Raw genomic sequence first — 72,089 nt, forward strand, 5'->3', positions numbered from 1 at the left:
TAGTGACTATTCTGGCCTCTCTATCCCAGACGCTACATCTCTGAAATGTTTGGGGTAGCAGAATGGTGTTAATGGATCTTGACACATCAGGGAGTTGAGGGCTGCAAAGAATTGGGCAGGGAAGAGAAATTAATGCCGGGATAGATCAGCCCTGACCTTATTGAAGGGAAGGGAAGGCTTTACAGGCAATATTGCCTGGTGTTATTCCATTGTACCCCATAGTCTAGTCACTTTGTTGCCTCTTCCATTTCCTGTGTTATTGACTTCAAGGAGCTGAATAGCCTGATCGTGTTGCTGCATGATCTGGAATGGCTCTAGTTCTATTGCCTTGAGGGCTGATTGGCCTCCTCCTGTAACTGTATATCATACTCCAGGTGCTGAAAAGCCTTATCCTGTTCTGGTGTAACTGAAGTCCATATAGACCAGATCTCCCACCCTTGGAGAAAGTGAGCACTGCAGATGCTGGAGATCAGAGTTGCAAAGTGTGGCACCGGAAATGCCTAGCTGGTCAGGCAGCATTCAAGAAGCAGGAGTATCGAAACCTTGGACATCCCTGATGATAGGCATATGCCCAAAACGTCGATTTTCCTTCCCCTCCAATGCTGCCTGACCTTCTATTCTTGTCCAGCACCACACGTTTGGATGTCTACTGGCCCGCCCTAGGCAAACTTCCTGGTCACGTCATCAATGAAATTTAACAAATTCTTCAGGCATGAACTTCCACTCAAAAAGCCATGCTTACTATTCCTAATCAAACCCTGTTTTCCGAATGCATGTACACCTTATCCTTCAGAATCTTCTCAAGTAATTTACCTACCACAGATGTAAAGCTGACTGGTCTGTATTTCCCAGGCTTTAGTTTTTCAGTCCTTCTTGATTAAGTGCACATTTGCTATCCTTCAGTCTTCGGGGATCTCACCTGTGGTAACTGATGATCAAAATTATCAGCCACGGCCCCCGAAAATTCTTCTCTAGCCCCTTTCACTGTTCTTGGATACATCTGGTAAGGACCATGAGATTTCTCCAACTTCAAAGATTCTAGTACATCAATTATCTCCTCTACTGTGATACAGACTGTCCCTTATATATCACCACTAATTTCCCCAAATTCCCATATATTCATGTGTTTCTCCACTGTAAATATACAGGACAAATATTTGTTGAGGACATCGCCTATCTCTTATGATACTACACATGCATGTCCACTTTGGTCTTTGAGGGGTCTTATTCTCTCTTTAGTTAATGATTTTCCTTTAATATACTTAAAGTGCCTCTTTGGATTCACCCTGATCTTCTCGGTCAAGGTTATCTCATACCCCCTTTTCTCCCTCCTGATTTCCTTCTTCAGTAAACTCCTATATCCCCTGTACACCTCTAGGGATTGCCGTGATCCAAGCTGCCCCTACCTGAGCCACGCCTCCACATTTTGTTTGGTCAAAGCCTAAACATTTCTTGTTATCCAGTGTTCCTCATTCCTGTCAACGTTCCTTTCATCCTCACAGGAACATATAGAGCTTAAGCTCCCACTTGCTGGAGGTCCCTTTGCTTGCAAACAGACTACACCGATCAACCTCTGCAACCTCCTGTCTGAGTCCATCAAAGTTAACGTTGCCCCAATTTAGAACTTGAATGTGTGGAAATATTTCTTCCCCCTCCCTAACTATTTTAAAATTAATAGAACTATGGTCACTGGTCCCAAGGTGCACATCTACTGTCACCTCACTCACCTATCCTGCTTTATTTCCCGATTAGGACCCTCTATATACTGCTGGAGGAAACTTTCCTGACGCACTTAATTGATTCCATTCCATCAAATTCCTTAATGCTCTGGCAACTCCAGTCTGTGTTATAAAAATTAAAACCCCTATTATGACAACCCGAATGTTCCCTGCAAGTCTCCCCAAACACTCTAGATATTTTTGTTACTGTAATTCCTGCTGACTTTTTGGGGGCCTATATTACAACCCCAATAAAGTCACCATCCGCTTCTTATTTCTTAGTTCCACCCACAAAGCCTCACTGGATGATTCATCAGCTATTTTATCTCTGATCAGTGCTTTCTACACCCCTCTATTAGGAATGCTACTCCCCTCCCTCTTTCCACCATCTCTGTCCCTCCTAATGCATTTATCCTGGTACATTAAGCTGTCAGTGCTACCCATCCCTCAGCCATGTTTCTGTAATAGCTAGACTATCCAGTGCCGAATATATCCACACCCTGAATTCATTGGCCTTACCTGTCAGCCCTTTCACATTGAAATAAATACAATTTAATCAACAGGCATGCCTTGCTCCCTATCGTGTTCCAGCTTGATCTGTCTCTTCAACGTACTATTTCTGAATACTGTATTTCCTTCCAGCCTCACACTTGCCTCCCTGCTCTTGAGGATACCACCTCCGGCCAATCTCGTTTAAACACTCCCTTGTAGCACGAGCAAAACTGTCTGCGAAGATATTGGTCCCCTGTCCAGTGCATGTGCCACCAGTCCCTCTTGAACAGGTCAACTCTGTCACAGAAAAGCTCCCAATGATCTAAAAATATGAATCCGTCCCCCTGCACTAATTCTTTTGTCACATACTTATCCGCCATATCTTCCTGTTCTTACCTACACTGGCTCAGGGCACTGTCAAGGTCCTGTTTTTTAACTTTTCTTCGAGCTTTCAGTAATCACTCTGAAGGATCACATTCCTATGTCTACCTGTGTCATTTGTGCCACCTTGCACAATGACTTCTAACAGCTCACACCTCCCCCCACCCCCACCCCACCCCAGCTCCAGCAGACACTCAGAGACATCCTGGACACTGACAACTGAGAGGCAACACACCATCCTGGTTTGCCGTTTGAGGCCACAGAATCTCTTATTTCTAAAACACTGTTTACCTTTATCCTTTCCCATTGCTCCCCAGAACCAGTCGTAATGCAACTAAGCTGGCTACTGCTGCTTTCCCCTGAACGGTCATTTCCTGACACTCATTTCCCAACACCACAAAATCAGTATCCAAAACGGTATACTTATTTTCGAGAGGGATGGCCATAGGGGATTCCTGCACTCCCTGCCTACTCCCTTCGCCTTTCCTGGTGTTCGCCTTGATACTCTCTGCCTGGAACACGACAGGAAGCAAGGAACGCCTGTTGCATTAAATTGCGTTTATTTAAATGCAACACGGCTGACAGGTAAGGCTGATGAACTCAGGACGTGGATCTTTACTTGGGTCTGGGATATGACAGTCTTTAAAAAACACGGCTAAGGGAGGGACTTGGGTGTGACCACCTCACTAAAGCTCTTACCTCTGAAGTGCTCTGTATCTGAATGATCCAAAAAACAGCCAACTCCAGATCCTGAACACCGTCTCCGAGGAACTGCAGCTGGTTGCACTGCCCACATGTGTAGTCATCAGGGACAGTGGAAATCTCCCTCAGCTCCCACATCCCGCAGGTGGAACGTGCAACTGCCGTAACTACCATCTCAACTGTTGTCAAACTAGCATTAAAAATACTTTGTTTGCTCAGTGACCGCGATTGATGTCAGTCTCCATGCATTGTAACTGTGCCCTATTGGTGAGGGGCTTCACTCAGTGCGCGATCCCAGCCTAGGAGCCGATGCATCAGCTCCAACAGTAACAGAGATAAGCAGCTGCACAGACGTGGAGACGACTGATCTGAATCTGCGAGTAATGGACTGGATAATTACACAAATGGAGAGAAGGCTTTCCTTGGGTCTTTTCAACATTTTCCTCCGTTGGAAATGTCGACCTTAACGGATATCAGTGGTTCTGATTGGGCGGGGTGGAGAGTGTGTTACTAACCTATGGTGGAGGAGCAACGCTCCGAAATCTAGTGTGCTTCCAATTAAACCTGTTAGACTATAACCTGGCATTGTGTGATTTTTAACTTTGTCCACCCCGGTCCAACACCGGCATCTCCAAATCATAACCTATTCTCGCTATTGCTGGTGTTCTCTACCTCTGTCCATTTATTAATCCCGTAAACAATTTTGAACTTCATTGCAATTTCTGTTATCTATATTTGCCAATGAAAGAAACTTTTATCTTCAATTTCAATTGCAGTTTCCATTCATCTAAATTGCAGGCCACTCCCTTACAAATATCTGATAAAAAAAACTGCACAATCTCGAGATCTCATTTTGCCCTGAATTGATTTATGTCTCTTGTTCTCTCTGTCACGAACCCTGTCCACTACCAGTTCACAATATCCCCAGTCTCCGTCTCTGCATCAGTGCTGTGGCTGAACAAACCATTGTCTGCACGTTGGTAAAATTCAGACTTTATGTTTCAAGCTCTCTTCTGGCCACTTTTCCAGTTACAAGTATTTCAATCACAAAATTGTTCTTGTCTCGGACGTTCCTTCATGATTAGGACAATGTATCAGTGTAGGAATGTTACTGGATATAATTCAGGAGCAAAGCTTATTAAACGAAAGACATTGTTTCAAGCGATATGTTTCAAGTCCTAACACAGCTGATGGCAGAACTTAAATAAAAATGATAAGAATTGGAATAAAAGTGACTTTCCTGTTTCACTCATGACATTCGGTAAATATATCTAATGTTACTACCCGCTCTGTGCTAAGTGTGACTTCAGACCCATATCAATGTGCTTGACTTTATATTAGCTTGTGGAATGTCGTCAGAGTCAGGGCAATTAGTGATGAGTAACAAATGCTAACCTGGGCAGAGATGCCGACTTCCCATGGAATAACAAATTTGAAGGTTAAACCAAATAATGAAAGATGCTGGAGATATGAAATTGCATAAATAATGCAAGGAAAAGATCAGAAAGTGCTGGGAAGCTTTGCTGAACTGAAAGCAGATGGAAAATATTGTGAACAATGCTGGTGACAAAGAAGTCTGCTTTGAAGGGCAGGAGGAGTGAGTTGAATTGATAGAGAAAAAGAGAGAGAGAGGAAAACGAGCAACCAAAGGGAATGATGATCAGCTGGGGTGGAAATAAAATGTGAGAATCACCTCATTTATTTTTAACTTTTCACATCTTCCTAAATATCACGCCCATGCTAATACACGTATCCCCCGCTTTTCAAAAATTCGCTTTTTGCCATTTTCCTTTCCGAAAAACCTCCATTACGTCCTGTTTTCACTAATCAAATGAAATCCGAAGAGGATTTTCACTTTTAACAAGAAAAGTAAATTTTCCCCACATAAATTAATGATACTTCACTTTATGCCATATCAGCTTATGAAAGGCTTTGTAGGAACACTCTACTTTCAGATACCGAGGGAAATCTCTATCTATCTAAGATCATGTTTAAAGCGATTTGATCCGACCTGTCTGTGTTCCCTGAGTGTCGTCATGTTATATTTATTAATGGGATATAGGAATCGCTGGCTGGGCCAGCATTAGTTCATTTTTTTGATTGCCCTTGAGAAGACCTTGAGCCTCACAGGGTACTTACACAGAGTGAGGCGTACAAGGTGACAGCTGCACAGGAGCAATGCAATTCAAGATCGAATTTAGCAAGATTAATATTATTTGAAAAGTTAGAGATGTCAATTTGTCAGTCTAATTACGGTAGGGAAGAAGATGTTCCTGAGCATACTGGTCCATGTTTTCAAGTCTCTGTATCTCCCCCTTTTGGAAGAGGTTGTCGGAGATCATTACCAGTTTGGGAGAGATATTTGATGTTGCCAGCCTTTCACTGACAATGAGAAGCATAAATGGATGGAAGGTTGTCCTCCATGATAGTATGGGCTGTGCACAAAACCGTCTGTAGTTTCTTATGGTCTTGGGAAGAGCAGTTACCGTCATACTATTATGCACCTGAATAGAATGCTTTCAGTTGTCAGTTTGCAGAGCACTGGGAGAAGGCAGTTCCAGAATATTTAGATGTAACAATTGGTTGTTAAATGGATATCTACGTTCTGGTTGGTGTTTTGACAACAATTACAATTTAATCAATAAATTTAAATTATGTTTAAGATACCAAAACATGATTGAATTTATTGTATTGCCAACATCCAACCAAAAAGCCATCACACATTTCAAAAGAATAGAGAAGCAATCACCATCACAACGAGAGAGAAAGAGATGGACACACAGAAGGAGAGAGAGAACACAGCGTGGCAAACAGAAGGACAGTCAGTAAAACAGAGAAAGGAAACAAAATAAGAAATAAACAGTCACAAGAACAGGGAGAAGGGGAGATCGTAAGTTATGGGAAAGAAACAGAAGACAGAGAAAAGGAAAATACAAGGAAACAGACAGTGTGAGAGACATAGTGAGATACAAAGCATACAGGGAGCTGGAGATGGGGTCACAGTGTGCTGGGGGTGGGGAATGGGAGGTTCTGGGGGTGAGGACCAGAGACAGCTGGGAGTGAGCACTGTAGGAACTGGGGGAAGGGAGGTGAGGATTTACTTTGACCTGTACCAAGATATGCAGGCAAAGCATAGTAAACAATGATGTAAAGAACAATGGCATTAAAATATGTTTGAGAGCCATGCAGGTTCCGCTGCACAGGGCGTGTGCGAGGCGAGATCAGCAGGAACAAGATCAGCATTATCTGAGATTAGGGAGTCCACTCATCAGTTAATTTACAGTCAGGAAGAAGCTGTTCCTGAACCAGCTGCTCAGTGTTTTCAAGCTTCTGTACCTTTTAGTCTGATGGAAGAGGTTGGAGGAGACCATTACTGGGGTCTGATTGGTCATTGCAAATGTTATAAAAAAGAACTTTCCAGCACAGAAACAGGCCATTCGGTGGTACAAGCCTGTGCCGATCCAAATCCTCTATCTAAGCCTGTCGCCAATTTTCTAAGGATCTGAATCCCTTTGTTCCCAGCCCATTCATGTATCTTTCCAGAAACATTCTTAAAATAAACCACTGGTCACAGTTCTCCATTTTGAGAAACTCGCTCCCCTTACTATTCTCTGCCTCCTGTTGCCCAGCCAGTTCTTTATCCACCAGCTCGCGCACCATGTGACTTCACTTTTGACATACCCCGACCATGGTGAAACATACCAAACGCCTTCCTGAAGTCAACGTACATGACATCGACAGTGCCTCCCTCATCAATCAACTTCATCACTTCCTCAAAGAAATCTATTGATTTGGTAATACATGACCTTCTCTGCACAAAACCATGTTGCCTATCACTGATAAGACTATTTTTATTCAAATAAGAATAATTCCAATCTCTGGACCCTGTCTTTATGGAGTTTTATTTTAGAATCTCCCCGTGTCTGCATTGGGAGAATTAACTCTTTTCTCTCTTAACAGTATGTTTCTACGTTTGTTTCAGGTTTCTGCCATCTGCAGTATATTTACTTGTATTTGATGGAGAATTGCTGCAAATATTGTAAAAGTGGTTTATTGTAAAAGTGACACTGGTGCTCGGGCTCCCCGAGTACATGGGAATCTTGCCCAGCTACTTATGTGAGTGCATGTCTCTGATTACCAACTCTGTCTCTCTGAAGCCCTGAGTCCATCCGGCACTGCATGCAGCCTTTCACCGAGCCATCCCGGGGTCCCCCACACCCCATCGCCTGCCACTGGATGCTCCCTACGCAAGGAACACACAAAGTCACTGGGCACTTTCTGACACGCTAGGAATGGGGGGCAAAGACTCTGCCATTAAAAGAAACAGAATAGCTAAAATTCAATTGAACAGCAAAGTAAAGTAAACAGGCTGAATGGCAACCATCTGTTCTGACATTTTCTGGTATTTTGGACAAATTCTTTTTATCCTCGTCCATCTACAAATAGATGCTCCATATGTATACCTTGTCACACAAGTTTGGTGAAGGTGATAGATATCAGATCCTATGGTCATTGCGACTGATTCATTGGACTCCACTTTCCTGGTTAATGAGATCACACTAAGGTTTTATTGTCAAGGATATCCATTTCAAAGTAAAGATTGTGCCGGAGTTGTGCTGAAAGGATTTTTGAATGTTGGGGAGATTGGATTATGCCACGTGTCAGTGAGGTTAGGAATAGGAAGGCAGTATAGTTAAAAACATGGCCAAAGAGCTGGTAGGATAAGCAGCACTTTCAATATGTGGATCATTTGGATTCCTGGGTCGACAGGATATACACAAGAAGGACGGGATGCATCTGAACTGGCAGCAATCTCCGATATGTGTGTCATTGGCATTCCTGGGTCAGTATGAAATACACAAGAAGGACGGGATGGACGTGAACCAGCAGCAATCTCCTGGCAGGCAGGTTTGCTATTGTCACTCAGGAGGGTTTAAACTAATGTGGCGGTGTGGGGTAGTGGGGGAGCCAGAGCAGTACGTCCACAAGCACAATGACTGAAGAGTAGTTGGAGACTAATCCCAGTACAGCTAATACCAACAACAAACTGGCAGAGGGGAGTGAACACAATTGGGGCTGGCAGTCTGAAGTGTGCTGATTTTAATGTGAGCAGTATGACGGGCAGGACAGATGAGCTTGGAACTTGGAGTTTGAATGGGTATATATAACTATGATATAAATATTAAAGAGATTTGGTTGAGAGAGGGATCAGAAAACAGTCAATCCAATGGGTCCAGAGAGAGTTGAACAATGTGCATTGAGAGGCTGGAGACTGTTGTTTGAAGCATAATAATTATCCAGCAGTTAATTGGATTTGGACAGTGTGTGATGAAATATACAGATAGAAGGGACAAGGGAGGAAACAGAAATTGTCTGTTTACAATATTTTCTGCTTTACTGACAGTCTTTTCTAATCTCCTATTACCAGAGAATAGACGAGGAGAATTTACATCAGGGAAACTCAAACCAAATATCAGGTCAGGATCTGATGGAGTTGGGCTGAAGTGTATTTATTTCAATGGAAGAATTATTATGGTTAAGACCGATGAACTGACAGCCTGAATCCGTGCATGGGACTATGATGTTGCAGCTTTACAGAGACTTGTTTGAGAGAGGGAAAGGACTGGCCGTTCAACATTCCAGAGTTTCATTGTTTTATGCGAGATGCAGAGGAAGGTAAAAGAGGTAGAGGAGGTGTTTTACTAATCAGGGGGAATGCTACATCTGTACTTGAAGAGGACATACAGGAGCGACCATCCACTGCAACAATATGGGTAAAGCTCAAAAATAAGATGGCTGCAAGCACTGCGTTATTATAATCCCCCCAGGAACCACGGAGGGATTGAGGAACAGATATGTATTTAGATTAAGGAAAGGTGTATTAAAAACAAAGTGGTCATGGTGAGTGACTTTAACATCTCCAATAATGACGGGGAGTCCCTTGGATCAAGAGGCTGAGATGGGGCAGAATTTATTATGTGCAACATTATCTGGATAGTCCAACGAGAGGGAGAGCCATACTGGATCTCGTATTGGTTAATGAGCCTGGCCAGGTGACTGACCTTTCAGTGGGACATAATTTTAGAAATAGTGATCACAGCTGCTTCAGATTTAAGATAGCTACGAACATGGATAAGTCAGAACCTTGTGTGAAGCGACTGAATTGGCGAAAGGCAAATTACGTCAGTCTCGGGCAGAACGTGACGTGTCAATTGGGAGGAGCTGCTATCAGGCAAATCCACATTTTTTAATGTGGGAACTGCTTGTTAAATCCTGACAGCAAAATCATCTGGTGAACGTCCTCCCGCCTGCACGAATTTCAATCTATTTTGATTGAACAGATACTTCAAGGCCGTTGCATATCAGGCAACAGGAAGAGAGAAAGGATGATTCTGCACTGTGTCCTTCGCAGGACCAGCTTGTCTCTTCGGGCACCTGATGCCGTTATTGTGGTTGAGAGAGGTTCAGAATTAATAGAGCACTAAACGAGGCCGTTTAGCCAATTGTACAACGATGAGCTCTCCAACATCACAATTTGAAAACAGAGAGAACTGTGTGTGTGTGTGGGTGCGTGGGAGAGAGAAAAATTAACAAAGAAAAAAAGGATGTGAAGATAGAGAAAAGAAATGGAGAGAAAATGGAGCGACAGAGTGAATGAGATCAAGGGGTGTCAGACGACTGTTAAGTTAGATCAGAAGATAGCACGAGGAGAAATACACAGAAATGTTATTTAGAAACTCCCACAGACTGCAGGCCCTTTGTCTGGTACCGTATTCTGTGAGCACTATGATGTCATCCCAGATCATTTATCGCCAATAATTTCACAGAGCGGGATTGCTGACTGCTGAACAAGGTCCAAAATAACAATACATTGGTTCCAGGGAGAAGTGAATTAAATTAAATATTCTGGGCCAACAGGAACTTGTAGTCCCTCTAGACAATGTGTGAGAGACAGGGCGAGAGAATCTCAGTGAGGGTGATCACTGACTGGGGGGAAACCAGCACCTCAGCTGTGGATCAAATAATGACCAATAAAGCCTGAACACCTCGTCCGTGGTTTTGCAATTCACATTCCAATTCATATGGCTCCACACCATAAGTGAATTTTAACAGGCTTGCCTCTTTGTAGTTTTCATGTTTTGGTGTGTGCAGAAACGCTTGTTTCTGGTCCCAGTATTTTGTGTTGAATAAACACATTTTATTGTTGTGGTTCTGTTCGCCGAGATGGGAATTTGTGTTGCAGACGTTTCGTCGCCTGTCTAGGTGACATCCTCAGTGCTTGGGAGCTGTTGGTTTGTGTGCTATTATGAGTCCTTGTGGTCGCAGTAGTCTGGCTGTCAGTTCGGAAATGCTCTTGACGTATGGTAGTGAGGCTAGTCCTTTGGGTTGCGGCATGTCATCGTTCCGTTGTCTTTCCCTTAGGAATCTGTTGATGAAATTGCGCGGGTATCCGTTTTGGGCGAACACATTGTATAGGAGTTCTTCTTCCTCTTTTTGCAGTTGTGGTGTAGGGCAGTGTGTTGTGGCCCTTTTGAATATTGTCTTAACGCAACTTCTTTTGCGTGTGTTGGGTGGATGCTTTTGTAGTTCAGTACTTGATCTGTGTGTGTGGCTTTCCTGTATACCTTTGTGGTGAATTTTCCGTTCGGTGTTCTCTGTACCATCACGTCTAGGAATGTGAGTTTATTATTCTTTTCTTCCTCTCAAGTGAATCGGATTCCTGTGAGTGTGGCGTTGATGATCTGGTGTGTGTTCTCTATTTCTGTGTTTTTAATGAGTAAAAAGGTGTCAACCACATATCTGACTGAGAGTTTGGGTTGAATTTGCGGTAAGACTGTTTGTTCTAATCTTTGCATTACCGCTTCTGCTATAAGTCCAGAGATAAGTGAGGCCATGGGGGTGCTGTTGATTTGTTCATATATTTGGTTGTTGAATGTGAAGTGTGTTGTGAGGCACAGGTCAAGTAGTTTGAATATGCGGCCTTTGTTGATAGGTCCACCGTCTTGTTGTCTGTTCAGCATGTTCAGCAGGTTGGCTATTGTTTCTCTGGCTAGGGTTTTGTCAATAGAGGTGACCAGTACTGTTACATCAAATGAGACCATGGTTTCTTCCTTATCTATGTGTATATCTCTGATGATGTCCAAGAATTCCTGTGATGATTGTATAGAGTGTCTGGATCCGCTGGTCCAGTCTTTCAGTTTCTGCTGTAGTTCTATCGCCAGTTTGTGTGATGGTGTCCCTGGTAGTGATACTATGGGTCTATGACCTCTAACATATCCTTGAAATACCCTAGACCCCTTCTCTAATGAAAAGTGTAAATGTTTTGGAGGTGGTTCAAAGAAGGTTTACTAGACTGATAGCTGAAATGACTGTGTTGTCTCATGGAGAATGTGTGGAAAGGCTGTTCTTACAAACAGCTGGACAACACACACCAGATCATCAACGCCACACTCACAGGAATCCGATTCACGAGAGAGGAAGAAAAGGACAATCATCTCCCATTCCTAGACGTGATGGTACAGAGAACACCTAATGGAGCATTCATCACAGGAAAGCCACACACAGAGATCAAGTCCTGAACTACGAAAGCAACCACCCCAACACACACAAAAGAAGTTGCATCAAGACACTATTCAAAAGGGCCACAACACACTGCAGTAAATCAAAACTGCAAAAAGAGGAAGTAGAACTCCTATACAATGTCTTCACCAAACACGGATACCCGCGCAATTTCATCCACAGATGCTTAAGGGAAAGACAACGGAACGAGGACATGCTGCAACGCAAAGGACTAGCCACACTATCATACACCAAGAGCATTTCCGAACTGATAGCCAGACTACTGCGACCAATAGGACTCATAACAGCACACAAACCAACAGCCACTCTCAGAAAACAACTCACCAGAACGAAGGACACGATTCCCAGCATGAGCAAAACCAATGTAGTGTACAAAATCCCATGGAAGGACTGCACAAAATACTACATAGGACAAACAGGAAGACAGCTAATGATCCGCATCCATGAACACCAACTACCAACGAAACGACACGACCAGCTATCATTAGTAGCCACCCACGCAGATGACAAGCAACATAAATTCGACTGGGACAACATTACTATAATAGGATAAGCCAAATAGAGAACAGCCAGAGAATTCCTGGAGGCATGGCACTCATCCACAGATTCAATCAATAAGCTCATCAGCCCGGACCCAATATACCGACCACTGAAATGGACAGCTGGCACTGACAACCGGAAGTGGCAGATTCAAACCACTATAAATCCCGGAGGAAAGATCACAGAAGCGCTTCACAGGAGGCTCCCAAGCACTGAGGATGTCACCTAGACAGGGGGCGAAACGTCTGCAACACAAATTCCCACCTTGGCGAACAGAACCACAACAACGAGCATCCGAGCTATAAATCTTCTCACAAGCTTTAAACATTTTTTTTACTGACGAAGAAAGGACCTGTTCAGATGGGACAGTCTTCGTCTGAAGCGTGCTTGGACCAGAGTCCGAGTGATTACTAACCAAGGATGTAGACAGAGCTTTAAACTGATTAGGAGTGTGTGTGCGTGCAGTGTGGGGATTCCGTTATAGGTTTTAATTAGAAAAGAGGAGGTAAGAGTACAGAGCTCCGGAGATTTTATTAAAATATCCAGCATAGACGCAAATAGGACAGAGCGTATGGAAAGTGTAAGCAATCAAACTTCAAGCATGCTGGACCAACAACTGGCAATAGAAAAGGGACCGTTAATACAAGATTGAAGGGTTATATCTGAATGCGTACATTATAAGGAATAGGGTAAATGAGCTTATGGCATAGATTGAAATTGGGAGGTATGACGTGATGGGCATCACAGAGAAGTAGCTGCAAGGGGTTCAGGATATTCAAGGACATATATCCAGTCGAAAAGATAGAGGGAGTGGGTTTACATTATTAATAAGAAATGAAATTAAATCAACAATAAGAAAGGAAGTAAGGTCAGATGGTGTAGAATCTGCATGATAGAACTGACGAACCATAAAAGTAAGACAACCACAATTGGACACTTGCACAGGCCTTCAAAGAGTCAGGAGCTGGGGCACAAGATACACCAGGAGATAGAAAAGATCTGTAGAAAAGGCAAAGTTGCAGTGATCATGGAGGATTTCAATATGCAGGTGCAATGGGAAACCAGGTGAGCAGTGAATCACAAGTAAAGGAATTTGAAGAATGTCTACGGATGGATTTTTGAAGCATCATGTGGTGGAGCCCACTCGGGAACAGATGACACTGGATTTAATGACGCAGGTTAGACAAGGAAGCTTAAGGTGAAGGAAAACGTTAGAAGCAGTGATCAGAACATGGTTGAATTTATTCTGCAATTTGATAGAGAACATAGAATCAGAGTTAACAGTATTTCAAGTGAATGAAGGCATAAGGGAGAAGCTGGGTAGAATTGACCGGGACGTTTAGCAGGAATGAGAGGGGAACATCAATGGCTGGAGATTCCACGATAATTTAAAAGACACTGCAGAGATTTATGCTGAGTAATAGAGGCATGGTACAGGGAGGATGAAGCAACCAGGGCTGACAAGGGAAGTCAAGGTTTGCATATAAGCAAAAGAAAAGCAGAGTGAAGGGCAGTGGGAAACTGGAGAATTGGCGCCAACAGAAGGCAAGAAATAATAAAAAAATAGGGAGAAGATTAAGTATGGGGTAAGCTAACCAGTACCATAAAGGAAACTGTTAGAGATTCTTTAGATATATAAAGTGCAAAATAGAGGTAAATGTGAATATGGACCACTGGGAAATGATGCTGGAAAGACAGTAGTGGGGAGCAAAGAAATGGCTGAGGAATTTTGCATCAGTCTTCACGATGGAATACACGTGTAATTTCCCAAGAATTGAAGAGAGTGAAAGGGCCATCACCAAGAAGAACATGTTAGAAAACGGAATGGCCTGAATGTGGATAATTCACCCGGACCAGTTGGACTAAACCCCAGCCTTGTAAGGGAGATCGCTGAAGAGTTAGTGCAAGTGTAAGTGGTAATCTTTCATGAATAACTAAAACCAGGAAAGGGCCAAGTGGCTGTATAATTGCTAACATGACACCCTGTTTAATAAGGGAGTTATGCTGAAGATGGAAAACTGCAGACTGATTCGCCTAACCTTGGTTGTGGGTAACATCATGGAATCCATCGTGAAGAATGGGATTTCTGGATACTTGGAGGTCTTTGGTAAAAATAGGACAGAGTCAGCATGATTTCATCAAGGGGCGGTCATGACTGACAAACCAGCAGGTATACTTTGACGGAGTAATGAGCAAATTTGATCAAGGAGAACCGATAGATGTTATCCATCTGCACCTCAAGAATCCTTTGACAAGGTGCCATGCATGAGGCTATTGAGAAAGATATGGGTCCATGGTGTTAGAGGCAAGGTGGAAGTTGAAGTTTGGCTGTCTGACAGAACGCAGAGAGTGTGGATTAAAGTGTCCTTCTCAGGATGGCAGCAAGTGACAAGTGGTGTTCCACAAGACTGAGTTTTGGGACCACAACTTTTCACTTTGTCCATTCATTATCGATATGAAAGAACTGAGGGCATTCTGGTTAAGCTTTCAAACAGTGCAAAGATAGATAGAGCGACAGGTAGCATTGAAGAGGTGGTTCGGCTGCAGGAGGGTGCTCTACCGCATCTCCTCAACTGCCCAAACCTCTGCCCCTGAAGTTCACCCTTCCAACGACAACAAGTTAGAACATCTCTGGTGCTGGCCTTCCATCCCACCAACCTCAGGATGCAACGCATCATCCTCCACCATTTCTGCCACCAACAGTCAGACCCCACTACCAGAGATAAACTTCACTCCCTACCCCTATCATCATACTGCTGTGACCATTCCCTCACAGCTCCCTCGTCATGTCCACGCAATCCCAACAAGCCACCTTCCACTCCCAGCACTTTCCCTTGCCACTACAACAAGTATGAAACCTGTGCCAACACCTCCCTCCTCACCTCCACTCAAGGCCCCAAAGGATCTTTTCACATCAGGCAGATAACATCCTGTGCATGCAAACACCTCTTCTAGTCTGTCCATTGCTTCTGGTCTCCACTACATTGGCGAGACAGGACGTCAACTTGCAGAACGGTTCAGGGAACACTTTCGGACACACCCACCCAACAACTCCACTGCCCTGTGGCTGAATACTTCAACTCCACCTCCGACTCCGCCAAGGCTTTGCAGGTTTGTGGCCTCATCCACTGCAAATTATAGCCACCTGACGTCTGAAGGAAGAACGCATCATCTTCTGCCTTTGGACCCTTCAAACACACGGTATCAAGGACAATTGTACCAGTTTCCTCATCTCCCCTCCCTCCATCTTATCCCAGATCAAACTCTTCAACTCAGAACCGCCATCTTGAACTACCTGTCCATCTTCCTTCCCATCTATCCATTCCACCTTCCATTCTGACCTATAACTATGACCAACCAACTTCATCTAGGTGTCGCCTTCCAATCTACCTTCCTCCCAGCACTAGCCCCTCTCATTTATCTCTCTGGCCCCTTCCGCCCACCCAACATTCCTGATGAAGGCTTTATGCCTGAAACGTCGAACCTCCTGCTCCTCGGATGCTGCCTGACAGGCTGTACTTTTCTATGACCACACTTTTTTACTCTGATCTCCAGTATCTGCGGTCCTCACTTTCACCTGCTGAAGGATTTTTACAGGTTTGGAGAGTGAGCAAAGAAGTGGCAGATGTAGTACAATGTGGAAAAGTGTGGAAAAGCATTTTGCCAGGATGAATAGAGGCATAGAATATTTTATAAATAGCAAGCAATTTCAGAAATCTGAAGTGCAAAAAGACTAGGGCGTTCTAGTCCAGGAGTCTTGAAAGGTAAATTTGCTGGTTGTCAGTGGTGAGGAAGGCAAATACAATGATGGCATTTATTTCACGAAGGCTTAAATATAAAAGCAGGGATGTACTTCTAAGGCTCTACAAGGCTTTGGTCATGCTACATTTGGATTACTGTGTGCAGTTTTGGGTCCCATATCTCAGGAAGAATGTACTGGTCTTGGAGCGTTTTCAGACGAAATTCACGAGAATGGTGCCAGGAATGAAAAGCTTAACATATGAAGAATATTTGAGGGCTCTGGGTCTGTATTTGATAGAGTTCAGAAAGATGTTAGGAGGTCTAATTGCAACTTATGGGATACTAAATATCCTGGGACAGAGTGGATTTTGGGAAGATATATCCAATGGTAGGAGAGAATAGTACCCGAAGGGACAGAGTAAAGAGAAGTCCTTTTCAAACAGAGATAAAGCGAAACGTCTTCAGCCAGAGAGCGGTGAATCTATGGAATTCACTGCCACAGAGGGCTGTCGAGTCCAGATCATTGAGTACATTTAAGAGTGAGACAGATAGGTTCTTGACTGTAAAGGGGATCGAGGGTGACTTGGAGAAAGCGGGAGAATGGGATTTAGAAGCTTAACAGCCATCATTGAATGACGGAGCAGGCTCAATGGGCCTAATGGCCAAATTTCTGCTCCAGTCTCTTCTGGTTGTATGGTTAATAGTGGCTCTCCTCATTCCTCATTGGAGTTGTATCCTGGAATTTGATCTTCAAATGATTTACAAAGTGCAATGTTTCACTACTGATGACTGGGAAATATCATGTTCCCTCACTCCACTCTCAGCAGCCATGTCCCCAATATCATAATCATACTGCAACTGAAATCCAATGGTACTTAATCACAGTTGATTGACATCGATAACATTAACAGCATGACTCGCATCTGCCCTCTCTGATTCTCTAATAAACATCTGAATTGTGTGTCACGTCATATTATCTGTTAACATATCCATGTCATTTGTCCGTTATCACTCATGTTGTCGTAGGCACATTTTCCTGTCAGATTCCGGACTAGAAAAATTCTCTCCATATTTAACTGACATTATAATCACCGATCAGTAGTTACAGACTGTATGTTTCCATTTATAAATGGAGAAACTTGTTTATGTTCTGACAATCCTTTGTCATTACTTCCATGTCCAAGGCAGATTGAATGATTGCAAGCATTCAATCTACCATCTCCAATATTCCGTCCCTCAGTCACTTCCACATATCCCATGCCAAATGTATAAATTTTAAACGTTCTTTTGAATTTTAATAAAATCAATATTAAATTGAAAAGGGTTAACTGGAGCTATTTGTTCATTGACTGTGATTAATGTCAATCTCCGTGGATTCTAATTATCCCAGTGGAGAGTTTCCATCATTGAATGATAAGTGGGCTCTTTTCTGCGTGTTATCCCATAGTATGAGTAGGAGCATCACTGACATACTAACAGGGATCAGCAGCTCGAGAGAGCGGGGGAGTAGAGATCAGAATCTGAGAACATTATACTGGAACGTTACAATAATGGTTCAGAATGTGAGGACCATCGATTGGAATGTTCAAATAGTGAATCAGAAGCTAAGAGCATTAAACTGGAATGGTACAACAATGGATCAGATACTGAGAACTTGAGACAGGAGTTTATCCTTGGGTCTTTCCTACCTTTCTCAGCCTTGGATATCATTCGCATAACGGATCGAAGATATCCTTTGGATTATTCAAGGTGGTTACTGTCCTTGGTACAGTTCGTGTTCCTGATAAGTCATTATATTTGTCTACTAAACTGGGTTGAACTGAATTTCTGCTCATGATATATAAAATATGGAAAGTGCAAGACAATATCTTCAGTTAAAAACTAAAAAAACCTTTCCTTATATTAATCAGTCACAAACTACTATTTCTAAATTACTCACTGATATGCAAGAAGGAACCAGATTGTACTCAAACTCCATAATTCATTTTGTCCTTCAGAGATTTACATCTCCATCTCGTCCCCACTCAGCAATCCTGTCCAATACCACCGTCATGATATCCCAGTGTTGTCTCAGTCTCATTGCAACTTCTGAATAAACCATAATTTGTGCCTTTTTTAAATCCGGATGCAACAGTTTCAAGTTCCTCCTAACCTTCACTAAAAAAATGCTCTTGAGGATGTTTAACTTGTACTCTGTACAAACGGGACGACAGTTTATGGTGTTCAAGACTCATACTCTAGAGCCACAGAATAATAGTCTGTTGATAGCTCATGAGGGAAATTAAAAGCAACTATTTTCATTTGCCATAAAAGCAAATCTGCTTGGTCCAAGTCCTTAAGCGAAGTCAATGTGTCATTCTTCCCCAGTCAGGTTTCAGTGTGACTTCTGTGATGAACATGTGGGTGTTCTGCACCTTGAACATAATTAAAAATCAGCAATAATTAACTGACAGCACCAAGTCTTCTGTAAAATAGGTTTAATGTAACATTTGGTTGAACGTCTCGATTAGCTTATTTTCTCAAGACAAAAACAAATTCAGCCAAACAGTTTAAATTATAACCCAAATTGCCCACCTCCAATCAAGTTTGAATTTAGTATATTGAGAATCTTAAAAGCCAATGACACAGTCCAATGGTTTGGGGGTACAAGACCGCGGGAAATTGACAGTTGAGAGGAGAACTGCCAAGTTACCAGCATGCAAAGACTGCCTGAAAAATAGCTCTCCTTTTGGTAACTTTATTAATTAGTAACTGGTAAAAGCAGGATCTCAAAGAAGAAAAGAAGACAGGAATATGGAGAAGAACCGAAAGCTTCTTGGTTTTGAGATAAGAAGTTTTGTTTTGTAAATCTTAATTAGGAGTCTAATCGGACTAGTATAGTGGGGGGGAGGGGGTGGGAGGGTATAAAATATAGCTTAGAGGAAGAAGCTGTAAACATTCGTTCGTCTATTATTCCCTGTTATACTTTAAGAAATAAAGTGGTTAACTTTTACTTCAAATAGTTTTGAACTCTAAAATTATCATGGATTACTGCAGTGGATAAATCTTTTCCTTGTTGCTGTTTTTACATTAAGCAGGAGGATGTATCCTGTGTTGTAACAATACAATCCCACAGGAATCTGCTTTTCTCTTGACTGTCCTGTGGAACGGCTGAACCAAACACTCAGTTCAAGATCGGCATAATATGCTGCCCTGACCAGGGCTGCATACATCCTGTGAGAGAAGAACAGAAGTAAAGATAGCTCCCTTCCTCTGCCTGTTTACCGTATTCCTACAGCTCATTTCTATTCATGTAGGTGATCATCCCCTATTTTAGGTGTATTCAATCTCATTGAAATTCTCCCCGAGAGTGATGCACATCTCCATTCGCATATCTGGTGTTGGCTTTAATGATGCTGACGTACAGATGTAAGGAACTTTCTGTGTCAGTCATAGTGCATAGAGAAGGAATGGCTTTTTGTGGTACAGGAAAGAAACGGCGATGTCTAAGTGAGAGAAAAGGATTATTGCAATCATCCTGGAGAGTGATGTTGAGGCAGTATTTGGGTTATTGTGGATAGACTTTCTCTCAAGTTTCACCAGACTAATCCCTGGGATGATGGCGCCATGAGTAGTTAGTGAAACTCTGTCAGAAAATAAGAGATGATTGTATTGAACCTTAAGGGGGATGGACAGTCACTCATGATGTTCTAAACCGGTACTGTTACGATGAAAAATTCCATGGCTTTTATTAACTCGGGTTAAATGATTCTCAATAGGTTAAGAGCCTCCGAGGACGTTCCCCTCATCCCACCCCCACTCCATATGTTGATTGAGAGAGACAGAGGGTCAGTCTTTGAATGAAGTCTCCCCACATTAATACAGTACATTTAGTTTGTGATCCTGCATCAAACATCATATTATCCACAATCCCGACAACAGCCACAATACCTAAATTCTAAAACAGTTAACTATTCCCACCAGCTTCTGACGTCCATGGAGAACATGGGTCTGTCTTCTCAGAGATGGAAGATGCCTCTCTGAGACTTGAGACAAAGCATCTGGCTACCTTCCTTACTGCCAGCAGACCACGTTAAAGTGTCATGTGTCCAACAGGTAATGAAGCCACGAGGAACATCATGGATCCGACTCTCAGTGCATTCTATGCCCCATTGATTTGTCAGGTTGGAGTATCAATGATACCCTCCTGTTCCTGTATAAGTATCTTGAGGTGCTGAATGGCCTTCTCCAGTTCCCATGAAACAGGTTCATGGGTCTGACTTGGCCCTGACTGTTCCTGCTTAACAGCTTGATGTGGTAATCAGACCCCTTCTCTTCCTGTGCAACAGGAAGGAGGATTGAATCGGCTATTCCTCTCTTTGTTCAGTTGTTTCGATGGGCTGAATGGCTTCCACATATCCGTTTCTAATGTGCCTGAGATGCTGAATGAGCACTTCATTTAACTGTGAAAATGTAGAGTGTCTGGCCTTTCTGTTATTTGAATGTTACCGACACTTTAACAGCAAAAGCCTAAATGCTGTCCGGCTCGTACTGCACATGGAAACAGACTGGTTCAGGAACTGAGGTGTGACACATTGTTTTGAACATTGGGTGATCTTCAGTGACCATCTCCATTTCTGAACTTATGATAAGGTAAGACAGTGATGAAGCAGCTGAAGGTGTTTGTTTTGAGGCAGCTACACTGAGGATCTCCTACAGAGATGTCCCAGGACTGAGGGAATTGTCGGTCACCGAACACAAACATCTTCCTTTGTGCTTGGAAAGACCCCAACCAGTGGGGAGGGTACACCTGATTCCCATTAAGCTCAAATAAGTAGGTGGTCCGGATGCCACCACAGTCAAATGCTTCCTTGTTAGCAAGGCCAGTCACTCTTTCCTGAGCCCCTGTGTTCACGTCTTGTTCATATCAATAAATGATGGTGTATGTGTAAGGAATGTTTTCCTATCATAGAGGGTAATCAATGCCAGGAAGTATCTGGGCTAGATATTGAGGGGGGTTACATTACTGAAAGTATTCAAAGAGGTGGTACATGAATTTTTGTCCTGTCAGAGAGTTAAAGGGGGTGAAGAATTGGACATTAAAGACCAGTTATTGCTAACAGTAGGTCAGCCGTGATGGTATACAATGGGTTGATCGTCCGAGTCACCTAATCTTCCTTCTTATGTTCTCATATTCTGCAATTACAAAGTTAATACTTGTAATTCTCCTGAAAGTTCTGTTATTGAATGTTACAGTCACAGAGAGTAAAGTATTTTGTGAGTCATCTCAGGGTGAGGTCTGGGGCCTGTATTCACAGTGAATCTAGGTCTCCAACATGACCAACAAATGAAGCACAAGTTTCAGCCAGGAGACACTCTGTCAAGAGAGCAGAGGTGTCTTTCGAAACCAGTCTAGTTTTCCAAATAACATTTTCCAACCGACACCAAAGCGTGTGTGACAGTCTTGAGGGATTGAATGATATCCTGTATTACGGTGAACCAGGTATTTGAAGCAGGTGGCCTCCATCTGCAAATATCAGGAGCTGTGAGGAGCTGAATAGAACATAGGGACATAGGACTGAGCAGCAGGAGTGAGCTATTAGACTCTTTGTCACTACTCCACCACTCACAAATTCCATGGGTGATGTGATTGTGGTCTCAGAAGCATTTTCCTGTCTGTATGCCATTTTCCTACATTCACTTGTCTCTCAAATGTGACCAAATATAACTTTGAATAAATGCAAGCATCCAGGCACCAAAAACTTCTGGGGAAGGGAATTTCCACTTGAACAGCCCATTGAAAAGTTCTCAATTGTGTTTCAACCAATGTTGGAAGGTCACTACGTCCTTTTCCCGTCCCACACCTCCACTGGTTACACCAATCTTAAATGCAACCAGTTTTGTGATGTGACCAATGATATCGGTCTCAGAGTATGCCATTTTCTAGAAAAGTGTGAGACACAGAAAGTTGAACTTATAACAAATGGTAAAATGATAGAGTGCCCCAAACGTTATTCTGCCTTTGAAGTTATTCTGCACACACAACCTCCTGGTAGTGGGATTTCACTCTGGAACAGTTGAATTTGGCTGAATTCCCTTTGTTTCAGGCAGTGGATGCATTCCAGTGAATTCTCACCAGAAATCCTTCACAAGTCCTTCAAAGATAACACAGGGATTTTGTGGTCTCACACTTTGCTATCGGATGGAACAACTGAAGAGAGAGAGATCAATAGGCTGCTGCTTCTCAGGCAGGGGACATTTTTCTCCCTCTCTGTGTTGAAACATACGATAATGTCAACTGAACACCAAACTGGACCATGTGTGCTCTTCTGGAACATTCTCTGGAAAACCCGATTATAGATTGTATGCAAGTGCATTCGTTTCAATCGCAAAAAAGTCCCCACTTTATAATTTGATGACATGCTTACATGTGTCTGTGTAAGTTGTAAATATTGGTTGGCCTCTTCGTAGTATATGTGTTAATATAAATACATCTTTTTCTTAATGTTTATTCTTTAGCTTTCGTCTCCCTGACAAGAGATAATATGCATCCAGTTGATACACTCTTCAGAAAGTCACGGATGGTTCAATACTATTTCTCAGCTAAGATCGAAACTGATAATCCCCCGATAACAAAAGGCCGGCATTCCAGGAATGAGTAAAGGGAAACCTCTTTGAAAATCTTCGAAAAGAATTAAATCCTTTCATTTTAGTTTTGGGGATCAAAACAGCACATAGTGCATCAAATGTGGTCTCAGCAATGCCCTGTACCGATGCATTTACACATTCCTGCAGCATCATTCCACTTACCTTCCAAATCACTTGCTGCATCTGCAGACTGCCTTCATATGATTCAAGTCCCAGGAACATGGAAACCGCCTGAATCACAGAGCTCTGCAATCTCTCAGCATTTACATTGTTTACCATTCTTTTATTCTTCATGCTAAAATAGACAACCTACCTGATGTTATTTCTGCTGAAGGTTTCTTCAATAACCTTCCCTCTCTGTTTCACATTGCAGACTCATTACCTTCATTTGATGACACATTAAATGACCATCTTGGTGTTCGAGCTACTTGAGCTCCAAGCAATTCCCTCCCCTTCTTTGATACAAATTGTTCGTTATTAATGACCCCACAGTGATCTCTGAGGCACTCCATCAGTTACAGCTTTGCAGGCTGAAAATAAAGAGTTGTCTCTACTCTCGATTTCCTGTCAGCGACTGATCTTTGCTGGACAGGCGAGTCAATGTTCCCTGCTCTTGGGTAGCCGTTCAGACGGGTTAAATGGCCTCCTGCTGGGCTGTGTAATGTACTGAACGAGCTGAATTACTTCATTCTATATTGCTGTGCAATTCCTTAGAGTGACAGAATAGTCTTCTCCGGTCTCATTGTATCGATCCTGTCTGATTGAATGAGGTGGTCCCCACCATGTAATAGCCTCGAGGGTGGATTGAGGGAACAATACACGGGGTAGGGGCAACAGTTCGTCATTTGGCTGCACCATTCAGAATGCTCATGGCTGATCCGAGTGTGTCTGTCCATCCGTCTCCTGTCTGTTCCCAATAAACATTGACTCTCCTGTCCAACAAAGATCAGTCAAGCACAGACTCACACACTTAATGGCAAGGTCCTAGGGAGTGGAGCTGAACAAAGAGACTTTGGAGTGTAGGTGCATTGCTCTTTGAAAGTGGAGTCTCAGGTAGATAGGATAGTGAAGAAGGCGTTTGGTATGCTTTCCTTTTTTGGTCAGAGTATTGAGTACAGTAGTTGGAAGGGTCATGTTGCTGCTGTACAGGACATTGTTGAGGCTATTGTTGGAATATTGAGAGAAATTCTGGTCTCGCTCCTTTCGGAAAGATGTTGTGAAGCTTGACCGCGTTCAGAAAAATTAACAAAGATTTTACCAGGGTTAGAGGATTTGAGCTATAGGGAGAGGCCGAACAGTCTGGGGCTGTTTTAACTGGAGCATCGGAGGCTGAGGGGTGACTTAATAGATGTTTACAAAATTATGAGGGGCATGGATAGTGTGAATAGGCAAAGTTTTTTTTTCTGGTGTCGGGGAGTCCAGAACGAGAGGGCATAGGTTTAGGATGAGAAGGGAAAGATACAAAAGAGATCTAAGGGGCAACGTTTTTCACCCAGAGGGTGTACTTATATGGACTGAGCTGCCAGAGGAAGTGGTGGAGGCTGGTACAATTGCAACATTTGAGAGGCATTTGGGATGGGTATACGAATTGGAAGGGAATGGAGGTATATGGACCAGTTGCCGGCGGGGGACACTAGATTGGGTTGAGATACCTGGTCGGCATGGACGGGTTGGACTGAAAAGTCTATTTCCATGCTGTACATCTCTATGACTCGATAAACGAGTCTTCACTGCTCCCTGAGGATGAGGACACCACAGGTAGCACAACACTAAAGTGAAAGGGACGTCCTTATTTCTTTGTGGGACCTGTTATTTTAAAACTTTGTTAACTGAACATCAAATCACCACCTCTTTGCAGATATAAGGACAGAAAAATTAGGAATAAACATAAACCATTCCGGACTCGAAAACAGTCCCACATTCCCACTGAACCTTTCCAATCGAGTATGTATCAAACCCAGCTTCTGCTGCTGTCTCAGGAAGGGAATACCTGTTAGAATGGCACCACATGAAAAAAGGAGCAGAATGAGGCCATTCGGCCATTCGAGTCTGATATTCCATTCAATAATTTCTTATATGTTCCTCAACCTCATTCTCCTGCCTTCCGCCAAGAATCCTTGATCCCGTTATAAAACAAAAACTTATCAATTTGTATCTGTGTCTACGTGTGTGTATGTTTGACCATCTGCTTGTGATCTGTGTATTTGTGCATCTACGTTTGTCTTTCTGTGTATCAGCCTGTGTGTTTCTATCTATGTTTGTGTCTATTTGTCTATAACTCTGTATGTCTGCGTGTGTTTCTACGTGTGTGTATGCCTATTCCCTTGTATGTATTGTGTTTGTTCATATATTGCGGTGATACCAATATTTCTTTGTATTTCTGTGTCTGCATCTCTGTGTAGTGATGTAACTGTATTTCGGGGGTGTGGGGGGGTGGGAGTTAAAGGACTGTCGTTCGAAATGACAGTGTGTTAACAGTGAGAATTGTCTTTCACTGAGCACTGTTCCTTAATCGGTCAGTGGGACATGGATGTTTCAGAAATTTCACGCGAGGCATCCCAGTCCGCTTCATCTTGTACTAGGTTCCTCCCCACATGGCGAGTGTGGGGGAGGGGTGTGAGAATAGATATTGGGCACTCCACCACCCGACATGGCCATTTCTGTCCTATGCCAGGCTATTTCTGTTGGAATAGAAGGAAGTGATGGAAGGAGTGATGGCAGGAGTGGATGGCCTTGCTGTTAGTGCTGGTGGAGGTGGATCTGGGAGGAATTGTGAGGTGTCTGGAATGAGGCAGTCGACAGTTTTGAATCCACATAGTATTATTAATGTGTGGGCGTATTGCGTAGGTGACAGAGAAATTCTGGGAAGGAAGTTGCTGAATTCAATAGTGAGAGTGGTAGTGCCTGAGCCTTATTTGGAGATAGAGCATGAGGATTTTCTGGGTGTAGGTACTATAACAAATATACAGACAGTGTGAGGGAGCAGAGAGAATTCGGTGACCATTATCCTCACAGAGCGGGGAAGATATTGATGCTTGTCCTGTATTGATAGAGATATCTTCAGATCATCTCAGCGTCGAGGTGAGCCTCCCCGAATGTCCTGTCCAAGCCTATCACGAATAATGACACAGATCTGTCCCTCAGATTCCACAGAATCAGTTTATGTAGAACTTACAAATAGCAAGGCGGAACAAATATTGGTGTGTTATATATCTATTGCATAAAATCTGAGCATCATATGCTCTAGAAAGCATATACATCATATGTAAGTATCATGGATACTGCAGTTTTATTGGATGTTCTCAAGTTGCATCTAAACTGTATTAACTAAGTGACTGCTTATGCTGTGCAAAGTAAATTGTGTACGTGTATGTGAGGTGGGTTGAAGAGTATGTTCTGAAGCAAACTATAGAGCAGTTTATTTTGGATTTGGTGTTGTGTGGTCAGAAGGAAGGATTAATAACCTTGCTCTGAATCAGCCTTTAAGGAATAGAGACGTTAATAAGGCGCATTTTACACGGTGTCTGCATGAATATAGAATGCTTGAACGTTCTGGTTAAACATCGTGGTAGCTTGGAGGCTAAAGGGTCAAGTTCGCTCCAGTGAATTGGGAAAGTACAATATAACATACAGTGGGAGGCAAGCAATGGTTGTTGGAATCATAGAGTCAGACAACACGGAGACAGGTCCTTCGGCCCAAATACATCCATTCCGACCAAAATATCCATCCATGCTTACTCCATTTCCCTAACATTGCCCGTATGTTTCTAATCCTTTCCTGTCCATGTATTTGTACAAATGCCATTGAAATGTTGCCAATGTTCCCGCCTCAACATTTTCCACTAGTACATTATTCCATATGCGTATCACCCCTGGGTGAAAACCAGTGGGTCCTCAGGTTCACTTTTATTGTTTCCACTCTGACCTTAAACTGATGCCCTCTTGTCCGTGATTGCCTAACCCTGGTAAAAAAAAACTAAGTGCATTCACTCTGTCCGTCCTTCCCATGATCTTATACCCTTCTCTCAGATTCCCCCTCAGCCTCATGCATCTAAAGTAAGATGGCCTAGCTTGTCCAACCTCTCCCAATGAGTCCTTTGCAATATTCTTGTAAATTTCTTCTGCAATCTTTCCAGTTTAAGACCATCCTTCCCATAGCAAAGTGAACACAGCTGACCATAACGCTCCCAGTATGACCTCACCATCATCCTGTATAATTGCAACGTAACTCCCTAATTTACATATTCAGTGATATACACTGATGAAGGCCAGTGTGCCAAAAGCTTTGTTCACTGCCCTATCTACCTCTGAATCAAATTTCAGAGAACCATGCACCTGAATTCCAAGGTCCCTCTGTTCCACTACATTCCTTAGGACCCAACCATTCACCATAAAACTCCAACCTTGATTTGACTTTCTAAAATGCAAGAACTTACCCTGATCTACATTAAAATCCATTTTCCATTTCTCAGCCACTTCTCCAGGTGATGAAGGTACTGCTGTATTTTCTGAAATTTCTGATAACCTTCCTCACTCTCCATGATGCTGCCTATTTTAGTGTTGTCTTCAAACTTACAAATCATGCCTGTTCATTCTCAGCTAAACCATAGATATATGTAATATGTAGTGGATCCAGCACTAACCCGTGAGGCTTTCCATTAATCACAGGCCTCCAGGCTGACAAGCATCCTTCCACTATTAACCTCTGCTTCCTACCATCGAGACAATTTTGTATCTAATTTGGCAGCTCCTCTACAATTTCATGCGATCTAACCTTCCAGAGCAGCGTACCATGTGGAACCTTATTGAAGGCCTTACTGGATTCCATACAGACTACATATACCACCCTGCCCGCCTCAACGTTGCTAGTCACTTAATCAAAGAATTCGAACAAACTTGTGAGCCATGATCTCCCATGCACAAAGCCGTGCTTAGTTTGATATGGGCTTTTCCCCAAAACGTTGATTTTCCTGTTCCTCGGATGCATCTTGACCTGCTGTGCTTTTCTAGCACGACTCTAATCTTGCTCCTAATCACACCCTGTCATTCAAAATGCATGTATATCTTATCTCTCAGAACCTGTTCAAGTAAGTTACCTACAACAGATTTTATGTTTACTGGTCTATATTTCCCACGTTTTTCTTTGTAGCGCTTCTTGAGTAAGCACACAGCATTCGCTGTCTTCCAGTCTTTCGTGACTTCGCCCGTTGGCCAAAGATCATGCAAAAATATCAGCCAGGGCTCTGGCAATTACTTCTATGTCCTCCTGCAGTGTTCCTGAATATATCTGGTCAGGACCAGGAAATTTATAGAAATATTGCAGTCTTTTTATTTCAGGTACAAGCACCAAAGAAAGGGAAAGTGACGCAATGATGTTTAACATAACAAATTCGAAAATGTATTAATCATAGGAAATGGGTTCAGAAGAATTTCAGTCATTGTGGAAACCTGAGAATTCTCAGAAATTCACGATCCAGAAACAAGGGCCATGAAACTGATAAGGAAATCAAAAATAGAACATGAATGCTAACAAACTGAAAAAAAAACACTGCATAAATCTACAACGTGTATTTCAAAGGAAACAAAGTAAAAGCAAAGTCAAATATGGAAATTGGTAATTGGGAGAAGCGAGTTTATTGTGAAGAACAGGGAAATGGCCAAGAAAATAATCAGTTGCTTTGTATCTGTCTTCAAGGTGGAAGATCCATGAAATCAGCCATCATCCATAAAATCATCCATAAAATCATAAGATCCATAAAATACCAAGTGATCATGTAGCGCTTGTGCAACTGAAGACAAAAAGTCAATTTATATCAGTAACAAGGCAGTATTTGAAAGTGTAACTGGATTGAGCATTGCTAAGTCTGATAAACCTGACGTACTTCATATTAAAATGTCAGACATAAATCAGCAACAGAAGTATTAATTGCACTGTCGATGACTGTGTTTTATTTTCCTGTGTAGTCTGCAGAGACCGGAAGCCATTCCGGATAAAAGGAAGTTAGTAAACGTGGTCCAAGTACTATAGATTAATGGAAGGGATCCATACATCTATAACGGGAAGAAGGCATAGTTTGGAGAACTGCCGACCAATTAACTTGACATCTGCAGGGAAACTGTTGGAATCTATTATGCAGCATGTGATATTGGATATTTAGAAATTAATAGGATCAATGGAGAGAATCCACATGTATTTCTGGCAGGTGTCTAAGTCGATGTGCTATTAGTTGTTAGACCCCCATCTACCACCCCCTGAGAAAAGGAACAGAAAGTGACTTCGCCAAAGGAAATGACATCAACAACCCAAAGAAACCCTTAAAAAGAAAGCAGGAATGTGTAGCATCGCTTCGCGAGAGGTCCACTGAAGATGTTACCTCGTACGGTAAGGAAACGTCGGGAAATGAACCTGCCAGCTCAGCGAGCAAACCTGCATCCATTGTATACAGTGCTTGTGACCCAATCTGAGAAAGAATATTCCGACCACAATAAAATTGCAATGGACGTTCTCCAGATTAATCTCATAGATTGCGAGATTGTCTGATGAGGAAACTCGGCCTATGTTCTCTTGTGTTACAAAGAATGAGAGGTTGGTCACAGTGAAACTTACATTTTTCACAAAACATATGACAAATTGGAAATTAACTGGACGCTTCCCTGGCTGCCCAATCCACGTTCAAGGCAAATAATGGCAAGTTAAGGGATTGGCCACGTAATACTGTAATAATGAGGAAATTCATCACCCGATGAGAACTGCCTAAAACAGGGTAATATAAACCTGCTGGCAGGGTAAGGTTAAGGAAATCTCCAGATATTCTGCAAGTGTGTCAAGCAGAAATGAATAACAAGGGAACAGGTACGAGTCATTAATGACTTGTCAAGTTACATCCAAATCAACTTAGTGTTAGGAGACAGAGGGTAGTGGTTGAAGGCTGTTCGTGTGACTCAAGACGATGTCCAATGGTGTATCACAGGGATCAGTGCTGCGATTCGGAGGTGCTGGTGTTGGACTGGGGTGAACATACCTAAAAATCACATAACACCAAATTATAGTCCAGCAGGTTTATTCAGAGCCACCAGTTTCAAAGCACACAACCACCGAATGAAGAAGCAGCGCTTCGAAGTTAGTGTCTCCGAATAAACCGGTTGGACAGTAACCTGGTGTTGTATGATCTTTAACCTTATTATTTGCGGTATTCCTAAATGATGCAGCTGTGAATATAGACGGGGATGGTGGGAGTGTGACAACTAAGTTTCTGTTTGATACAAAGATTGGCCGGGTGGTTGGCAATGAGGAGGAAGGTCTTATGTTACAGGAAACTACAGATGGAATGGTCAGATGGGCAGAGCAATGGCAGATGTAATGTAACCTTGATAAATATATGATGTGATACACTTTGGATGAAGGAACTGGACAGGGAGTACTCAATGAATGGCAGCACACTAGGGAGCTCAGAGGGTGTTTCTCCACACTTCCATGAATGTGACTAAATACGTTAATGAACAATTTTGAGAAGGCACAGGGGACCATAAACATAATCTTTATTCATCAAGGCATAGATTATGAGAGCTATGCGGAACTTTGGTTTGGCCAAGATGGAATACTGTGTGTTGTTCTGGGAACCACGTTACGGGAAGGATCGGATTGTAGTGGTGGGGGCTGAGAGAAGATTCATCAGGATGTTCCTGCGGATGGAGCATATCAGCTATGGAGTGAGGCAGAATAGTTGGAGCAGAAACGGCTGAGCGTGCCGTGATTCAGTAGGATAGGATTCCGAGGGACATGAACAGGGTGGATAGACAGCATCTTAGATTAGATTAGATTAGATTACTTACAGTCCACACCGCCCGGCCGAAGCGTACCCACCCATACCCCTACATCTACATCGAACCCTTACCTAACACTACGGGCAATTTAGCATGGCCAATTCACCTGACCTGCACATCTTTGGACTGTGGGAGGAAACCGGAGCACCCGGAGGAAACCCACGCAGACACGGGGAGAACGTGCAAACTCCACACAGTCAGTCGCCTGAGGCGGGAATTGAACCCGGGTCTCCGGCGCTGTGAGGCAGCAGGACTAACCACTGTGCCACCGTACTACCCAGCTGTTCCTTTTAGTCAAAGGGCCAAGAACAATGCAGCACAATTTAAAGTGAAGGGTTGAGCTTTGGAGGGAATTGAGGTTTGTTTTTCACCCAGAGGGTGTTGGGGTCAAGAATGCCCTTCCTGAGAGAGGAGTTGTCATGGTAACTTCACAACCATTAGAAAATACACGGCTGTGCATTTGAAATGCCATAAGATTCACGGCTACGGGTCTTGTACCGGAAAATGGGACTAATGTAGACCGTGCTGTATTTCTGATGGTACAGAGTCTGTGCTTCTGTGTTTGTATGTCTGTGGAAGGTCAATCATTGAGTAGTTTAAGATAGGAATTGATGGGTTTCTGAAGAGTATATCAACAAGGGTTTTAAGATTGAACTTGTAGTATCTTCTGAAAATATGTCAATGGCACAATTAAGTGGAAAAAGATGCAACTTTCTTACAGTCTGATACCAGACAATTGAGGACAGGGAAAAGGCAGAACTATGGAGCAAATACTTCAGTTATGTCTTCACAGAAGAAAATAAAACGAAAAAGAAAACTTCCCAACATTGCTTTTGAACATTAGACTGTTGAGAAAAAGTGAGTAAAATGAAATTAGCAACCAAACAGTTTTAGAGGAAGTATTGGAACTGAAAGTAATGAGCACAGACAAAGTCAACAGAGATTGATCAAATGGGAATTATATTTGAGAAAGTGACGTTTAGCAAAATTATGGAGAAGCAATCAATGCAATATGATCACATTTTCAGAAAGATTTTTGACAAAGCCCCAAGCCTATTATGCAAAATCAAATCCTCTGGGACTGGGACTAATATGGTTTTAGAAGGGAGAGCTGGCTGGAAGCAGTGAGTAGGAATAAAACAATATGGTGTTTGAAAGGAACTCTTGGACGATATCGCAAGGATCGGGGTTTGGGCTCCAGCTATTCCCAATACATATCATATATTTTGTTGACTGGATCAAAGACAATATATCCAAGTTTGAATTAATAACCTTGCTCTGAGGCAGCTTTTAAGGAATAGTGACATTAATAAGGTGCATTTTACACGTTGGCTGCATAAAATAAAGAATGCTCGAACATTCTGGTCAATCATCATGGTAGCCTGGAGGGTCAAGTTCGCTCCAGTAAATTGGGAAAGTGCAATATAACATTCAGTGGAATGGCACCACTGGTTGTTAGAGTCATAGAGTCCGACAGCATGGTGACAGCCCTTCGGCCCAAACTCGTCCATTCCGACCAAATTGTCCACTAACGCTAACCCCAATTCCCAGCCTTTGCCCTGTATTTTTCTAATTATTTCCTGTCCTTGTATTTATCCAAATGCCTTTTAAATTTTGCAGATGTTCCCACCTCAACCTCTTCCGCTGGCACATCATTCGATTTGCGTATCACACCTGTATGAAAAGCAGTTGCTCCTCAGATTCCCTCTTATTGTTTCCTCTCTGACCTAAACTAATGCCCTCTAGTCCGTGATTGCCCAACCCCTGGGAAAAAAGTGAGTGCATTCACTCTGTCCATTCCTCCCATGATCATATACACTTCAGTCAGATTCCCCCTCAGCCTCATACATCTTAAGTAAAAATTCCTAACTTGTCCAACCTCTACATATAACGCAGACCATTGAGTCCTTTGCTACATCTTATAAGTTTCTTCTGCACTCTTTCCAGTTTAATAACATTCTTGCTATAGCAAAGTGAACAAAACTGAACATAACGCTACCAGTATGGCCTCACCAGCATCCTGTATAACTGCAACGTAACTCCCTAATGTCGATACTCAGTGATATACACTGATGAATGCCAGTGTGCCGAAAGCTTTCTTCACTGCCCTGTCTACCTCTAAATCAACTTTCAGAGAACCATGCACCTGAATTCCAAGGTCCCTCTGTTCCACTACACTCCTTCGGAACCAACTATTCACCATGGAACTCCAGCCTTGATTTGACTTTCTAAACTGCAAGAACTTACACTGATCAATATTAAAATCCATTTGCCATTTCTCAGCCACTTCTCCAGGTGATGAAGGTACTGCTGTAATTTCTGAAAAAAACATTCTGATAACCTTCCTCACTCTCCATAATGCTGCTTATTTTTGTGTCATCTTCAAACTTAAAAATCATGCCTGTACATTCTCATCTAAATCATAGATATATGTAATATGTAGTGGTCCCAGCACCAACACATGAGGCATTCCACTAGTCACAGGCCTCCAGTCTGACAAGCATCCTTTCACTATTACCCTCTGCTTCCTACCATCAAGACAATTTTGTATCTAATTTGGCAGCTCCTCCTCAATTTCATGCGATCTAACCTTCCAGAGCAGCGTACCATGCAGAACCTTATTGAAGGCCTTATTGGAATCTATATAGACTACGTATACCACCCTGCACTCCTCAACATTGCTGGTCACATCATCAAAGAATTCGAACAAATTTGTGAACCATGATCTCCCATGCACAAAGCCGTGCTGAGTTTGATGATGGGCTTTTTCCTGGAACATTGATTTTCCTGGTCCTTGGATGCTCCTTGATCTGCTGTGCTTTTCTAGCATCACTGTAATCTTACTCCTAATCACACCCTGTCTTTCCAAATGCATATATATCTTATCTCTCAGAACCTTTTCCAGTAAGTTGCCTACTACAGATTTTAGGTTTACTGGTCTATAGTTGCCAGGTTTATCGTTCTAGCCCTTCTTGAGTAAGGGCACTGTATTAGCTACCCTCCAATCCCCCGGGACCTCACCCATTGGTCAGAAATGATGCAAAAATATCAACCAGGGCTCCCGCAATTCCTTCTCTGTCCTCCTGCAGTGTTCATGAATATATCTAGTCAGGACCAGGAGATTTGTAGAAATACAAAGTCTGAAAAATACGTCTATTTATTTCAGGTACAAATACCAAAGAAAGGGAAAATGACACAATGAATCTTAACATAACAATTTCGAAAATGTATTAATCATAGCAAGTGGCTTCAGAAAAATTTAATTCATTGTGGAAACCTGAGAGTTTTCAGAAATTCACGATTCAGAAACGAGGGCCATGAAACTGATAAGGAAATCAGAAAGAGAACATGAATGCAAACAAACAGGAACAAAAACACTGCATAAACCTACAATCTGTATTTCAAAGGGAACAAAATAAAAGGAAGGAAAATATGGAAATTTGTAATCGGAAGAGGAGAGTTTATTGTGGAGAACAGGGAAATGGTCAAGAAAATAATCAGTTACTATTCATCTTTCTTCATGGAGGAAGATCCACAAAGTCACCTAGTAATACCAAGTGACCATGTATGCCTTGTTCAACTAAAGACATAAAGTCAATTTATATCAGTAACAAGGTAGTACTTGAAAGTGTAACTGGATGGAGCATTGCTAAGTCTGACAAACCTGATGTACTTCATATTAAAATGTCAGACATAAATCAGCAATAGAAGTATTAATTGTACTGTCGATGACTGTGTTTTATTTTCCTGTGCATTCTGCAGAGGCCGGAAGCCATTGCGGGTAAATGGAAGTTAGTAAACCTGGCCCAAGCACTTTAGAATAATGGAAGGGATCCAAGCGTCTATAAAGGGAAGAAGACATAGTTTGGAGAACTGCCGAACAATTAACTTGACATCTGCAGGGAAACTGTTGGAATCTGTTATGCAGCATGTGATATTGGATATTTAAAAATTAATAGGATCACTGGAGAGAATCCACATGTATTTCTGCCAGATGTCTAACTCGATGTGCTATTAGTTGTTCGACCCCATCTACCACCCCCTGAGAAAAGGAACAGAAAGTGACTTCGCCACAGGAAATGATATCAACAACCCAAACATATAAAAAGAAAGCAGGAATTTGTCGCTTCGCTTCGCCTGAGGTCCACTGTAGTTGTACCCTAGTAAGGTAATGCTACGTCGGGAAAAGAATCTTCCAGCTCAGCGAACAAACCTGCGTCCATTGTGTACAGATTTGGTGACCGAATCTCAGAAAGAATATACTGACCACAGAGGAAGTGCAATGGACATTCTCCGGATTAATCCCTCAGATGGTGATATTGCCTGATGAGGAAACTCGGCCTGTGTTCTCTAGAGTTTCAAAGAATGAGAGGTGGGTCACAGTGAAATTTAGAAAATTCACAAAACATATGACAAGTTGGAAATTAACAGAACGCTTCCCTCGCTGTCTATTCCACATTCAAGGCAAATAATGACAAGATAAGGGATTGGGCCACTTAAGAACGTAATTTTGAGGAAATTCATCACTCGGTGAGAACTGCCTAAAACAGGGTCACAGAAACCTGCTGGCAGGATAAGATTAGGGATAATCCCCAGGCATTCTGCAAGTGTGTCAAGCAGAAATGAATAACAAGGGAACAGGTGAAGTAATTAGTGACTTGTCAAGTTGCATCCAAATCAACTTAGTGTTAGGAGACAGAGGGTAATGGTTGAAAGCTGTTAGTGTGATTGGAGACCGGTGTCCAATGGTGTATAACAGGGATCAGTGTTGTGTCCCTTATTATTTGTGATTCGGAGGTGCTGGTGTTGGACTGGGGTGGACAAACCTAAAAATTACTTAAGTTATAGTCCAGCATGTTTATTCAGAGGCACTAGCTTTCAAAGCACACAACCACCTGATGAAGAAGCATCGCTTCGAAGCTAGTGCCTCCGAATAAACCTGTTAGACTATAACCTGATGTTGTGTGATCATTAACCTTATTATTTGTGGTATTCATAAATGATACAGCTGTGAATATAGACGGGGGTAGTGGGAGTGTGACAACTAAGTTTGTGTTTGATACAAAGATTGGCCGGGTGGTTGGCAATGAGGAGGAAGGCCTTATGTTGCAGGAAGATACAGATGGAAGGTCAGATGAGCAGAGCAATGGCAGATGTAATGTAACCCTGATAAATATTAGGTGATACACTTTGGTTGAAGGAACTGGACAGGGAGTACTCAATGAATGGCAGCAGACGAGGAAGCTCAGAGGGTGTTTCTCCACACTTACCTGAATGTGACTAAATAGGTTAATACACAATTTGAGAAAGCATAGGGGACCGTAAACATAATCTTTATTCATCAAGGCATCGATTATAAGAGCTATGCGGAACTTTGGTTTGGCCAAGATGGAATACTGTGTGTAGTTCTGGAAACCACATTACAGGAAGGATCTGATCGTAGTGTGTGGGGGCGGGGGGGGGGGGGCGGGGAGGCTCAGAGGAGATTCACCAAGATGTTCCCTGAGATGGAGCATATCAACTTTGGAGAGAGGCTGGATAAGCATGGGTTGTTTAGTTTGGAGCAGAGAGGCTGAGGGGCATGTGATTCAGAAGGATAGGATTCCAAGGGACGTGGACATGGTGGACAGACAGCAGCTGTTCCTTTTCGTCAAAGGGCCAAGAACGATGGAGCACATTTTAAAGTTAAGGGTTTGAGATTTGTAGGGAATTCAGGATTGGTTTTCACCCAGAGAGTGTTGGGGTCAGGAATGCACTTCCTGAGAGAGGAGCTGTCATGGTAACTTCACAACCATGAGAAAATACACGGCTGTGCACTTGAAATGCCATAAGCTACACTGCTACGGGTCTTGTGTCGCAAAGTGGGACTAATGTAGACCGTGCTGTATTTCTGATGGTACAAAGTCTGTGCTTCTGTGTTTGTATGGCTGTGGAAGGTCAATCACTGAGTAGTTTCAGATAGAAATTGATGTTTTCTGAAGAGTATATTAACAAGGGTTTTAAGATTGAACTTGGAACATCTTCTGAAGATATGTAAATGGCAAAAGTAAGTGGAAAAAGGTGCAGCTTTCTGACAGTCTGATACCAGAGACTTGAGGACAGGGAAAAGGCAGACCTATGGAGCAAATACTTTAGTTATGCCTTCACAGAAGAAAACAAAACAAAAAAAGAAAACTTCCCAACAATACTAGTGAACATTATTCGGTTGAGAAAAAGGGAATAGAATGAAATTAGCAACCAAATAGTTTTAGAGGAAGTATTGGAACTGAAATTAATGAGCACAGACAAAGTCAACAGGGATTCATCAAATGGGAATCATATTTGAGAAAATGACGTTTAGCATAATTATGGAGAAGCAATCAATGAAATATGATTGCATTTTCAGAAAGATTTTTGATAAAGCACCAAGCCTATTATGCAAATACAAATACTATGGGACTGGGACTAATATGGGTTTAGAATGGGAGAGCTGGCAGGAAGCAGTGAGTAGGAATAAAACAATTTGTTTTTTTAATGGAAGGCTTGGAGGATATAGCAAGGATCGGGATTTGGGCTGCAGCTATACCTAATACACATCATATATTTGGTTGAGTGCATCAGATAAAATATTTCAAAGTGTGCTGATGGCACTAAACAATATCGGATTGTGAGTGGGTGAGCAGGATGTCAAAAAAACTGCAAGGTGATTGCGACATGTGGAGTGTCTGGGTAAATACATGGCAGATGCAGAGCATTGGGGGGAATGGTCTATTGGGGATATGTGATATTGTGACCTTTGATGGTTAAAAACAGAACGGGAGCCTATCATTTGAAAAGGGATTGTTTGAAAAGTGTTGATCTATAAAGGAACTTAAGCTGCATTTTTGTATCATTCTGTGCAGCCCTCCGAGGTCAGTGTAGGGCAGTGAGATCTGAATCCAGAAGTCAATTCTGGGAATGGCATTGGGACGCTGACTAGTGTACACAGACTCAACAAGTGGGGAGCTGCAACATTGAAGAGGATCTGGATCTCCCTGTGCACCCGTCACTGAAAGCAATTTTGCAGGAGCAGAAAACAGATAGGCAGATAAATCGTGTATTCACCTTCATTTCAGGGGGATTTGAATCCAGGAGTAAGGGTGTTTTACTGCAGCTGAGCAGGGCCTTTGTGAGACCTCATCTCGAACATTGTGCAGTGTTGTGTGCAGTGTTGGTCTCCTTACTTAATAAAGGAGAAACCTGACATTGAGGGAGAACAGTAAAGGATAACCAGGCTGATCTCTGGGAGGACAGGCTTGTTGTGGGAGCAGAGTTTGGGGCGGCTATGCCTGTATTCCATGGGCTTTAGGAAAATGAGTGGAGATCTCAGTGAGATATATAAACTCTGTTAGGGCGAGACAGATTGGAAACAGGGGTGAAAATTCCCCTGGCTGGGGCATCAAAACAAGGGGCCACAGTATTAGGTACAGACAGGCCACTCTGCATTGAGATGAGAATAAATGTCTATCCTCAGAGACTGGTGAACCTGGGGTACTATCCCTCATATCAGGCTGTGGAAACCAAGGCACTGAATATAAATATGGGTTTCTGGAAACTAAAGAGATAGGGAGACAGCAGGGTATGGTATTAAGATAGAGGATCAGATACCATTGCAGGTTGTTCTCCAATAACGTGGTAGCTGCGTTCCTGTGCATCACTGTGTTGCAGAAAATCATGCAATATTAATGATGTGATCTATAGGGAAAAGAGGATAATGGGCGAACTGCAAAATATGAGTAAAAAGCCAAAAAATAAAGTTGGTCTAACACACACTAGCACAGTCTAATTAAACCTTTCCATCATATATTGTAATGAAATAGTGCTAATAATGACAATGCAGTCACTGGCTACATCCCTGTACCTTTCACCAAGCTCTTCACCAGAAAGCACACAGGACTGTCTGACCACGTGATGCCAACATGGAATTACAGTTCTCCTGAAGATTCTCCCCAGGTTTGAAATAAAGTTCCTTCTAATTGGAGAGAGAAATTCCCAGTTTCAAGCTCAGGTTCAAAGGTTGCAGAGGGTTTTGCACTCCTGTTTTAGCTGAAAACTCACAGTGTGCATTTGGCAGACAGAGGATCCTGAAGCTGGGTTTTGTTGTTCAGCTGGTGCCTGGCAAGGAATCGCGTCACAGTGAACGGGAGTTCACTTTATAGAAAAAAGGTGCACAACTCACCAATCGCATTGCAGTCAAATCAGTTTAATAAACACGCGTTATCAGAGAACAGCCTGTATATTGAACAAAGAAGCAAGATTGATGGACTGAAGGGACTACAACAGTTCTTATTTTGTATTTCACAATGTTTGAACCTATTAATAGATATGAACACTGTGTCGGGAAAACTGCATTGAGGAGATTTTCTCCAAGAACTAGAATGTGGAAGGCTCGATGTGTTGTATGACCTTTCCCGATGTTTCTGTGCAGTCTGTGGGAAAGCACTGTCAATGTTGTCTCAAGCTCTCAGATGTTATGAAGGAGGTCTCTGCGGGATCAACAGGACTGTGATTCCCGTTCTCTTTTCTGATATCGAGGCTGGTGCCTGGTATTCAGTCTGTTTTCTTTTCCAATAAGACCTCGGAGCAGTGTGATACAATAGAGTGTCTTGCTTGGTCGTTTCAGGGATCATTGAAGAGTTTATCACATGTCTGTGGGTCTGGACTCACTTTTAGGCCATGCAAGGAAAGCACGGGAGATTCATTTCCTGAAAGTACGTTGGTGAAGGAGATCACAATTTACAATCAACGTTGGATGCAAGGTCACTGTTACAATCAGCAAATTCTCGATCTTGATATTTTATTAATTGTTTTTAACTTCCACCAGGTGCCAGAGCATTATGTCATGTATTGGATTAGTAATCCAGTGACATTTCCACAACAGCACCATCACCACTTAGGAACCTTTGGAAACCACAATGAGCGGGTTATTTCTGGGCTGCTTGACAGCTCTGTCAAAAAGAACTCCCACCAATTTGATTATCGTGAAGGGACTGAGGGGGTGTTAAATGGTCAGAATGTAATTATTCACCTATTAGGGGACCGGACATAGTTGAGTAATTTTCCACATTGCCAGGGAGTTGTCAGAGTTGGAGCTGGAATGAAATATCTTCCTCAGGGATACGGCTTGCTGTGTAGCATAAGTCTTCAGTCCTATTGCAGGAATGCTGTCAGGGTCCATTGTCTTTGTCGTATCTACGGTTTCTTCATGTCACATGCAGCGAATCGAATTGGTTGAACACTGCCATCTGTGATTCTGTGGGTATCATGGCGAGGATGAGGTGGATCATCCACTCAACACCTCTGGCTGATGATGGTGCAGATACTACATTATTGTCATTTTCACTGATGTACAGGGCTGTTCCATTATTTAGGATGAGGATATTTCTGGTGTCCTCTTCTCCAGTAAGTTTTTTAATAGTACACCGACATTTATGTCTGGATGTGGCAGGACTGCAGAGCTTAGATCTGATCTGTTGGCCTTGGGATCATTTTGTACTTTCTATCAGATGTTAGATGTTTGGAATGAAACCACTCAAGCGCCGTAGCTGTAATGGTTTGCCATCAGCTATAGGTACACATGGTTCTGACCTTGGCATGTTCACCCACTCTCATCACTGAACCATTGCTCGGCTTGATGATAATGGTAGACTGATGGAAAATCCTGGGGAAAATGATACAGATTATGTTTGAATACAATCATGCTTCTGTTGCTGCTGTTGTCTACAGCATCACATGAAAGCCCAGTTTGAGCTGCAATATCTGCAATTCAATTCTACTGACTGTTCCCCAGTTAACATCTAGACCCATTCACCGATCAACCGTGTACTCAGTGACCATACCTGTTTTCCGATGCGGTAATACTTTCATTTTCATATTCTCATTCTGCTGGGGGTTCCCTTTGGTGTCATGCTTCCAATAAGTTACATTACTAAAAACCTTTAACATATTCATCTGAATCTTTTCCTTGCTCATCGTGCCATCTGCGTTTGAATTAAATGTGTTTCCCTCTTGTCTTCTCCCTGACCATGATTAAGAGCTTTGTGTTGTCAGTGATGCCAGCCTTATGCAGTTTCTGAGCGAATGAATGTGTGCACTTCAGTTCCCAGTGCAGGGCGCTACGTGTTGGACAGGGCGTTTGAGCAGCTTTCACACACGTCATTGGAACTTGTTCAAAAACATAATTTGCTGAAGAATGAAAGCAGGTCTGCTGGCATATTCTGCATTGAATGTAGAGTAAATCTTTCGGGTCAAGTGGCCCTATACAAAGCCCGCAGTTTCTTCAGCAATTTTTGTATTTATTTTGTATTTATTTCCAGTATCCATAGTTATTTGTTTCATTGAAAATTTGTGCTGTGTCTATTCGTTTCTGAAGAGCCTCCGCAGGTCTAGCAGAATCTGCAGAAACAGAGAAACAGAGTTAGCGTAACATGTCCAATGTGACTTGTTCTGAACTGAAAAGGGTTGGACACTGGGCTTTTTAATCCCTTGCCGGAGATGGGGGAATGGGTGATTTGGAAAAGAGTGCGTGGCAAAAGATAAAAGGGCTATTAGCAGTGGTGAACGAGAAGATTATGTAAAATGGGTTTAAATTAAGGTGTGAATGGGGGAAAGGGGTTTTCTCTAGTTGAGTGTAAGATAAAGAAGACACAACCACACAAGGCCATAGGGAGAACAGGAGAGAGAATGTTGACAATGTGAGATGATATAGATCTAGATCTATACGTTTTCACAGTATACATCATCACTGCCTTCACTCTATGGTATTCAGCTGCTTGACCTCTTATTGGCACTAGTAAGAGTTTCATGCTGCCTTAGTTTTGTAACATAGAGCAAAACTAACAGTATGAAGTTTGTGCTGTTTTCTACACCTGTCATTTTTAATATTCTTTCAAATTTGCAGTGCTTATCGTTAAACGTTTGATCTTGAAGTTAGTTTCAGATGGAGTGTACGAGGTTGAGGGGTGGCAGTCTAGAAGTTTATAATATCATAGAAGGCATGGATAGCGCGAATAGCGAAGGTTTTTTCTGCAGGATCGGGGAGGTCAAACACAGATGCATAGCTTTAAGGTGAAAGGGGGGAAACTTGAAACGGACGAAGGGACAACATCTTTTACACAAAGTGTGATGTATGTATTGAATAAGCTGCCAGAGGAACAGTGGGAGATGCAAGCACAGCTACAATATTTCAAAGACATTTGGACCAACATATGAATGGGAAACGTTTAGAGGCAGATGGGCCAAGTGCAAGCAGATAGGATTAGTTTAATTTGGAAAACCTGGTCAGCATGGACAAGTTGAACCAAAGGCATTGTGTGAAATATTCCATAACTCTTTGGATAACAGGAGTGTTCCAGTGAAACTGGAGAACCTCCAATGTGGCGCCGGTCTTCAAGAAAGGAATGATACAGAAGGCAGGAACAATTTTAGCCAAACCATTATTGCTGGGAATCTGCTAGAGCCTGTTATTAAGAAAGGAATTGCAGGGCACTTAGAAAAGCTTAATGCAGAGTTGTCATAGATTTGTGAAGGGGAAACTATTTTTGCTCTGTAAAATCATACAAATTTTTTTTGGAGATCCCTGAGAATGTCAAGATTAGAGTCATGCTGGAAAAGCACAGCATGTCAGGCATTTTTGGGCGGCACGGTGGTACAGTGGTTAGCACTGCTGCCTCACAGCGCCAGAGACCCGGGTTCAATTCCCGCCTCAGGCGACCGACTGTGTGGAGTTTGCACGTTCTCCCCGTGTCTGCGTGGGTTTCCTCCGGGTGCTCTGGTTTCCTCCCACAGTCCAAAGATGTGCCGGTCAGGTGAATTGGCCATGCTAAATTGCCCGTAGTGTTAGGTAAGGCGTAAATGTAGGGGTATGGGTGGGTTGCGCTTCGGCGGGGCGGTGTGGATTTGTTGGACCTAAGGGCCTGTTTCCACACTGTAAATAATCTAATCTAATCTAATCATCCAAGGAGCAGGAAAATCAATGTTTCGGGAAGGAGCCGTTCATGAGGAATCCCTGACAATGTGACAAGCAGATTTGATAAAGGGTACTGGTCAACATGAGGCTTTCCAGAAAGTTTTCACAAGGTATCACAAAATAAACGTTCTGACTCAAGACAGAGGCTTGTAGTATGATGAATAATATATTTGCATGGGATAATGGTTGCTTAACACATAGAAATCGGAGAGTTAGGATTAATAGATTTTTATGATCAAGACGTATCTACTGGATTAGAACAAATATCAGGCCGATGGCATGAGATATGTACAATCTATACTGATAGCCTGACTGTGGGAGCTGACTGCAATATACTTTGGAGTTAGTGGATCATTTTGAGAACCAAAATGCAGGCTGCTATTTATTGAAGAGGACTCCCAAAAAAGGAGTCGTACAAAGGGATTGGAGTGTTCCTGAGTATGAAACGTAACGTCGGCATGCTGATGCATCAAGTAACTAGGTTGGTTCATGAGGCGGTTTCCTGGAATGGAAGGGTTGAATTATTGAATACATTTAAATTGGTGAGATTATTCATTGTGGTTGAAATGAATGAGGGTGATATTACTGAAATGTACAAGATACAGAGGGGACTTGACAAGGTAGATGCTGAGAAGGTTATTCCCCTGAGTCTCGAACTCGATTTGGTCGATTCCGAATAAGGAACAGCGATTTCAATCTGAGGTGAAAAATGATGCATTCTCTCAGAAGGTAGTGAATGATGCATTCTCCCAGAGAGTTGTGGAGGGATGCAGGAAATTGGGTAGGAAAGTGGATGTTGAGCCCGGAAGTAGATCAGCTATGTTCTTATTGAATGAGAGTTCAGTCTTGAGGGGCCGAATAGCCGTCTCATGTTCCTACTGCTTAGTTTTTTATGTAATGCTTTTGGAAAATAATTGGTTATTTTCCTGGAAGACGTGTTGTACAATGTTGCATTCGGGAGAGGAGAAAATTTGCCTGAGTTACCCTGGTTGGGATATGAGAGCTGCATTCAAAGCAATTCCGGAGCAGAAGTTACAGGGTGGGGAAGAATGGAAAAAAGGATTGTGGCTGGGGACCACTTCCTGACCAAGCCTGGAATTTGCAAGTGCATTTCCGAAACTACACCTAACCATCGGCGTGGCTTCGATCTGCCTGTTTGTAGCAGGTCTGAAGGGCTGAATGGAACATCAGAACATAGGGCTGAGGGACGCAAGTGGGCTAATCGGCCCTTTCACACTACCCCATCAGTAAATTAGGTCGTGGCTCATCTCATTGTGGTCCCAGCCGCACTTTTCCCCTCTTTGCACCATTATCCCTGATTTACGTGTCTATGGAAAATCAGACAAAGCCAGCCTCGATATAATATAAAGATTCAGCCATCCCAAACTTCTGGAGAAGGGAATACCCACTTGAGTGAAATCCGACTTTGTGAATTTTTCCTCACTCCGGTTCTGACTAAGGTTGGAGGGTGTCACCATTTCCTTTTCTAGTCCCACTCCTCCACTGCTCACAACAAATTTTAAATGTAACCAGGTTGGTGATATGACCAATGATAAAGGTCCCAGGCGGGGTCAAATTCAGTGATAGGAATATGTCAGGCAGATTTTTTTCGTCAGCCGCAGGTAACTAATAGGGCTAATGGAGCAGCATATTAGATTTGTGGTTAGCACTGCTGCCTCATATCAGCAAGGAGCTGAGTTCAATTCCAACCTTGTCCAACACTCTATGTGGAGTTTGAACATTCTTCCCGTGTCTATGTGGGTTTCTTTCTAGTTCTCAAGTTTCCTCCCACAGTTCAAAGATGTGCAGCTTAGTTTGATTGGCCATGCTACATTACCCAGTGTGACCAGGGATGTGAAGGTTAAGTGGGTTAATAATGGAAAATGCAGGGCTAAATGTATAGGGTAGGGGATAGGCCTGGATGGGATACTGTTCGGTGGGTTGGTATGGACTCGATGGGTCGAATGTCCTGCTTCTACACTGTAGGGGTTCAATGACAACAGCATCAAGTTTGGGCTCCACAAACTCCCAGTCAGTATATACCTGGTTCACTCGCTTTGTATATTTCAATACGACCAGCTTTCATTCCAAGGGTAACGTGTTAAAGTCCCCATAATATCAGCCCTTCATGCATGGAATAAATGAAGTGAAGCACCTCTGAATTGCTTCCAGTGTTACTATATTCTTTCTCAGATAAGAATGCAAAAATAAAACTAACCTCACACACCGATGAGTCTGTTTATTTTTGTTTTCTCAGGGTGTAGTGAGTCTTTGGAACACTCTTCCCTGCAGACCATTCAAGGCAGAGATATTGAATATTTTTGAGATGGGTTCACGAATCACAGATGAGTCAAGGATTATCGAGGATTGGGCAGCAATGTGCAGTGTTGGGGAAAATATAGACAGTGGTACTGAATGACACGACTCCAGGGTATCGCGGAATTAAACGGAATGACAACATCGACAAAGTTTTAACGGGGAAACAAGATGGCAGCTGAAAGGTCAGCTTTGCTGATCTCTGCATGAAAATGTGTTGCTGGAAAAGCGCAGCAGGTCAGGTAGCTTCCAAGGAACAGGAGAATCGACGTTTCGGGCACAAGCCCTTCTTCAGGAATGAGGAAAGTGTGTCCAGCAGGCTAAGATAAAAGGTAGGGAGGAGGGACTTGGGAGAGGGGCGTTGGAAATGTGATAGGTGGAAGGAGGTCAAGGTGAGGGTGATAGGTCGGAGTGGGGTGGGGGCGGAGCGGTCAAGAAGAAGATTGCAGGTTAGGAAGGCGGTTCTGAGTTCGGGGGATTTGACTGGGACAAGGTGGAGGGAGGGGAAATGAGGATCCTGGAGAAATCTGAGTTCGTCCCTTGTGGTTGGAGGGTTCCTAGGCGAAAGATGAGGCGCTCTTCCTCCAACCGTCGTGTTGCTATGGCCTGGCGATGGAGGAGTCCGAGGACTTGCATGTCCTTGGTGGAGTGGGAGGGGGAGATGAGGTGTTGAGCTACTGGGTCGTTGGGTTGCTTGGTCCGGGTGTCCCAGAGGTGTTCTCTGAAACGTTCCGCAAGTAGGCGGCCTGTTTCCCCAATATAGAGGAGGCCACATCGGGTGCATTGGATGCAATAGATGATGTGTGTGGAGGTGCAGGTGAATTTGTGAAGGATATGGAAGTATCCCTTCGGGCCTTGGAGGGAAGTAAGGAGGGTGGTGTGGGCGCAAGTTTTGCATTACAATAATGCTCTACCCCACCCCACCACAGTCATTTACTTAAAATTGAACACTAAAAGAGCTATAGAACCCTTCCTAATGCCATTTTGCCAAGTGGAAATGACAAAACGTGGGCAAGGATCGAGTAAGTCCGAACACACAGCGCACCCGTCAGAAGCTTTCAGCATGCCTGTGGCCGAACCTGTAACATCCTCTGCTCGTTCAATGGACCGGGTTACTCACCAGGACTTGGTCAGCGAGTTCACCAAGTTACGGGAAATGTTTGAAACTATTATTGAAGAAAAATTCAGCAGGAATATAGAACCACTCTCAGCAGTGCTCCAAAAACATGAACAGCAATTTGAATGGCTTGGATACAGAACGGATGAGGTCGAGAGCCAAACTGCAGGGGCAGAGACTGTGATCGATTCCTGCATGGAGCGGATCCTCACCCTTGAAAAATAGGTCCGTACCTTAACTGAACAAGGTGACGACCTTAAGAAGAGGGGCAGGATGAAGAATGTTCATATCATCGGTCTGCTGGACCGGACATAAGGTGATCAGCCAGTGAGTTGTTTTTTTTGAGAGAACCGGCTGCAGAGATTATTTCACTTCGAAGCTGAAGAGGGACGGGTGAAGATTGAGACAGTTCATCGGGTTACGGTGCGCAGGTCAGGCTCAGACCAACGCCCTCACCCTGTCCTTGTGCGATTACATTGTTGCAAGGACAAAAAAGACTTATGGAAGCTTCCAGAACACAGGGAAGAGACCCGAAAAGGGCTGCAGGATGATGTTATTCCAGGTCTTTTCAGCGGCAGTGATTCAGAAAATAAAATCTTTTGATGATATCAAGAGAAGATTAGGGGAACTTAAGATTCAGTATTCCTTAATGAACTCAGCGTGCTCCGTATGCACTATTGGATCTTTCAATAGATCCACTATCCAGAGGATGTGAAAACTTTGTGGACACTTTAAAGTAGGCTGGATGCGTTAATTGAAAGCGATAACCTTGTTTCTCTTTGGAATTTGGAATATTACCAATTCAGACCAAGCAGCAGCATGCTTACTGGTTAAGGTTAAGGGCAATATAACAGGTTCGAGACGCTGGCAAATCCCTTTATTCTTAAGGATAGTAAGTACATTGAGTATTTCTGTAATGAATTCAGATCTTTCTTATCCATTCATTCAGATTCAACCAGTAACCCATCCATTCTATGGAAAATTGCGAAGTCTTATGCCAAAGCAATAATTATTTCTTAGGATGCGGCAGAAGCTGGAGCAGGGATGCTTGCTCCAGGCACGGTTGAAGGCAGCCGAGAGGGCACACTGTGATAGATCCTCGGTGGTTAGGCTGCAGAGGATCTCAACACTTCGGTCTGCAGTGAATTCCACGCTCACACAGACAGCCAAGAAGGAACTTACTTTTGCAAAACAAAGGCTGTTTGAGCATGGTGATAAACCGAGCAAGTCGTTAGCCTATCTTGAGATGAAAAAGAGAGCCTCAAAGCCATTACCTCAATTAGGGAAGGTACTGGGACCCTTTCCTGCGATCCCAGAAAGATTAAAGCAGCATTTCGGAGATTTTTCTCTGAATTATATCAGACTGAGCATTATGAGGATAGATGGATTAAGATGGAATCTTTCTTCAAGAACTTGGACCTTCCAGGGGTAACTCCCTTAATGCACCATTGTCAGTGCTGGAGGGTGTAAAGCATCTTCCAGGCGGACAGGCGCCCGGTCCTGACCAATGTCCACGTGAGTTTTATGAGGAATTTATAAAACTGTTGTCAGAGCCGATGCTTAGTATGTTCGTCACTCACACAGTCACGACTGCCTCCCACCATCCTTAAGAGAGGCTCATATCGCTCTTATTCTTAAGAAAAGGAAGACACCGAAGGATTGTGCTTCCTCTCGGCCCATCTCACTTCTAAATGTTGATTTCAAAATTCTGTCTGAGTCCCTTACATTAAGGATGGAAACTATTTATCCTTCCATTGTCAAAGTATTCCAAACCAGCTTATAAAAAGCTGCAGATATTCCAACAATGTTAGGAGGTTACTCAATATGATTCAAGCGTGTCAACAGCAAATTAAGCAGGTATTAATGATCTCTTTAGATGCAGAGAAGGCATTTGCTTGGGTTGAGTAGCTGTATCTCTTCTATACGTTAGAATGGTTTGGTCTCGGCAAAGTTTTTATCAAGTGGGTGAGGGTCCTTGAAAGTGACCGTCTGTGTACGATCCTGTAAAATTAATATTTCTAGAGGGAGTCGACAAGATTGTTTACGCCAGTGTTGTTTACGATGGTGTTTGAGCCACTGGAGAAGGCCATCTGCAGGCACCCCAACATATGGGCGGCACGGTGGCACAGTGGTTAGCACTGCTGCCTCACAGCGCCGGAGACCCGGGTTCAATTCCCGCCTCAGGCGACTGACTGTGTGGAGTTTGCACGTTCTCCCCGTGTCTGCGTGGGTTTCCTCCGGGTGCTCCGGTTTCCTCCCACAGTCCAAAGATGTGCAGGTCAGGTGAATTGGCCATGCTAAATTGCCCGTAGTGTTAGGTAAGGGGTAGATGTAGATGTAGATGTAGGGGTATGGGTGGGTTACGCTTCGGCGGGGCGGTGTGGACTTGTTGGGCCGAAGGGCCTGTTTCCACACTGTAAGTAATCTAATCTAATATCTGCCCCAGAAGTGGGATAGAAGTCACATAAGATTACATTGGCTGCAAATGATGGTCTTAAATTTTTGTTAAATTCCACTGTTTTGGTCCCTCACCTCATGCAATGCATCAGTTCGTTTGGTGCCTTTTCCGGCTATACTATTGATTTGACAAAGTCGGAGACCATGCCCCTGGGCGAACTCAGGGAAATGCCTGATGCCGTGGGAGAATCCTGATTTCCTTTTCAATGGTCCCAAGGGGTAATGGGGATGTTCCCTATTTAGGTATATTCATTAATCCTTTCTTTGAACTTATATTTAATGTGGGATTTGTCCATTTATTCGACAAAATTAAACAAGACCTTCGAAGATGGGAGACACTTCCAATATCCTGGCTGGGTCAGATAGCTCTTATAAACATGAATTCCCTCCCTTGTTTGCTATACCCCGTGTGAATGCTTTCTGTGATCTTGCCCAGACAGACATTTAGGAAACTAAATGGATGATGTCGCTCTGATTTATCACCATAAGCAACCTCTTACCAAGTTAACCAAAGTACAACAACCCCACAGTTTGTGGGGAGTAGATCGCCCAGATATTAAAAGCTATCAATTATACTCTTCTTTACCCGATGTTAGTGGGGCCTCGGCATCAATATGGTTAGATATTGAAGCTTCTCAGACAAAGTGCTCCCTTATTAGTCTGCTCCTAATAGACAAAATGAGGACAGTTACGAAGTATTGCCATTTCCCAATAAAAATCAATAATATTAAATTAGGGAGGGCAATGTGTCCGATCGAGGGCAACATAGCCAAAACTAATTTCTTACCCCAAAACGTGGTGTACCATGTTTCCGACGGGGGATACTGGATTCCATGTTTAAACTATTGCCAACTCGTGGGTGGATCTTGCTTTGATGATTTATCTGACGGAGAAACAAGGATGTCCTTTGATCAAATAAGTCGGAAATATAGACTACAGAGTAGAGATCTCTTCTGTTTTCTTTTTATCAGATCAGAGATGTTATTCAGAAAAGAACCACGCTTTTAACAGACCCGTACAGATCCGATACAGAGAAGAGGGTGCTTATTGTTAAGAACACACTCTCTGTCAGTACACTTTATCATTTGTTGGTGAGTGGCCCCTCAAACGAGACTTTGTGCCTTTCTGAGGTCTACAAAGAGAGTTGGGGGTTCAGATCTCTTTGGACTCAGGGGAGGATATTTGTGAAAATGCAAGAAGGATTTCAATCTGTAAGAAGACTCTTGCCATGTTGTTGAAGATTCTTCATAGAGTCTATCTGGCCCGAGATACTCTCTCAAAATTCAAGTTGTGAGTATGTCTTAAATACAAAATGACTATGGACACTCTTACTCATTGCTTGTTGACCTTCCACCGGCGCTATAGAAGCGGTGTGCTTGCTGGGATGGAGAGCATCTTGCGGACCGAATTGGAGATGGATCAGGTTTCCTTTTTCCTGGGCCTGCCCAGTCTACCTTACTCAGATGTGCATAGGAAAAAAAACACTTCAATACCCTCATTCTTAGTTTAGAAAAAAAAGTTCTGTTGTGTTAGGTGTCTGAAAACCCCCTTGTTCTATTGGTTTGTCGTAACCTCGTCATGGAGCATAGCCCTTTGGACTTTTTTAAAGGTGTGTTGCACCATAAAATAGAGGAGTTTTATAAGACATGGCAGCCCTTTTTGAGTTACCAAGGTACAGGCTGATCTGCCACTTTAAAAAGGACGTTTATATAGTTGTGACGAACTTGACTAATGTATCTAATGTCCAGAGAAGAGGAATTACGAACAAATGAACGTGTATTAGTTAATGTTCTTGAAGGTTGAGAGATATAGTTTTGTTACACTGAGTTCTACTATTCGTTTTTTATTTTTTTTCATTTTTCCTCTGTCCGTTGATTTACCTTTTCTTATGTCCATGCACATGGGTGTAATTGTGTTCAATTTGCATTGTTCTTTCAGTTGGGTACTTATTGGTTCATTGAAACATTAAAAAGATTTTATCTGAATAAAAATATTTTTTTGTAAAAATTAAAATGTTAACATGGATAGAATAGAGTCGCAAAGGACCACTTTCTCATTAGTGAGACTACAAATTATGGTTTATCTTAAGGGTCATCACACCTCGGGTGACAGGATGATGTTGAGTGGATGTGCCCTTCGTGGCAACCTCTGTCTGTGTGGGGAATTGAACATGCGCTATTGGCTTTCCTCTGCATCATAAGCCAGCCATCCTGCCAACAGATTGCGAGACTGTGTAACTGCTATAAATAGAAATAGCCAAAGTCAAAGTAAAAAAAAAGTTTAATAAGAAGGACAAAAAGGTACAATTCAGATAAAGGTCAAGATAATGGCTGAGGGCAAAAAATCTCCGCTGGAAAATGTACTTTATAACGAGAGAGTTGATAGGATGCTATCTTTGGTTGAATAAGTTGACTCAAGCGAAATAACCAGAATTACTAATTGTGATTAGATGTCGAGAACTATAGAATATGAGTACATTTCTGATTGGTCTGTGTGAAGCATGCTAGCCATTGTATGAAAGTAAAAAGCTGATGGAAAATATTTTTTGGAGTGTTGGACCCCATGGGAAATGCCTCCCAAACTCATGTTTGAAGAAACCCATGGTAGAAAGTGCGTGAGTATCCTCTGGTTTGTGACAGGAAACCAGGGGGCTGAATGATTGAAAGTTCCTGCAATGTGAAGCTCAGAAGACAGTCAGATTACCCCCGATCTTATGAAATGGTACAGCACATTTGAAGGGCTAAATGGACTCATTATGGATTTTAATTGCATATGATTTTTTAAAAAATACTCTGTTCTTTCACCTAATGTTTTACACACTGGGGCACTGTCATTTTAATGAAACTGGGAATTATTTGGAATATTATCTGGAACATTCCATAATCAACATTTTCCGGAGCATTCTACAATCTGTGGAGATATTACAAAGGAAAGAGACACAGAGAGATGGGGGGTGTGCTGCATGCAAGAGTGAGAGTGGTGGAGCATGAGCCTTGTTCGGGTGTCGGTGCTGGAACAGACATACATTGAGTGTGAGGGACCAGAGAGCATACGATGACCCTTATCCTCACAGAGTTGGGAATGTTATCGATGTTTATCCTGTATTGCTGGACATTGCTACTGATCGCAGATACTGCACTGAGCTGGGTGGTGAGCTCAGATAATGCTTGGTGGGTCTGGTGGTGTGACCCACTCTGGGAAGAGACGTACTAACCCATCCGCCAAGATATCTGTGACCCTGTTGACAAACCGTGGTGAAATTGACCCTTACCTGCTATGTTCTGGGTAAAACGTACATGCCAGCTTCAAACTGAGGAAAGCTCAATCGAGTGCCCATTGTCCTCTTAAAAATGGCACCAGTGCCAGGGATAATGGAATATCCAGCGACATCTGGGCGATAGTGGGTACCTCCAGCCAAAGTAGGTGGGAGAATCGGGGAAACACTGAATGAGAGTGACATCATGGGTAAGGGTGGGTAGTTAATAAGGCGAGTTCTGTAAGATAGCACCAGGAAACTAGTTCGGCCTCATGCAGAGTATCCCCATGTCACACTCAAAGAATATCACTCAAAGATAAATTATTGTTAGATTCAGACGGATGAGTTGAAGACTCTGCTGACTCCATTCAGAATTACTGAGCTGCAGAACAAATCCTCATCCACAACTCTCCATCATCTGAACTCACACCTATGTTCTGTTCACCATCATTCCTGGTAATACTGGCTTATGTTGCCAGATGCTATCGAAATGTGTATATCTCAGCATTCTGAAAACTGTCAGCACATCCTTCCATGATATTGTTGCTCAATCTCACCCTCTCTGTCTATACCCCAAACCACTTTCATTTACAGTCATGCACGGAGACAGGCCCTTCAGCCAAAACTGGTCTATACAAACCAAAATGTCCGTCCACATTAACCCCAATTCCCTGCACTTGGCCCATATCCTTCTCTGCCTTTCCAATTCATATATTGTTCGAACAAAGTGCAGCGAGGTTTTGTGACATCAGGGAAGCCGTCAGGGAAGATGTCGCTGAATCTACTATTCATCTCATCCTAGCAATCAGATTACACAGAAATAATTTGACTGGAGGTTATAAACAAGAAGTAAAAGTAAACACTGGTGGGAGATGTGTATGGAAGTCAATACTGCAGGGAATAAGTGTGTACGTTCTAAACAGGAAACTAGATATACAAGCGTTTGCAGGCAAAACCCGACGGGTCTGGTACCATTTGAAGGAAGGAAGTCGAAAGTTTGGCCCTCGAATAGCACAGCAGGTTAGGGCACATCCAAGGAGCAGGAAAGTCTATGTTTCGGTCATAAGCCCTTTTTCCTAATCCTCTGAAGGAAGAGAGCCAACATTTTTAATTTGGGAATTCTTTATCAGAACAGCTTTTGTTTTTGATCTCCAGTATATGCAGCTCTTTGTTTTATTTTAGATCAGCAATTATCTTGCATGCTGCAGTATTAATGGAAAACTTGATCTGAGAAGAGGGGAAGGGGTGAAGGCAAAGAGAAGGCAACGTGTAAGTCACAGCTTAAGGCCCTGTGGAGGTAAAGGAAAGCTTGTTGGAAGCACCACACTGGAATTCTGCATCATTTGAACAGATGTGACAGATCCAGAGAAAGTGGGAGGATGCAGTTTCTCGCGCAGCTGGTCATTGAGTGTCATAGTGGCGACCAATACTGCCTTACAGCATCAATTACCTGGGTACGATTCCACCCTTTGGTGACATTCTGTGCGGTGTTTGCACGCTCTCCTTGTGAGTGCGTGAGTTTCCTCTGGGTGTTTGGTTTTCCTCTCACCGCCAAAAATGTCCAGGTCAGTTTCAGTGACCTCAAGAAATTTTCCGCAGTATCCAGGGATGTGCAGGTTCGTTGGATTGTCTGTGGGAAATGTAGAGTTACCGGGGTAACCTTTGGGTTTTTTGGTCGGGATGTTCTCTGGAGGGTCAGTGTGGACTCGGTGGGCCAAGTGGCCTGGTTCCACACTGCAGGGCTTCTCTAATTTCAATTTAGCTGTCTGTGTTTGAAAACACTTCCCAGGATCCTACCTATAAGTGCTAACACAATTTGCCTCAACAAAATGTTACACCTTCCGTTTGTCTAACATGAACTCCATCAGCCACTCCTCGGCCTTTTAGCCTATCTGATCAGCGTCCCGGTTTGCTCTGAGTTAACTATCTTCACTGTCCACTACCTCACCAATTTTAGTGTTATCTGCAAACTCACTAACCATTCCTATTGTATTCTCATCCAAATCATTTATATAAAATGACAAAATACATTCGATCCTTGTTGTACACTGCTGGTCACAGGGCCCCAGTCCAATAAAAAAAAACAGTTCACAACATTTACTTCGTCTATTACCTTCGAGCCAATTACCTCCAACTCTCCCTGTAGTCCATGTGATCTCACCATGCTAACCAGTTTACCATGCAGAACATTTTTGAATGCTTTACTAAAGTCTATATTCTATTCCACAGTTCTATTTCTGTGCCTTCGTCAACCTTATTCGTCACTTCTTCAAAATGCTAAATCAAATTAGTGGGACACGATTTCCCACACACAAAGTCATGTTGACTATCGCTAATCGGAATTTGCATTTCTAAACAAAAGTAAATGCTGTCCCTCAGAATCCCCTCCAACAACTTACCCACCAATGACATCAGTCCCACTTGTCGACAGTTCCCTGGCTTTTCCTTACCAACTGTTCTTAAACAATGGCACAACCTTACCTGCGACTGTCCATGATACAAATATCTCAACCAGAGACCGAACAATTACTTCCCTAGCTTCCCAACAGATCTGGGGTACATCTGATTAGTTCATGGATCATAGAACAGTGCAGCACGTTACAGGCCCTTGAGCTGTTGATGTTGTGCCGGCAGTTTTTCCTACTCAAAGGTCAGACTAACCTTCATGCCCTTCATTGTAATAAAATCCATGTGCCTAACCAAGAGTCACTTAAAAGGTCAGAAGGGGTTATCCACCTTAATGCAATTTAAAATATCCAGCTCCTCTCCTTCTGTAATATGGACCAAATTTCACGATATCACTATTAATTTCCCCAAGTTCTCTTCCTTCCATATCCTACTCCACAGTAAATACTGATGCAAAATATATATTATTTCACTGATCTCGTGTAGTTCCACACATAGGTCAATTTGCTGATCTTTAAGGGGTCCTGTCCTCTCTCTAGTTACTCTTTTGACCTTAATGTATTTGTAGAATCACTTTGGAATATCCCTTACCCTATTTTCGAAACATATTTTATGTCCCCATTTTGCACTCCTGATTTCCCTCTTGGGTATTAGCCTACATCCCTGGTACTCCACAATGGATTCACTCGATCCCTACTGTCTGTACCTATCATATGCTTCCGCCTTTTCTTGAACAGAGCCTCAATTCTGCTCGCCATTCATCATTTCCTACACCTACTAGCCTTACCCTGCTCATGGACAGTAACATGCTGTCGCTAGACTCTGCAAATCATTTGTGATGGCCTCCCACTTTCCCGCCAATAGCTTCTCCAAAGCAGCTTTTCAAAGTGCCAACATAAAACGTTCAAAGTTGGCCTGAGTCAACTTAAAGCATTAAAATTTATATTAGGAGTATTCTTCTCCATCAGTATTTTACAACTGATAGTTACTGCATAACAGACTCAAGAAACAGAATGTCCTCCTCCTGTCCCTCTGTAACAGACCTGAGAGGCTGAATGGCCTCCTCTGTCCCTTTGTAAGAGGGGCGTGTGGACAGAATTACTTCCTGCTGTTCGTACACAGCAGTCTCGATGCTCTGAATGATGTCCCAAGGTAATGGAAGAATTTGACAACAGTGCACATAAAACCAGAAGCAACATTACACAAAGTAAATGGACAATAAATATATACACTGGTTTATTGGCTCTGGAAATTGCCCCACCAGTCACCTTATGCAGTTGTCTGTTACTTTTTCACTGTCACCATTTATAAACAGTATGTTATATACACAGTCTTGCAGTGTTCTGGCACTACTCCCACATACAAAAGAAGCAATAAGAATACTGAAAGATTTATGGTCAATCCCGAAGCAATGACCATCCATTTCACCCACAGCGAATAATGTTCCCTTTTATTGGGATATGAAAAGTGATGTCAGGAAGGGGTTAACTGGACCTGTTTATTCAGTGACTGTGATTAATGTTAGTCGCCATGGGTTGCAATTACCCCAGTGGACGGTTTCCATCTTTTAATGATAAGAGGGCTCCATTCAATGTGTCATCCCACAGTATGGTGGGACCATCACCAACAGTATTAACAGGGATCAGCAGCTCCAGAGAGACGGGGGGAGAGATAAAAGGTGAGCACAAGAGTCTGGAATGTTTCAACGATGAATCAGAATCTGAGAACATTAGACTGGAATGTCCCAAGAATGGGCAGGAGTTTATACAGGGATGTTTGGTTTCTTTCTACATATTATGGTCGAAGGTCATTATCGTGGCGGATCAAATATGCACGTTACATTATGCAATATATTTATTATCAAATCCTGGCTTTTGTTGGTGTCCCTGGAAAGTCTCACTGTTCAGTCATTAATTCTATAAATCATGTTTGACAGTAATACTGTTCTTTCATTCACTCTACCCTCCTGGCCACTGTTATTGTTCCTGCTAAGACTCTAAATCCACATATTCACTTGACAAACCACTACTAAATTGTTAATTCACTCTCTCCCTCCTTGCTTCTGGCAGTGTTACTCATGTTACTATGTTGACTTGCTCAGTTTCAGCTGTGAACCATGATCCGTTGTCTCACTGCATTTGCTATCTAAATATTGAAAGCATTGAGGTCACTATCTTTTGTTCTGGTTACAAACTGCATTTCCTACCTCTGACTCCATCTCATCCCCGGCCAATACCTGAAGCTGAAATAGACAAATAACAATAGTGGTGATCCCTTTGGACATGAACCAATTCCTGACACTATATCCTGACTATTCCTAATTATAACTACTGATAAATCCAGTATATACTTTACTGGCTCATCCCATCTGCTATTTGAACCATGAGCTGTGAAATACAGTCTTAAAGATCGCATTCGTCTGTTACTGACACTCACAGCTGCAAACCTGCAGAAACAACTCTGCATCAATACTCCACAGCTCATATCTGATATCACACAGAACTCCCCATCCATCCACCATTCCTGTGCGTACTGATCTATAATGCTATTAGGTCTGGCAATGCCTTTATTTAATATTCTCACGAACGTCATTCAGAGCTGCCCATGAACTATCTCTCTGTCAATTATACCAAGCCCTACCAGTTATTCATATTTAAACTGATTTTCTCCAGGTGTGCTCTCTCTTTAGACAATGATTTTCACATCTAACACTGCCCCAGAACCACACACACATGCACACATAAAACCCCTTGTCTTGAACTGATGCATTAAGATACAGAGACATTAATTGTGGTAGCCCATTTACTGTCACTCGCAGTATGTGCGGCAAATTGTTCCGTGTTAGGCAGTCACGCAGTGCAAATGTAGCAGCAATATACCGGCAATGCTTTACAATACTGCTATGCTGGGCAGCTGGTCCAGCTGACTGAGCAATACACTGGCATAGTCAGCACAGCTCCCCATGCTGGCCAGGTCCACCTTACCGAGCAATAAACTAGCATAGTTTGCACAGCTCAACATGCTGGGCAGATATTCCACCTTACCGAGCAATACACTGGCACAGTCTGCACAGCTCCCCATGCTGGGCAGATAGACCAGTTTACTCAGCAATACACTGGGATAGTCGGCACAGCTCTCCATGCTGGACAGATAGACCAGATTACTGAGCAATACACTGGCACAGTCTGCATAGCTCTCCACGCTGGGTTGTCTACTTGTCCCAGTGTTTAGTTTCTGCGTTTGTTCTGTGAGGCAAATTCAGAATTTAGTGAACAAATTTGGTCAGCTGATCTGGCAATGCCTTTACTTAATGTTCTCATTCTTATGACCTGACCCGCCAAGGTCTCACTGCTCCAGATGGACCCAATACCTTGTTTTTTTTAATCTCATATTTAAATAACATGCTCTGTTTTTGTCTTAATTGTCCGTTTCTATCATTAATGTGAATGTCTCTGTCCATCTGTATCTTTCGCTGGCCTCGGTGTTTGGTTGTGTATTGTATCGAATGCTGGCATCATGAAGTTCAGAAATAATGTAATGGTGTGTGTCAGGCTATTGTTCACTTCCGGCTGTGTCCCATATGTTACTCCATGTACAGGGGAGTGTGTGCTGGGCTGTTAATCACATCCTGGTGTGTCCCTTGAGGTGTTTCCTGAAGAGGTGTGTGTGTGTGTGTGTGTGTGTGTGTGTGTGTGTGTGTGTGTGTGTGTGTGTGTGTGTGTGTGTGTGTGTCGGGCAGCCGTTAACTTCCCGGTGTGTCCTTGGTCGTCCTCCATGTTGGACAGCGGTGTGTGTGCTGGGCTGTTGTTCACTTCCTGGTGTGTCCCATGTGGTGCTTCATGGACAGGGGGTTGTGTTTTGGGTTATTGCTCACTTCGCGGTGTGTTCCAAGTTATGCTCCATGTTGGGCAGGGAGTTTCAGCATCTTTGACTCATGTCCTTAAAATTTGGTCTGTGCCTGTCGACTGAACGGCTGTGTTTGCCCTCCCAGCTGATCACGTGGTCAGAAACACGAGGAGGACCCTGAAGTGTAATTATAAAGGAGTAGGTATCTCACTTTTAGTGGAGGGAAGTCTGATTGTCTCCTGTTATTGAAAAGTTCGTGGAGGGGCTGCGGATGGTTTGCTGGAGGTTGTGCTGTGAGCTACGTCAGACATTCAGGGAGACCAGAGGATTTGGTAACCCAACTCGGGATGGAGCATGGAGACTGTAGTTACATCATCAGTGTCTGTAACATGAACAACAAATGGAGCACAGGCTGTAGAGCATGGACGCTCTGAAACCACGGACTGGGTGTATGTGGGGAAAGGGATCTGCCAAATCTGTCTGTTCATAAAGTGAGCACAGGCTCTCACTCTCATCCTTAAACATACACACACCGTCTTTCGCTCACACACATGGAAACAAACATACACATCATCTCTCTCTCTCACTCGCACGCCACCCCGCCGACCCACCACACACACACACACACACACACACACACACACAGTCCGCATCTCTTGCACAGACACACCGATAAATCGGGGGGCTAATTTGCGTTTGCAGTTTTATATTTGTGGATAGATTGTATTTTGTTCAAAACAGCATTCTATTTTTTACGCAGCCAATCATTGTGGTATTTTATAAAGTCCTGCTTTGGAAATGAATCCAGTATGACTCGAGAGGAAAACAAGTTGGACTCCACACAAGACCTTCCATGGTTTGTGCAGGGAAGGTCACATCTTAGCAAACATAACAGAATTCTTTGAGGAATGACAAAGTTGATAGTGGAGAAAGGACTGTAGATATCAAATACATGGTCTTCAGTAAGGCGTTTGATTAGATAGACTGATGGAGAAGGTGAAGTCGCAGGGGTCCATGGTGTACTAGCTCGATGGATTAGAGAACTGGCTGGGCAACAGGAGACAGAGTGTCATAATGGAAGGGAGTTTCTCAAAATGGAAAACTCTTCTGTGTGGTATTTCACAGGGATCCGTGCTGGGACCACTCTTTGTTGTGATATATTTCCATGATCTGAAGGAAGGTATAGGTGGTCTGATTAGTAAGTTTTCAGATGACACTAAGATTGGTAGAGTAGCAGAAAGTTGAGGGGACTGACAGAGAACACAGCGGAATGTAGATAGATTGGAGAGTTGGGTGGAGAAAAGGCAGATGTGCGGTGATGCATTTTGGAAGATCTAATTCGAGAGGGAATTATACAGTAACTGGAAAAAGCCCTGGGGAAAATTGATGTACAGAGAGATCTGAGTGTTCAGGTCCATTGTTCAATGAAAACGGCAGGTCGATAGAATGATCAAGAAGGCATACAGCATACTTCCTTCCTGCATTCTAACAATTTAAGAAGTGGAGAACCACAGTGGCTAACTCGACAACAACAGGAGGGAATCTGTTGGAATCTATTGCGTACAAGTGTAGGCAGGCCGCATTACAGTTGTATTGGACTTTGGTTCGGTCACATTCGGAATACTGCGGACAGTTCTGGTTGCCACATTACTAAAAGGATCTGGATGCTTTGGAAAGAGGGCAGAGGATTTTCACCAGAATGTTGCCTAGTATGGAGAGAACGACATTCAAAGAGAGATTTGAAGATTAGGATTATTTTCATTAGAAAGATGGAGGTTGAGGGAGGACTTGATTGAGGTCTACAAAATCTTGAGAGATGTAAAAAGGGTGGATAGCAAGAAGCTTATTCCCAGAGTGGGCGACTCAGTTACTGGGGGGTCAGAATTCAAGATGAAACGGGAAAACTTTATTGGAGATATGCTCGAAAAGTTCTTTGTGCAGAGGTTGGTGGGTGGCTGGAATGCGTTGCCAGCTGAGGTAGTAGAGGCGGGGATGATAGCGTCATTTAATATGAGGAAGCAGAGATATACAGATCCTTAGAAAATAGGCGACAGATTTAGATAGAGGATCTGGATCGACAAAAGCTTGGAGGGCCTGTTCCTGCGCTGGGATTTTCTTTGTTAATTGTAAATACTGGCAAAAAGTGTCTGCTGATACTTGAAAGGAAAATGAAATCAAGATCAAATGTGGCACATATGTGAATACGATAATTTATTGTAGACAACAGAAAAATGACAAGGAGACGAAACAGTTACATTGCATCTGTCTTCAAAGAGGAAGATCCAGAAAATCTCCCAGAAATACCAAGTCACCACGGGACCTTTGTAACTAAAGACTAAAATAATTCATATACAGTTACAAGGTAGTATTTGGAAACAGAATTGGGATGAGTATTGATCAGTTTGACAGACAAGATATAATTCAAACTGAAATTTCAGAGAAAACAGCAATACACATGTTGATTGTAAAAGGGACCACTGTATTTCTCTGTATTCACTTCGGAAGGTTATAAAGGCATTCAAATGATTTATGAAGGGAAGAAGTGGGAGAGTGGAGAACGACAGGCCAGTTAGTTGTCATCCACAGTAGGTAATCTGTTGTAACTTATTGTAACGAAGATCTTAATGGACACTGAGAAAGTTATAGCAAATTTCATGTGAATTGTTCTGCATTTATGAAAGGGAAGTAACAATTTACAAAATTTTCCTTGAAGATATCTCTTGTATTTGTAAATAATTGCGAATCAGTGAATATGGTACAGTCAGATATTCAGAAGTAGTTTTAATCAGCACACACATTAAGTTAGCAGAAAACATTAAAGCAAAGTGTATTGGGAGGAACATATGCAAACAGGGGAAGGAAAGCACTGGAGAAACTATTGGAGAACATAGGTGGTGGTAGAAGGCTGTTTGTGTGACTGCAGACCAGTGTACGCTTGTGTGCCAGTTTTCAGTGCTCTGTCCCTTTAAACGCCTTCATTTAAAGGGACTCCAAATACAGAGGATGAAGAATCAACTAGACTGAAAGTGTTAGCTTGCTCTCTCTTTACGGATGCTGTCTGCGTATCTGTGATTCAATACCAGGGTCCTGTGCTTCAACGGAGGAGACTACAACAGAAGGAAGGGAGGACTTGGCAAAGTCGACTGGAAACAAATACTTTATGTTGAGAGTTGATGAGCAGTGGAGGATTTTCAAAAGACTTTTTCAAAGTCCTAAGCAAAAGTATATTCAATGAAAAGGAAAGGCTCGAAGAAAAGGGGAAATCTACCGTGGGTATCTAAGCAAATACGCAAGGCTATCAAATTGAAAGAGATGGACTGCAAAGTGGCCAAGAACAGCAGAACCTAGAAGATTGGGAAAGGATGAAAGGTCAACAGAAAGCCATGAAAAGAGTTATAAAGAAAAGTAGCATAGAACACGAGAGAGAAAAAACTAGCACAGTATATGAAGACAGATAGCAGATGAATCCATAAATATATAAAATGAAAATAAGTGGCTAGCTTAAATGTTGGTCCTTGAGAGGATAAGAAAGAGCATTTAGTTACAGGATATGATGAAATGGCTGTGGCATTGAACAGGTATTTTGTCTCAGTCTTCATAGTGAACGACACTAATAACATGCCAGTGATCGACGAAGAGATGAAGATTCTAGATTAGAGTGGTGTTGGTAAAGCACAGCAGTTCAGACAGCATCTGAGGAGCAGAAACATCGACGTTTCGTGCAAAAGCTTTCATCAGGAATGCTCTGAACTGCTGTGCTTTATCAGCACCCCTCTAATCTAGAATCTGGTCTCCAGCAGCTGCAGTCCTTGTTTTAACGAAAGAGATGAGGGTAGGTGAGGACTTGTGAACAATCATTATTACAGAGGAGGTAGCATTGGGCAAGCTAATGAAGCAAAGGGTAGACGAACTTTGACAGGGTGCCACACAGTAGGCTGCTGCATAAGATAAAGCTGAATGGCGTTACGGCTGAAGTATTAGCAAGTATAAAACATTGGTTGACTAACGGAAAGCAAAGAGTGGGTATAAATGAGTGCTATCCTGGCTGGCAATCAGTGCTGAGTGGTGTGCCTCAGGGATCAGTGTTGGGGTTGCAATTCTTTACAATTTATATAGATGATGTGGAGTTGGGAACATGCGTAGTTTGTCAAAGTTTGCAGATGGCACGAAGATGAGCGCAGAGCAAAGTGTGCAGAGTACTGTGAAACTTTGCAGAGGAAAATAATTACATTGCATGAATGGGTAAAGGTCTGGCAGATGGAATACAATATTAATAAATATGAAGTAATGTATTTTGTTAGGAGTACCAGTAAAAAGGATTATTACTTGAGTTGTACAAAGATGCAGAATGCTGCTGTGCAGAGGGGCCTGGGTGTACTCGTGCATGAATCACAGGTTGATCTGCAGGTACATCAAGTAATTAGGAATGTTAATGGTATTTTGTTCTTCATTCCGAAAGGGGTTGAATTTAAAAGCCGGGAGGTTATGTTGCAGCTGTACAGGCTGATGGTGAGGTCATACCTGGAGTATTTTGAGCAGTTTTGGCCTCCTTACTTGCAAAGCAATGTACTGGCAGTGAAGGTGGGGCAGAGGAGGTTCACTCTGGTGATTCCGGAGTTGAGGGGGTTGTCTTATGAGGAGAGACAGAGTAGATCAGCATTATATTCATTTGAATTTAGAAGAATGAGGGGAGGATCTTAGTGAAACATAAAACAAATTATAAAGGGAAGAGGTAAGAAAAAAGTAGTGAGGATGGTTCCACTGGCAGGTGAAGCTAGGACAAGATGTAATAACCTCAATATTAGAGGAAGCAGATTTAGGATTGAATTAAGAAAGAACCTTTTCACCCAGAGGCTCGTAATTGTATGGAACTCCCTGCCCAGTGAAGTAGTTGACGCTACTTCAGTAAATGTTTTTCGAGCTGAGATAGATATGATTTGAACAATGAAGTAAATTACGGATATGGTGAGAGTGTGGGTAAGTGGATATGAGTCCACGAGTAGATCAGCCTTGATGTTACAGAATGGCTGAGCAGGTTAGAAGGACCAGGTGGCCTACTCCTGCTCCTAGTCCTTCTGTTCTTATGAAAGGGGAGTGGTCAGTTTTCCCAGTGCAGACCCTCTGCTTTGATTTGTTTAGACTGATTTCTTGCAGACTGGCTGTTTACTGAAAGCTGGCAGCCAGTTGTGAAGCTACCAGGCCAAAGAAGAAGGTCCATGCTGATCCCTCCTCTCTCTGATATCTCTCCTGGAAAAACCTGGGTTTGGTTTTTCCATGGGGTGTTTATGGGGATTGTTTCAAGTACTTCGAACAGCATCTTACATTATTTAGATACAGATTACTTACAGTGTGTAAACAGGCCCTTTGGCCAAACAAGTCCACACCAACCCTCCAAAGAGCAACCCACCCAGATCCATTCGCCTACATTTACCCCTTCACCAAACACTACGTGCAATTTAGCATGGCCAATACAGCTAACCAGTGCATTTTTGGACTGTGGGATTAAACCGGAGCACACCCACACCGACACGGGGAGAATATGCAAACTCCACACAGACAGTTGCCTGAGGTGGTATTTGAGCCCGGGTCCCTGGCGCTATGAGGCAGCAGTGCTAACCACTGTGCCACGATACCACCAATGGCTTTCAAACATTTTCGGATTCTCAGTTGAGAAGTGGAGTGCTACTGAAGACCAGAAATCTTCTCCTGGAAGATTTGTTGAGTAGCCAACTTTTAATTTTTTAAAAATTATTTATTTAGAAAACTTTAAAATGACAAAATCTGAGAATAGTCACTTTAGTTCTACGTACTGTGGAACTAGTAGCATGGATATGGCTTCTAATTAGCTGTCTCTTGGTATTGTCATTCCTAATCACGTTACACAGTAATGCCCTACATTTTTGTCGGCTGGATTGAAAGTCAGTTCTTGGTCTTCCCATGTACCCACTCGTTATGAATTTAATTTGCTAACATTAGGATAGGTTTTCGGATAGGTTGTTATTCTGCATGCTATTCTCTTCTGTTTGTGTTTCATTCTGTAACCTTGAAAATAAATTCTGTTTTCTTTAAAACTAAGTGGCTTGACCAGCTGCGTCACTCCTGGAATATCCGCCTTACACCTGCTAAAGGCAACAAGCAAAGTTTGAGTCTGCACTACTTCCTTGAAATGACTTGAGGTGATCTGTCCTGGCCCTTAACAGTGTGCAACAGTGAGATCTAATATACTGGCATGGGTAGAGAATGGCAGAGAGCTGAAAGAAAAAGTGAGTCAGAATAAGCAGTTCCTTTTTTTGGAGTGGAAAGCAACTACGAGCAGGATGATCCCGGAATTGATGTTTGGCACCCATCTATTCAGGATGCAGATTACCATCTGCTCGAGGGTACTAAATGTAATGTTTCAAAATCTGCTGATGGCACCAAACTGAGAGTTGATTGTGTGAGGCGGATGTAAAGAAGTTCAAGGTAATTGAGACACGTGGAGGGAATGGGCAAATACATGGCAGATGAACAGCAATGAGGATGGACGTAACACTGAACATTTTGTTTGGAAAAATAGAATATCAGCCTAGCATTTCAAAAGGAATTGATGTGAAAATGTTGATCTGTGAAGATACTAACGTGCATACTTTTATTAACTTCTTCACCGAACTCTGACGTCCATTCACAGCAGTGAATCCTGAAGCCAGAAGACAATACTGGGATTGGCATTGGCACGCTGCCCAATGTACATAGACCCACCAAGTGGGTATATGTAACATTGAAAAGGATCTGGATCTCCCTATGCACCAGTCACTGAAAGCATTATTGGAGCAACTGAAAGCAGTTAGGAAGGTAAATGGTGTGTTGACCTTCATTTCCGTGGAATTTGAGTCCAGGAATAAGGGTATCTTATTATAGATGTACAGGACCTTGGTGAGACCCCATCTCGAACATTGTGCAGTATTGTGTACAGTTTTGGTCTCCTTACCTAATAAAGGACACACCTGACATTGAGGGAGAGCAGCAACGAACGACCAGACTAATCTCTAGGATGAGAAACTTGTTGTGGGAGCAGAGTTTGGTGCGACTGAGTCTGTGTTACATGTGGTTTAGGAAAATGAGTGGAGATCTCAGTGAGATTTATAATACTCTGACAGGGCGAGATATATTGGAAACAGGGATGATACATCACCTGGCTGGGACGTCTTAAACAAGCGGCCACAGTATTAAGTACAGTCAGGGCACTCTGCATTGAGATGAGAATAAATGTCTGCACTCACAGACTGGTGAATCTGGGAATTCTATACCACACAAGCCTGTGGAAGCAAAGGCACTGAATTTCGTTAAGTATTTCTTGACACTAAAGGGACGAGGTTGCAGCCAGGAGTTTGGTGTGGAGATAGAGGATCAACCTTCCTTATATTGAAAGGGAAAGCAAAATTGATGGACCAAAGTTCCTAATTCATATTGTTCCTATAATTAATCACTTGAAAGGATATACAGTATGCAGTGTTTGTGAAAAAAATATAATTGAAGAGATGTTAGACCAAAAACTAGAATGGGGGAGACTCAATGTGTTGAATGACCTACTCCTTTTCCAATGTTTCTGTGCAGTCTGTGGAAAACTCTGTAAATGTGTCACAAGCTCTCAGCTGTTCGGAAGGAGGTATCTGCTGGATCAACGGGACTGTGTTTCCTATTACGTGTCTAATGTCGGGATTGGTGCCGGCTGTTCTGCCCAATTTTATCCATTAAGAGCTCGGAACAGTTTGATACAATAGAGTGTCTTGCTTGGCATTTAATAGACCGTTGAAGAGATTACCACATGTCTGTCGTCTGGAGGCACTTTTAGGCCAGAACAGGAAAGCAGGGGAGAATCACTGCCTGAAAGTACATTGGGAAGGCAATTGGTGTTTACAATCGACATTGGCTTCAAGGTCACTGTTACTGCCAACAAATTTTAGATTTCGATATCTTATTAGTTGATTTTAACTTCCACCAGTTGCCAGAGCATTAACCTGGTCTGGATTGGTAATCCAGTGTCATTTCCGCAACAGCAGCATCTCCACATGGGGAGCAATCGGAAACCACACTGAGCAGATAATTTCGGTGCTGCTTGACAGCTCTATCAAAAATAACTCACACAATTTTGTCTATCGTGATGGGACTGAGGGGGTGGTAAATGGTCAGATTGCAATTATTCTTCTTTTATGGGACTGGACATAGTTGAGGAATTTTCCACGTTGCCAGGGAGATGTCAAAGTTGAAGCTGGAATGAAACAGTTTCCCCAGGGACACGATTTGTTGTGCAGCACACGTCTTCAGTCCGATTGCAGGAATGGTGTCAGGGCCCATTGCCTTTTTCGTGCCTACTGTGTTCAGCTGTTTCTTCATGTCACGTGCAGCAAATCGAATTGGTTGGTGACTGGCATCTGCGATTCTGTGGGCACCACCTAAGGAACTATTCTGGCTGAGGATGCTGCAGACATTGCATACTGTCTTTTACACTGATGTGCAGCAAAGTTCCATTCTTTCGGGGAATGGCAAAGCAATATCATAGCGGTGAAAACAATGACTGCAGATGCTGAAAGCCAAATACTGGATTAGTGGTGCTGGAAGAGCACAGCAGTTCAGGCAGCATCCAACGAGCAGCGAAATCGACGTTTCGGGCAAAGATTCCTGATGAAGGGCTTTTGCCCGATACGTCGATTTCGCTGCTCGTTGGATGCTGCCTGAACTGCTGTGCTCTTTCAGCACCACTAATCCAATAACATAGCGGTATTGAGCTGTTAGTCTTGCGACCCACGCAATGCTCATGTGACCTGAGTTCGAATTCTGCCACAGCAAATGGTGGAATTCAAATCCAATAAATGCTTGGAATTAAGAGTCTAATGATGATCATGAAACAGTTGCTGATTGTGTGAGAAACCCATCTTGTTCACAGATGCCCTTTCGGGAAGGAAACTGACATTCATTCCTGCTCTGGCCTGCATGTACCTCCAGACCCACAGCAATGTGTTTGACTCTTAACTACGGGCAATAAATGATGACAAATGCAGCGACACACTAATCCCATTGAACATTTTTTTTGAAAAAATAATATTTGTGGAGTCCTCTTCTTTCGTCAGTTCTTTCATAGTTCAACTTCATTTCTAACTGGCTGTTGCAGGACTGTACAACTTCGATCTGATCTGTTTGCTTTGCAATCATTTCGTCCTCTCTATCAGATGTTAGTCCTGCTGCTTGCAATGTAAGTGAGTAGTCAAGTATGGTAGGTTTAATGCGTTGTCATCGATTTTAGGTACACACAGTTATGACCCTGGTATGTTCACCGACACTCGTGCTGAAACATCATTCAGCTTAATGGGAATAATGGAGAGAGGAATTATCCTGGGCAAAGAGCTACAGATTGTAACTCAGTACAATTCTCCTTCTGTCTAACTGTGAGCAACACTATTACGTGAGTCCCGGTTTTGAGCTGCAATTTCTGCAATGCAATTCTGCTGTCTGTCACCCAATTCATACCGAGACCCATTGAACCTTATCCCGTGAGCTACTCTGGTTTCTGATGTGGCAACACTTCCATTTTTATATTCTCATTCCTCTGAGCGATTGTTTATGGTGTCACACCTCTTACTTGTCATGTTTTTCAAAACACCAAAACATAATCCGTGAGGTAGCACCACGGCTCAGTGGTTGATGCTGCTGCCTCACAGCGCTAGGGACCCAGGTTCCATTCCATCCTCTAGCGACCGTCTTTGTGGAGTTGGCACATTCTCCCTGTGGGATTCTTCTGAGTGCTTTGGTTCCCCTCCACAAACCTAAAATTTGCAGTTTAGGTGCATTAGTCAGGGGTAAATATCGGACAAGAAAATAGGTGTGCTTGGTTTAATCTTCAGACGATCGGTGTGGACTTGTTGGGCTGAAGGGCCTGTTTCCACACTGTAGCGATTCTTTGAGCATGTTCAAAGACACACATCTTTGAACATGTTCAAAGCCAGAAATTTCTTGAGAAACTCAGCAGGTCTGGCAGCATCTCTGGAGACAGAGAAACAGAGACAGTGTTTCAAGTCCAGCGTGACGCTTGTTCAGAACTGAAAAGGGCTCCTTATTGCCTTTGCAAAAGTGTACGAGGGATGATTGGGAACAGAGCTTGTGGAGGTGCAATGGCACAGAGATGTGTGCTTTTAATTGTGGTGAAAGAGAAACAGGTATAAAATTGGTGTAAATTAAAGTGTGGATGGCAGAAATGGGTTGTCTCTATTGCGTACATGACAAACAAGTCACAGACGAGATCATTGTGAGGCCAGAAAGTAGACTGCATGAAAAATGGAGTATAGCCATAATGGAGTCCGGCTGTGAATTTGGAATCGTATATTAACTCCTGCAGGCTGTAACACATCAAAAGTGTAAAGTGATGTGTTACTCGAGCTTGGGTAGAGTTTCATTGGAACATTGCAGCAGCTCAGGATTGAAATATTAGGATAGGAGCAAGGTTGATTATTGAAATGGGAAACAATGAGAGGGTCAGGGATATTCCTACAGACAGAGTGAAAGTTGTCCTTGAAGCCGTCTCTGTTTGGTCTTCCCAATGTAAAGGAGAAAGCATTGTGAGCAGCAATGACAGGAGACCGGATGGAAAGAGTAAAAGTGAAATGCTACTTCAGCTGGAATGTGTGTTTGGGGTTTTGGATAGTGAGGAGGGAAGAGGTGAATGGGCAAGTGTTGCAGCTTCTGTAATTGCATGGGAAGGTCTCATGTGGGAGTGGGGAAGTGTTCGGAATGATGGAGGGTGTCACAGAAGAAATAGTCCCTGTGAAATGCTGTCCGTGGACGCGAGGGGAAGATGTGTTTGATGGTGCTGTCCCTTTGGAGATGGTGGAAGTGGCGGAAGATGATTCTATGAATGTGGATTCTAGTACAGTAGAAGTGAGGACGAGGGGAGATCTATCATTGTTCTGGGAAGGAGGGGACGGAGTGAGGGCTGAAGCACAGGAGATGGGACAGTCACAGCTTAAGGCCCTGTCCACTGGAATTAGCGGATTTCTGATTTGAAGAAAAAAGAGGTCACGTCACAGGCAGTTCACTGGAATGTGTCATCATCAAACAGAAACAACAGAGATGGAGAAACTAGGAGAATGGAGTCAGCCTCCCCTGATCATGTCTTCAGCTACATGCAGTAGTCCCCCCTGAATGATTGAAAGAACCAGACATCTAAATTGAGGCTTTCTGTCTCACATATGATCAGAAGCGGGATGTGGAAGTCGACCCAGAGGAAAGTCAGTGGGTATACCTGGACAGACATTTAACCAGATATCCAATAACGTTCAGAAATTATTGTTTCTGTTTAAAAAGAAGGACTTGTTAAGAAAATGTACCACCCACGGTTGACAAGAATACTATGATGAGCATTAGTGTAGGTCCAGATTTAGGATGTTTATTTCAGGGACCATAAGCAGATGCTGCGCATGACTTTCAGCTGTGCTTCCTGAATTCCCCCCAGAAACCCCTGCCATTGCTGCTCCATCTTCTTCCCTGGCCTCTCCCCTTCCTGATTCAAGTTCTGCATCTCCAATTGCAGAGCAAATTCTCTCACATTATGGTCTCTTCCCACTTCACCTGAAGCTCTTTGACCAAGTCTACCTTCCCTGCACTAGCATCAATCTGCGTTTTGTTCTGCCACCTTGCCTCTGGTCTGAGTGTGGCTCGGTCTCTCCATTCATGCTGTTTTAGACCTCACACTCACATCTCATTCCGGAAAGTTTCATTCTTAGAGTAAACCGTATTGAAAACACCATTCCCCGTTTGCACTGAATTCCCATTGTGGTCACAAATCCAAAAGGCACACTCAGCCTTCATCTCACTCTGCTAAAGGTGCATGCCGACCGTATGGTATAAAAATTCCTTTTTTTTATATAGAACTGGCCAGAGATACGTTTTCACCGTTGAGATCATCACCCCCTTTAAACAAAGGAATTTGTTTGCTTGACGCCTTATTAGTACTAATAAGAGTTGCAAGCTACCTTAGTATTGTAACATGGAGAAAAACAAATCACATTATGAAGTTTGGGCTGAATGTTGTTTTCCTGTCATTTTTAATACTGTTACAAATTTGCAGTGCTTATCATTAAATGCTTGTTCTTGAAGCTAGAATCAGATGGAGTGTTGAGAGGTGACATTCTAGAAGTTTTAATATCATGGGAGGCAAGGGTATGGTGAATAGCCAAGGTCTTTTTGAGAGGACAGGAGAGTCCAAACATAGACGACGTAGCTTGGACTAAAAGGGTCTGTTTGTGCGCGAAATGATTGTATAAATCTAGAAAGCGAGGCAAAAGGAAGAAAAGATATGATGTAGGCAAACTGGCAAGAAATATAAAAGCAAACAGCGCAAGCTTTAATGTGTATATAAAGAAAGTTCAAGATGAATGTATACCCTATGGTAGAAATGAAGTCAGGAAAATATATTGAGGACGTTTGGAGGGTATGCCTAGAGGGAACAGACAGATAATTTACACCAGAATTTTATATCATTCCTCACATTAGAGGGCACTGTAAGTATTTCAATGATATTATCAAAATAGCAATAGGAAGGAAGTTTTGAACTGCCTCTAACAAAAGGAACAAGGCTTTTTAATAAACAGATAAGAGTAAGGGTACGCAGGTCAGCAGTAATTCACAGTTGGTTTTAAAAGCAGCGGTTACAGAGTGACTTTTGTTACTGTGAGAATTATTTCATAACTCTATGGATTGCAGGAATGTTTGAGTGAAACTGGGAACCCTACAATGTGGCGCCTATTTTCAAGAAAACAGCGAGACTGAAAGCAGTAAGCATTTAGCCTCAACATTATTGTTGGGATTCTGCTAGAGTCTGTTATTAAGAAAGGCATTGCAGGGCATTTCGAAAAGCTTCACGCAAATTCACCATGGTTTTCTGAAAGGCGATCTATATTTTGCCTGTAAAATCATGCAATTTCTTTTAATGGAAATCCCTGAGAATGTAACAAGCGGACATCATAAAGGGGATCTGGTAGACACGAGGCTTTCGAAGATTATTCATAAGGTTTCACGAAATAAAAATTATTACACAAGACCGAAGCTCATAATTTGACAGATAATATATTAGCATGGGATAAGGGTCGGTTAATACATAGAAATCGGACAGTCAGGGTTAATAGATCTTCATGATAAAATGTATCTGCGGGAGTATCACAAATATCAGTCCAATGGCAAGTTTTAATTACAATCTATATATATACACGAGTTTGAGGATGACACTGAGAACTAAAAGGCAGGCTGTTACTTAATGGAGAGGACACTCACAAAACGAACATTACAAAGGGACGTTAAGTGTCTGAAACATAACGTCAGCATCCTGTTGTAGCAAGTAACGAGGTTGGGTTCATTAGGCGGGTTCCTGGAATGAAAGGGTTGAATTTTGAGTACATCTAAAATGGTGAGGCGTTTATTCATTGTGTTGAAATGAATGTGGATGATATTACTGAAATGGACATGATGCAGAGGGTGCTTGACAAGGTAGATTTCGAGAATGTGTATCCATTCCAGGGCAGAGAGTCGAACTCAGGGTTGGAGATACAGAATAAGGGATATCGAATTCAAACTGAGATGCAAAGAAACGTCTTCCTTCAGAAGGTAGTGAATGTCTGGAATTCCCTAACCCAGAGATTGTGGAAACTGGGTCACTGAATGCATTTACAGACTGGCTGGATTGGGTTTGACAGATTAGCGATTTGAGGGATACAAAACTTTAGCAGGAAAGTGGAATTGAGCCCTGAAGTAGATCATCGATGTTGTTATTAAATGACAGTGCAGGCTTGATGGGCCGAATAACCTGCTCCTGTTTCTATTTCTTGCGTTCTTATGTTGTTCTTTTGGAAAGTAACTGGTTATTTTCCTGAAAATGGTGTTGTACAATGTTGCATTCAGGGAGAGCAGAGGATTTATTTGAGCTAACACTGGTAGAGGGCTGTATTCACAATCAATCTGGGTCAGTAACATGACCCACATCTGGAGCAGAAGTTTCAGAGACGGGAAGCCTGAAAAGAGGGATTGGGGTGAGGGTCAATTCCTGACTCAGCCTGGAATTTGCAATTACATATCCCA

The sequence above is a fragment of the Chiloscyllium punctatum genome, chromosome 38 (genome assembly GCF_047496795.1).
Source record: "Chiloscyllium punctatum isolate Juve2018m chromosome 38, sChiPun1.3, whole genome shotgun sequence".
NCBI lineage: Eukaryota > Metazoa > Chordata > Chondrichthyes > Orectolobiformes > Hemiscylliidae > Chiloscyllium > Chiloscyllium punctatum.